This window comes from Acartia tonsa, chromosome 1 (genome assembly GCF_053477335.1).
Source record: "Acartia tonsa isolate MP-2025a chromosome 1, ASM5347733v1, whole genome shotgun sequence".
Taxonomy (NCBI): Eukaryota; Metazoa; Arthropoda; class Copepoda; order Calanoida; family Acartiidae; genus Acartia; species Acartia tonsa.
Genome location: NC_137260.1, coordinates 44716653 through 44788741, shown reverse-complemented (window position 1 = coordinate 44788741; position 72089 = coordinate 44716653). Strand labels below are relative to the sequence as shown.

General features: G+C 33.0%; 1 protein-coding gene across 1 annotated transcript; it reads left to right on the top strand.

The window, feature by feature from the left end:
- The first annotated feature begins 20148 nt into the window (after window positions 1–20148).
- Ir25a (ionotropic receptor 25a) lies at window positions 20149–70574 on the top strand. The gene is made up of 34 exons (XM_080162839.1): window positions 20149–20258; window positions 20688–20799; window positions 21126–21172; window positions 21641–21740; window positions 22412–22520; window positions 22841–22894; window positions 23056–23116; window positions 23735–23831; window positions 24071–24174; window positions 24407–24447; window positions 24680–24764; window positions 25209–25307; window positions 25583–25677; window positions 25939–26026; window positions 54667–54782; window positions 55034–55182; window positions 55707–55789; window positions 57202–57293; window positions 59319–59406; window positions 59885–59934; window positions 60203–60259; window positions 61264–61385; window positions 62015–62129; window positions 62528–62581; window positions 63000–63074; window positions 63364–63460; window positions 64544–64602; window positions 65413–65456; window positions 66484–66616; window positions 67358–67433; window positions 68102–68180; window positions 68406–68494; window positions 68758–68783; window positions 69016–70574. The coding sequence occupies exons 2-34, from the start codon at window positions 20694–20696 to the stop codon at window positions 69059–69061; spliced, it is 2736 nt and encodes a 911-aa protein (XP_080018965.1). The 5' UTR covers window positions 20149–20258; window positions 20688–20693; the 3' UTR covers window positions 69062–70574.
- Window positions 70575–72089: the final 1515 nt, after the last annotated feature.

The following is a 72089-nucleotide window of genomic DNA, read 5'->3' as shown; positions in this document are numbered from 1 at the left end:
GCAGAAAAGGACGTCTAAGCTATTTATTTTGAGTAGGGGAGGGAATCTCCTTAATTGGACGTATCAAACCTTTTTGGAAGGAGTGGATTTACATAGTCAAACCCAATCTTTCTTTTTTTTGAGGGGGGTTTAATCGGAATATCATATCCTAATCTTTGAAAATCTGTGCCATTTAAATGATATCAAATGTACAACAAAAGTAAATCTAAGAGTTGCTACAATTTTTGATGCAAAATAAAGAAGTAACATTTAGAACGAGCAAATGTTAAATTTAAATTTTGTGTGTGTGTATGTTTTTTTTATGTGTGTGTTAGTGTTTGTGTGAGTGTGTATGTGTGTGAGTTCTCAACATGAGTAACGCCCTTTACTTTGCAGGAATCAATTTTAAATAGGATTGTTGGTGGTATGCTTTTTAATAGCAAAGCAAACTGTTTATTAGCGATGCTACTCTATAATGCATAACCTTCTGCGCGCCACTGCTTAATTAGAATAATGATTAAATCTAATTTCTAACAATTTTATTTTTTGTTGGACAATAATACTTAAAAGGTATGTTTTAAAAGAAAAGCATTCTTTGATTTTTATCGATTATGACTTGAAATATTTTCCAATAGAACAGCATTCTCTTTAAAATTAAAAAAATTTTTTACTTAATTTAATCATGTACCTATAATCTTCAACATATAATAAGGCCCCCAGAGGCTAGGGGCGAAGTACTTATACTCTACTATAATACTCTAATATGCATAAAGATAATCCTCCCAATTACATGTGTGAGTTAGATACAATTTTAAATCAAAAGGCACAAGGAAGGTGGTCTTTTTATAACCATATTTTTTGTATCTGCTAATTATCTTTTTTTAACTCAATTATAGAGATGCACTCAGGTATTTTGGTAGTTCCTTGACAAAGTGGAAGCTTTCTATGAAGGTTAAAAAAAATATTTTTAAAAGCATTATGGCTACCGATATCCTATGAAATCACATGAACGGCATTTTAAAAGTTTAGAAACAAGAATCCCAAAAAAAATTCTGGAAGGTTGGGGAAATTGGACTTTAAATATTACAAAGTACCTGAGGTACATTCTAAAAAAAATTTGCCCCACTAATCGCTTAGTGGGGCAAAATTGTTTTCGTGAAAAATCCACCAAAATCACATTAAAAATCTACAAAAATTAAACAAAATCATAGAAAGGATATTAACATTTTAATTTAAGATTTTTATAACATTTAAGATTTTATTTAATTTTTGTAGATTTTTTATGTAATTTTGGAGGATTTTTCACGAAAACAATTTTGCCCCACTAAGCGATTAGTGGGGCAATTTTTTTTAAGAATCCACCTCTGAAGTCTTGGCACCTTCTCTCGATCGTATTTTATTAAATCTTGATTAGTTGGTTCAAGGCAACAGTGTCAAAAGAAGGGCTTATTTGTTTATCATCAGTGGGTATGTCAATCAATTTATCTCCAATTGTCTTATCCCTTAAGATCCCTGAATAATGTACTACCAGCATATTTTGATATATCTGTGTGTCCTATATAACTTTGTTATTAAATGTTTCTAATGTTTTTCAAGCAAGGACGTCCAAGCCTTTTATTTTAATTATATGTTAATTATTCAAAAATAGGTTAAAACCTGCATAGAATCGTTGAAGAAGTCCGCCAATAGAACCAATCTATTAGATAAATAGTTACTATCGGGTGCACCCTTATCATATAGGTGCTCTGTGTTAAAAAATGGGAAGAAAAATAGCCTGAAACCATCAAGGGACCTATGTAAAGCTTTCACAAAAAGGAGTACTTAATCAATACATTAGATATTCAAATCTTAGGCTTTAGACAAAAACAAAAATCCTTCTACTACTATATAGAAAACTAGCGTCTGGGCTTCAAGCATCTATGAGCTTTGCATTTAGAGGGGCAAGGAAAGCAGAAAAGCCTAAAACCATCAGAAAACTTAAATAAATAAATGAAAAAATCTAAAACAACCATTCCAAGATCTATGTTTAGCTTCCATTCAATGGAGAACTGAATCGGTTCAGTAGTTGTTGAACCCCTAATCTACAGACCAAATAAATTTACTCATTTATATAATAGGAGGAAAAACGTCCTACTACTTTAAACCATAGTACACATAAATTAAAACTCTAATAATCAAGGCAATGTCAAGATTAAAAATTCTGTTTTGGTAATTAAACTTTCCTAATTTAATTTTGTTGAAAAGTTGATATTCTTTGTGTATATTTAATATATGTATGTATATTGAATAATTAGATTGTTTCAGAAATAAAGAATTTTATATTCATTATACTTCGTTGCTATCTTAATTATAATGTTATTGTTCAATGCTAGATGAAGGTAATAATAATGGATTTATTATTACTTGGATCTTATACCAGATAATTATGTACTCTAAAGAAGTAAAACTTGTAGCAGGCTAAGATAATAAACTCACCACCACACATCCATCCCCGGCAAGTTCCCAGTTGAGGAGTGAGATTCTACCCCATCTGAAAAAATAACCCCCCCCCCCCCCGCCATCTATCAAATTAAACCCCCCCCCCCCCCCGGCATCATGAAATTTTTACCCCATCTTATGATTTTGTCCCCATCATGTTAATTTATCCCCATCTTCATATTTTGTACCTCTCCAAGAGAAACAAAATAATGTCAGAGAAGGGATAAATTATTGAACAGGGGACAAAAATGAAGGATGGGGTCTAAATAGGAACATGGGGCCAGGATTGGAAGGTGGGGTCTGATTTGACAGATGGGGGAATGATTAGCAGAAGGGGAAATAAAATCTGGGTAGGGGGGAGGGGAGAGTCTGGAGGGGTTTGCGAGGTGAGCCTCGCGCGAAAGAATTTATATTAGGGTAGCATAAGCTACCATACTCCACTGTAGTGAAGATATGCCTTTCACTCTTCTATATTTTCCTATATTTTGAATAAAATTTTAAAATGCCTCTATTTATTTTTTTTATTTCTCTTTTAAGACTTTTTTTATACTAAATCACCAACATATTCTAATACTTTACTTTACCTAATATTTTAAGATAAAAATTTGGCTCCATTGAAGAAAAAAAACAAATGTTTGTTTGAAATAGGAACATCTAGTGGCAGATTATTGAACTACATAATATACATTTTTCTGGATGTCAACAAACATGATGATTGGTTGAAAAACACAGATGGGTTAGCAAACAATGCTATGATATTAAAATTGAAGCAAGGGGTTAAAACTCACACATGGTGGTCAAAAAATTAATATGGGGTCATTTTTTCATGATGGGGGTAGTTTCAAGTGCTTATATCTGGAGAACCGTAAGAGATAGAGGCCTAGTTGCTTGACTGTGGTAACTCAGATTTACATAAGGAAGCCACTTATGCACATGGGGGACCAAAATATGATATGGGGTATTTTTTTCATGATGGGGGTAGTTTCAAGTGCTTATATCTGGAGAACCGTAAGAGATAGAGGCCTAGTTGCTTGACTGTGGTAACTCAGATTTACATAAGGAAGCCATTTATGAACATAGGGGACCAAAATATGATATGGGGTATTTTTTTCATGATGGGGGTAGTTTCAAGTGCTTATATCTGGAGAACCGTAAGAGATAGAGGCCTAGTTGCTTGACTGTGGTAACTCAGATTTACATAAGGAAGCCATTTATGAACATAGGGGACCAAAATATGATATGGGGTATTTTTTTCATGATGGGGGTAATTTCAAGTGCTTATATCTGGAGAACCGTAAGAGATAGAGGCCTAGTTGCTTGACTGTGGTAACTCAGATTTACATAAGGAAGCCATTTATGTACATGGGGGACCAAAATTTGATATGGGGTATTTTTTCATGATGGGTGTAGTTTCAAGTGCTTATATCTGGAGAACCGTAAGAGATAGAGGCCTAGTTGCTTGACTGTGGTAACTCAGATTTACATAAGGAAGCCATTAATGAACATAGGGTACTAAAATTTGTTGGGGGTTTCTTTTTTCATGATGGTGGGTAAAAATTGAAAATAGGGGCCATTTGTTATGGTGGAGAGGGAATTAGGTTAAGTTAGGTTAGATAATATTGAGGAGCCCTGCAAAATTTTCAGATTTACATAAGGAAGCCATTAATGAACATAGGGTACTAAAATTTGTTGGGGGTTTCTTTTTTCATGATGGTGGGTAAAAATTGAAAATAGGGGCCATTTGTTTTGGTGGAGAGGGAATTAGGTTAAGTTAGGTTAGATAATATTGATGACCCCCATATTAATTTATGTACCCCCATGAGGGCCCTAACCTTGCAGGGCTCCTCAATATTACCTAACCTGTGCAGGAGACCCTAACTCTGCAGGGCTACTCAATCTTAAACTAACCTAACTTAACCTAACCTAACCTAACCAATTTTAAACTAACATGAACCAACTAAACCTAATCTAACCCATTTTAATCTAACCTAACCCATCTTAACCTAACCTAACAAACTTAACCTAACCTAACCCATTTTAACCTAACCTAACCCATCTTATCCTAACCTAACCCATATTAACCTAACCTAACCCATTTTAACCTAACCTAACCTAACCTAACCTAACCTAACTTCACCTAACCTAACCTAATTTCAACCCCCAACCCCATCATAAAAAATTGGCCCCTATATTCAATTTTTACCCACCATCATAGAAAAATGACCCCCATATTAGTTTATGTACCCCCATGTGCATAAATGGCTTCCTTACTTTAATCTGAGTTACTACAGTCAAGCAACTAGGCCTCTATCTCTTACGGTTCTCCAGATATAAGCACTTGTAAGTACCCCCATCATGAAAAAATACCCCATATCAAATTTTGGTCACCTATGTTCATAAATGGCTTCCTTATGTAAATCTGAGTTACCACAGTCAAGCAACTAGGCCTCTATCTCTTACGGTTCTCCAGATATAAGCACTTGAAACTACCCCCATCATGAAAAAAATACCCCATATCATATATTGGTCCCCCATGTGCATAAATGGCTTCCTTATGTAAATCTGAGTTACCACAGTCAAGCAACTAGGCCTCTATCTCTTACAGTTCTCCAGATATAAGCACTTGAAACTACCCCCATCATGAGAAAAATACCCCATATCATATTTTGGTCCCCCATGTGCATAAATGGCTTCCTTATGTAAATCTGAGTTACCACAGTCAAGCAACTAGGCCTCTATCTCTTTCGGTTCTCCAGATATAAGCACTTGAAACTACCCCCATCATGAAAAAAATACCCCATATCATGTTTTGGTCCCCCATGTGCACAAATGGCTTCCTTATGTAAATCTGAGTTACCACAGTCAAGCAACTAGGCCTCTATCTCTTACGGTTCTCAAGATATAAGCACTTGAAACTACCCCCATCATGAAAAAAATACCCCATATCATGTTTTGGTCCCCCATGTGCATAAATGGCTTCCTTGTGTAAATCTGAGTTACCACAGTCAAGCAACTAGGCCTCTATCTCTTACGGTTCTCAAGATATAAGCACTTGAAACTACCCCTATCATGAAACAAATACCCCATATCATATTTTGGTCCCCCATGTGCATAAATGGCTTCCTTATGTAAATCTGAGTTACCACAGTCAAGCAACTAGGCCTCTATCTCTTACAGTTCTCCAGATATAAGCACTTGAAACTGCCCCCATCATGAAAAAAATACCCCATATCATATTTTGGTCCCCCATGTGCATAAATGGCTTTCTTATGTAAATCTGAGTTACCACAGTCAAGCAACTAGGCCTCTATCTCTTACGGTTCTCCAGATATAAGCACTTGAAGCTACCCCATCATGAAAAAATGACCCCATATTAATTTTTGGACCTCCTTGTGTGATTTTTGTTCCACATATTTTACATACTTACCCTATATGTAATATTTTACCCCTATAACTCATAGTTTATTACCACCAAGCTTTGTTTTAAACATTGAAAATTACAGGGACCAAAATTTAAGATGGGGTACAAAATCAAATGATGCCGGGGGGGGGGTTTATTTTGACAGATGGCGGGGGGGGGGGTTTATTTTTTCGTATGGGGTAGAATCTCACTCCTCAACTGGGATGGTGCCTCCATCCCCTTTACCCAATCTCATTCCCTCATATTGTAAAAACGAACTAAAATGACGACAACTTTCTAGTTTCATAATATCCATTTATATTTTATATCCATTGTAAAAATTAAATTCTAAAAACTACTTTAATTTAACTTAGAAACACTCTAATGTATTTATATATGTTATATATTTAACTGAAGAGCTTTCTGAATTTAAGAATATGGCAAAGTATGGGGGTATAGTCCTTTCCACGACATCCCTCCATAAGGAGCGATTCTTCGTATTTTTCACAGTAGCTTTTCTCCTATTTCTAGCCCCTGCAGGGGGCTCTAACCCTGCGGGGGCAATTACCTAACCCTGTGGGGCAATCACCTAACACAATATAACCTAACCTAACCTAAAATAACCTACACAAAGCCATTTTAAAAATACGAAGAATCGCTCCTTATGGAGGGATGTTGTGGAAAGGACTATACCCAAGTATGGTATTGTATATAATAATACATGGAGTAATACATTCAATTTTTATCATGTTTAAATCTTATTCAAATTTTCTCTTAATCCTTTTTATGTTTTAAAACCTCTGATAAGCTACGATATAAAGGAGAAACATATCGGTTCAGCGGTTTGTGAGACATACAAAAACTGACAGAAAAAACATCTTGTTACTTTTATATAAGGAAGGTTTATTATTTAGACGAAATTAATTAAACTGAGACGCTTAGGGAATTGATCTTTTTTATGATGTGATTACCATTGAGGTTTAACACATTATCAACACTTAAGAATTTCAAGAATACATTAGACATAGTGGCGTGCAGAAGGGAAGTGTATACAACCCCCTTGGCAAAATTTGGGTGGTGTGGATACACCACTCTACTCCCATCTACATTCCTCTTGACAAAGGTCTTCACCCCATGATAAATCCCTTAAAATTTCAAAAGCCAAGGGATTTCAAGGTAAAATCCGACACCATGGAAACTGTCCCAATTTTGTATAACTTTTGCGGAACATGTTCCAGTTACGTCATATTTTTCTTTCCCGAAGAAGGGAAGGGGCAAAGAAAAAAAAGGGAAGTGGGGAAGAAAAAAGAGATGGGAGAAAAGGGATTTTTCCCCATCTCTTTTGAAGAGATTTTCTTTCCCCCTTCTCTTTTTCGGGAAAGAAAAATATGACGTAACTGGAAAATGTTCCGCAAAAGTTATACAAAATTGGGACAGTTTCCATGGTGTCGTAAAATCCCTCACACAATTTAAATTTAAGGAGGGTGTGAAAAAAAACTTTTTTTACTTTTGACATAGTGGGTTGATTGAAACCTAGGGTGGTGTATCCAACCCCCTAACACTGTAACACACTCTCTAAAGATCAAGTCCCCCTACACCGTCCTCGATTTTGGTTTATAGAGGGTGTCAAAATCCTCTACACGCCACTGATTAGACACAGAAAGACAATCAGATATAATCCGTATAAGTAAATGGATGTCTGTCTGTAGCTTGTGATCTCACAAAACAAAATTTGCATCTTTAAATTCTGTGGAACGGATCCATTTTTATTGAAATAAATATTAGGTAAATGCAAAGATGATTTAGAATTCAACTTTCTCTGTAGGTATAACTCAAATACTCACACGCACAGGGGTAAGGGACTATGTTATATGAAGTAGTATTTTACTTTTTGTATCTCGATCTAGGAGTTTAATATTATAAGCGAAGCGTCTTTATAATAAAATATGATATCATGTACAATTTTGTTTTGACTTACAAATTAATCATAATCGGCTTGTTAAGTTCTGGCACTCTATAAGAGTTATTGTTCGTTTGTTTTTCCTTCTGCTTTTAGAGCTTCGCTTTTATGGATGTTGTCATCCTTGTTTTGACCATATTTAAGTCCCCAAATCCTTGATAATACACTACACACAAACAGTAAATCACCTTGAGAAATACAGAAATCTTGAATATGTATAAGATTTATCAGATGTTTGGCTTATATAAGAAATCAAATTTTAAAAATAAATAATAATCCTTTTATATGAAGTAATAAGTTTTTTTGTCTGTAGGATCTCGCTAACTGCTGAACCTATTGAGTTCTTCATTTTATGGAAGCATCTCATAGGTTGCCTGTTTTCTTTACTCCTTTGAATACAAAGCTCCTACATGTAAGGAGCGCAGCCACTAGATCCTATATAAAAGTAACAGGATCTCTGTGTGTTTTTATCTATCTGTACCGAAGGATCTTTCTAACCGCTAAACTTATATGGTTCTCCTTACAAAAAAAGAACTATTTACTTTTTCTTTTTAAAATAAAATAAAAATTTGGGAGGAGGTCGAATTCAACCCAATACAATCTCAAGTTCTCCTAGAGGCTTCTAAGGACACAGCCGATAGTGTTATATAAGAAACTAGGGTCCTAAATTTTCAAAGAAATTTTGAGTAATATGGCCCTTTACTCAATCGTGATCTAATTTTTCTACAGGAAAATTGCAGCCTAATTTTCCCGGTAGGTATAGAAAATAGTTCACTCAATGTTGGCTTGTGCAATGTGCATTACCGGCCTTTAAACTTTGACTTTGAAAAAACATATATACATACTATATTATAACATGTATCTAATGTATATTCTATATAATCATGAAACGGATATTTTCAACAAAAGTTTTTGCATTTTGGTGCCAAAATTCAAATTTAATCTCTAACATAACATGATAATAGAAATTTAACAGATTTAAATTTTATTTTAAAATATTATTCTTTGAAATATTGATATACAAACTTGATAAAAAATCACTGGTTTTATGAATCATGATTCATCTTCATACACAAAATATAATTGTGTAAAATTAGTTTTTTCTACGTTTTCAAATAGTCACGGTGTATGATCACTTTGCTGTGCTCGACTTGCATGTCGGAGATAAACTAAGGGCAACCAACACCGGAGAAATAGCAGAGAAGAGGTAGGGGGATCAAGGGAGGGGGGGATATGGTTGGAGGAATCGTTGGAGAATCGCGGGAGGGAGGGGTGGGGGATGGTTGGATAGGAAGAGAATGGTAGTGGGTAAACATAAGCGGAGAATGCGATGAGAAGATAGAGAGAAAGAGAGATAGAGAGTTGAAATTTCAGAGACATTTGGGGAAAAAAGACAAAACATCTTAAAGAGAAGAAAAGGGTAAACCACCGCCGGTGGCTTGGAAAATAGAAGTGGGTTATAAGGAGGTTAAATTAAATGGAAGTGGGTTATAAGGAGGTTAAATTAAATGGAAGTGGGTAGAAATAGGGATGTTACAGATGGAGGGGGGGGGGGCGGAAGATTTAAAGTTTAGACATGGAGACGAAGGTGAAAAGAGATGGTTTGAGAGGAGTGATCATAATGCTTAACCCCAAAATTAGAGAATTCAAGTACTGTTCCTCTCCACTTTACACTTCCCTTTTTTAGTTTGTTTATACGACTACCCCTCTGCCTGAAATCTGTCACCCATTACTACTTGGTTGGTTATTATTCACTGCTTCCCGTACAAAAATAAGACATTTTTAGCATTCATAATAATCTTTTTGTTAATTCATTTTGATATTAACTCCGATTGAAATAGTTCCATAGAGTCACTTTCATACAACAAATTTTGTCTATTTTTGTTCCTCGATGGTTTGAATTTAAACTTTTAGGGTGTGTTTTGTCTAAAAATTGCATCTCTTACCACTTAATCATCAATACCTCTTCTTACCAGGGGGGGGGGGGGGGGGCAGGGGACGCTAGAATATAATTTATACTGGTACCCAAAGTTTTATAACCTTATGGTCTCATAATCTTTGGATAGTTTTATTGAATTTAGATTAATTTATTCAAAACTTCTCTACAGAAAAGGGGTAGTTTTGTTCAGCATCATTGATAATGTACATCAATTTTGCGTCCCTTGTCCTATCCCTCAATATCCCTGTCTTCTTACCCACTAGAATCATTAGACCTTCCTACTATTTTATCTGCCCTCCAAAACCATTCCCAATGCAATGCCTCCTCCATTGCTAAAAATACAAACTTAAGGCTGTTTATACAAACTAACGGAAACGCCTTTAGCCTAAAAGGTTATTGTATTCGAAGGGACAGAGGGGTCAGGGAAATTGTAGCTGAAAGCTATCCTCAGTCTTAAATAGAATAGCCTAAAACCACCATAGGACCCATATGGAGTTTACTTAAAAAAGAGAACCAATTCTGTTCAGTTATTATTGAGATCTTAAACGTCAGACAAAAACTCTTACTACTTTTTTTATAATAGGGTAGGTTGGCAAAATGGAAAATAGCGAAGCTCATCTAATCAGACGGACGAACTTACATTGACAAATATGAAGTGAATTACGGACTAGTAGGCGGATGATTCTGAATTCCCACAGACCAACAATAATTTGCACTTGAAATGTTCGGACAATGTGTCAGTCAGTCAGGCCAGACAGAAAACATTTGTAAAGAATTAAAGCTAAGGTTGGTATCCTGGCTATCATCGAGTCAAGGGGGACAAATAATGGATAATATAAACCTCACTCTGGCTTGAAAAAACTCTATTCAGGTCATAAAAATGAGGATTTAGGACATAGCCGAAGTGTGGCTCTTATCATGCTAACAGCAAGCAGAGCAGATCATGACAACCTCATGGTGTAAGAATTATGGAGGCCTACTTCAAATTCTTTGCATATTTTTACTTATCACCCTGTATTATAGATAGCTTTCAGCGGATATATAAATGAAAAATTATAAAATCAAAACTAGTTTTGTTGGACCTGAAGGGCCGGAGACCCAGGATAACAAAATTAGTTTTTTTTTAAAGAAAATGCTATAAATGATAGCTGGCAGACATTTCTATTCCAGCTAATATCAATCGGTTTCGAAGCCATTCTGGAAAAAAATATAAAAAATAGTCTAATACGAAGAAAATTTTTGCAACATCGTGAGAACAGCCATATCCATTGCACCTTCTCTAAATCTCCGATGCGCTGGAATGAGGATTTTTGTTTTTTTTCTTTACCAGCTTTGCCAATTCCTTGCCTCTTGAGTGGTGGCCCCTTCCGTGCTCAATGAGTCAAAAACTTCGCACTTTATATCTCGATGATGCGCCATTAATCGTACTTCTACAGCATTTTATATATATACAGCGTAGCAACTCTATGACTTATTTAGTCTGTCCATACTACAGAATTACGTATTATGTATAAGTAATAATATCAAAATATATACACTTTTTGCTTCAACATATTTCATACTATTTATATGTCATTAATTTTACTTTTTATTTAATTTCATTGTTTATAAAATAAAAAAAAAGATTGTAAAAACATGTTTTGAAACGTGATTTTAAAGCGAACCTTTTCTTTAATCAGTGTGGTATCGTTCGTGAATATAGGCGTATTACAATTGTACAATTAATTTCAAGCTTTGCATGGTAATTTGATGATCCCTGCCAGTATAATTTTACAAAAAAGTCTTTAGGTCAATTTTAAACACGAAATTAAAATGTGTCTACATTTAAGAATTGTGCTTTTTAGGTTGAGGCAATTTTTTTATTTTCCAATTGACCCATATTTGAAATATTGTATATCATTATTTTTGTCAAGTTGTGATTTATTTCGTTATTAGTACTAAAATCAAATTAAAACTTTAAATTATTTGATGAGGTTTCGTGATTATCATAACCTACTTTCACAGCAGTATTAAGATTTAACAAGAATAATTATATATGTAAGACGCGCAACTAAAATTATTGTGTTATGCTAATCTTGTATAATAGAGATACGAAGTAGTATGATAATATGCGCAAGTTTAAAAAGTATATGGGCAAATGCATATAATTTTGTTACTAAAAGGATTCGGGGGAGGGGGGGACTTAAAAAATCTCTTTGTTTTTTACATTTTATTATAGAAACCTTCGAAAAATATTTTTAAAAATTTTATAGCTCTATATGTACTGCATTAAATCAGATCCTGAATTTGCATGTCATCTTTAAAGTAACCTGTCCTTAGAAATATACCGACGAACAAACAGGCCTATTTATAGAATAGCACTATTCAGATGATACGTAGTTAAATTTTGAATTTCCAAATCTAATGAGTCCATAATCACTCAACCGTTAATTTTTTCGAGGAATAGTTATTTATCGCATAGTATTATAGACAGCTTTCCGCAGATACTTAAATAAAAAATTATAAGATTAAAACAATTTTTTTAGCCCTGATGTGTCCAATCAGTGGATATTAATCTGTTTTGAAGCCATACTGTAATAGTTATTTCTCGCATCGTATTATAAACGGCTTTCCGCGGATATAGAATGTACGTACAATTATGAAATTAAAACTAGTTTTTTAGCCCCGTGGTGCCGAAGGCACCGGCTAAAAAAACTGGAATAGAATATAGAATGTACAATTATGAAATTAAAACTAGTTTTTTAGCCCCGTGGTGCCGAAGGCACCGGCTAAAAAAACTGGTTTTAATCTTATGATTGTACATTTTTATATTCGTAGAAAGCTGGATATAATACGATGCTGGACATAGTTTTTTCGTATGAATGAGAACCGGTTCCTATCCACCGGATTCGAATGAATACGAGAAAAATATTTTCAAACATTTGTTGATGTTCCAATTAAGAAGTTTTGATTGCTAATTTGATCATAGTACAAAACAAGAATGACAAGATCCATAAAAGTGAGGCTCTCAAATCAGAAGAACAAACGACCAATTAGATTGTCAGAACTTGATAATATGTAATTCTAAACAAAACTATACATTAATTTGATTCAAAATTGCTTACATACAGGATACAATTAAAGGACATACTTTCATCTTTAGGATAGAGATGCCTCTAATTGTAAAAAAGCTTTGCTTTTAACTTTAACAAGGATGACATCTCAAAGAAAGCGAAAACTAACAAATCATAAAATCATACAAACGAACATTAACAAATATCCTTATATAAATGCAATGTCTGTAGCTGTCTGTACTAAAGGTTCTTGCTAACCACTGAACTTATAAGGTTCTCCTTTGTAATGTAGATTCTTAAAAGTTTTTGAAACTATTTTGGGGGAGGATACTACAACCTTCCAAAAAAAACGCCTCTAGAAAATAATGACCGTCAAAAATTTTTTATACTTTTTCTTTTTTAAACTAAAGACCTAGAGTTCTATAGGGGCATAGCCGCTATAGTAGACTATAGAGTAACAACGATTTTATTATTCAACATTATCTACAAGTTTAAACATAAATTTTGAATCATTATAAACCAAAATTACTTTAACACTGAGTGCTTAACACCTTCCCAACCCCTTTTATCTAAACAAAATGAGTGCTAGGGCACTTGAGTTTTTAGGGAAAGCCAATTTTCAATTTTAATTTTTAAGTGAAAAGTAATAAAATTTGGGAAGGTAATGTTATACTCTCCCACATAGTTATAAACCTTTCCAGGATATTGTAATGGAGAACCACATCGGTTCAGCGATTAGCGAGATTCTTCGGCATAGACAGACAATCATCGTGTTACCTTTATATGCATATTTTGATGCAAAATTAAGTTTGTATAGGAAACAACCTAACATTTCAGATAGACAGACTAACAGAAGAACTTACTGACAAAGAACACTTACACCTATAGAGTAGCTGTGAAACTGAATAAAAAGAATTGTATCAATCTTTTGTGGGAATATTGCTGGAATCGATATATTATTACCTGGATTTTGCACCAGATTTTCTTAATTTCTCTAAAAAAAGTTATACTCGCTTCTGGCTAAAATAACGATTCTAACATCCATCCATCTATACCCCATCCCTTTTTCTCCTACTGGATGGAGAATTGACCAATACAATACAATACATTGTAGCAACCTTAATTGATGACATTTTTTTCCCTGTCAATATATCCACGTATTCTATATCCATTATAGATGGAAAGAAGTTGAGGAGTGGTGACAGGGTAAACCCAGGATAAACCAATAAACCTTAAAAACTTTTATATAAAAACTATAGACTTCTATCACTTACGCATAAAACCTAATCTTTTCATTACTAAAAAATATTAATGCTTTGCAATAACAAATATTCAAATTATAACTTATCAAAGTAAAATCAATTTTTTTTCATTGAAAGCCTGGCAAATTTATTAATCGTTAAGAATTTTTCAATACTGTTACTTTCATATCAAGATATTTTTAAAAAGTCAATTAGAAATGCTCTTTTGTAAATACAACACTTTGGTAATATTAAATGGAAGACCTTGCAAAAGAAAGTATAAAGATAGTAGGACACACTAAAACTAAAGAGTATGTCTGTCTGTTCCAGAGTAGCTTCCAGTAGTAGGTCCAGGAGAGATCATTAACTATTTTTGGGGAGGGTACCACTAACTTCCCAAGAGAAATTGCCAAGAGAAAAATAGGCCGCTCTAACTTTTTCTTTTTTAAAACTAAAATTGAAAAAGGTGGAGCGAGTTTAAAAATCAACATGTTTTAAATAAACGTATGGCATTCTGGTAACGATTATAGAGTTACTAAGCTTTCAAATCGTACTTAACTACTACAGGAATCACCCTGCCAAGTTTAAAATCGGTAGGTCATTTGTAACATGAATAAATTAATTATGCGATAAATGGACCGAAGGACGGACTTATGGACCGGCCCTAATTAAAGTAAAGCTTCGCTTTTAAAAATAGCAATATTAAACTAAAAGACATAAGCTTTAAAGCATGCATAATGCATCTACATTCTACAAATGAAAGCAAAGATCAATCATTCAGGCGTTGTGCAAACGAACATTAAAAATCACCCAACCTATATATTAAAATTTTTTAGTAGCAAAGCTACTTTATAGTTTTTTTCCGTCCGTCCGTCAGTCAGTCATTCAGTCCGCAACGCTAGATTGATTCGTAGATTTTCATGTTATTATATTTTTTTAAAATGTTTCGTGATTTATTTTATTTAATGTTTAATGTCTATTTTTTTATGACACAGCTCTATAGTTAATTTTTTTTCCAAATGTCCATCCATAACATTTGAGCTTCGCTACTTATATGTGCTGTCATCCTTGTTTATTAATTTGATTGAGTGATATTTCAATATCTTCCATCATGAATAATAGATTTGTATTTTTGAAATTGTTTAATAAGACAAAATATCAATAATATTTCCCCTAGTTTATAATTTTAAATATTTTTGTTAATCAATAAGCCTGATTAATAAGCTAATAAGTATCAGAAAATGGAAATTAAAGGGGCCAAAAACAAATTCAATAATATTTATGTCTGTTAACAATGAGAGTTGATTTTTTGCATTTTCACTCAAAGTGCCTTGTTGAGCAGAGAACCCCGCCTCCCCCCCCCCCCGGCCCCCCCCCCCCCAAGATTTTCTCGATTCCTATTCAGGAATGATGGCTGAAATTATCAAGGAATGAATATTCCCATAATTTACATATTTCCATCAAGTTTCATTAAGATTTGTCCATTGATTGCAGTGCTAGATCGATTTATAGATTTTTAATTTTCGTTATTTTAAAGGTTGCGTGATTTTAAAGGTTTTGTTATTTCCCTATCTTATCAATTTTAATATATACTGTATGACACTGCTCTATAGTAAATTTTTTTTCGATATCCATTCATAATTTTTGAACTTCGCTACTTATGGATGTTGTAATCCTTGTTTTTCTTTCTTTATTGGACTAGAAGATCTGGACAAACTAAAAACTTTTATAATTTTGGCAAAGTATGTCGGTTATATGAGTTGGAGTCATTTCTTCTTATTTTCAACATTTTTCACTTTTATACATGGATCAGGGAAATTAATACGTAAAAAAATATTTTACAAAATATGATCTGTATGGGAACACCAGCTCAATGGATAATTAGATAATCAACCTCCATGTAATGCACAGTTTCAGTTTATTTCAATTTTTAAAGCGAAGCTTTTCTATAATCAGGATCCGTCCGTCTGTCCGTGTGTTCGAATCAGTTAGCTCTTTTCCTTGATTAAGACAAGCTAGAATTGTCCTGTGCAATTTAAATTCTGCATGATGATTTGGTATGATTTAAAAAGCGTAGAAACTCTATAACCGTTACCAGAAAGTCCGTAGGTCGATTATAACATGCTGATTTATAGCTTTTTTGACAAAAAAATTTTGTATGATATATTTTTTCTATTTATCTGATGTTTAAAATAATGATTCCTAGGACAACAGGGTACATTATTATATAAGCATTCTATAATCGAATTTTAAAAATGAATATTTGTCATTTTTAGCTGTATACTGAATTCACGCAATTTTGCAACAAACTTAAGTACAATTTTATTCAGACTTACAAATTAATGCTCTGACACTCTCTAAGAGTTATTGTTCGTTTGTCCTTCTTTTGATTATAGAGCTTCGCTTTTATGGTTGTTGTCATCCTTGTTTTTATTTATAAAATTTCTTTGAACATTGATAAAGAGGACTGTCAGTTTTGACCAAGCTTACCAGTGCCGAATTATTCCAGTAATTTAACTAATACAAGCTCTTTCATTTTTTTTAAAGTACATCACTCTACCCCACTGTGCACGCCCCTAGATGCAAGTACACTTAAGAACACAATCTCAAAACTTTTTTCATTTATACAACTTCAAATGAAGTAATTGGAAAGGGAAATATTTTCAGAGGTTTTATTTACTTTTAGTACTTGTATGCTTGAACTGATGTTTTTTAGTTCAGAATTAGTGCCAAGAGAAAAGTGTGGTATTGACCAAATCGCAAGGTTAATTACACATTTGTAAATTAAAATTATTGGTTGAAAAGTTTGGACACTGCTTGTTTGTGAAACCAAATCTAGATTTTATATGTATAAAAGTCTTTAGAGTTGATAAGGCAATGAATTAGGTACAAGTATAATTTACAGTCCATTGTACCCTACCTTCCTCATTTTATTGCAAGGATAAATTGTTCAACTTTTAAGCACTTAACCCAGATCCTGAAAATAAACTGTCCTAGACAAATTTATTTAAGAGATTCTCATTTTACTTAAAAACAGATTGGCTTCAGATAACAAAAGTATGCGTTAAGTAGCATGCAAATATTAAGAGAGGGGTAATTTTATCCTGAAGTGACCTTTCCCTTGATTGATCAAATTACATATATTTATATAAATTCAATATTTGATTGAGTGCAATATTTTCATGTTAAGATCTGCGAAACTACTTTCCAACTTTCCCACGGACAGAAAGTTGGAAATGTTAAAACTATTTTTAAGAAATTCAATCAAAAATTCTCCACGAAAAAGACAGCTTTTTAGTTTATACAGAAGTTTTGATTAAAAACAAGGACATATGTGTATCTATTAAAACCTACCGGCTACGCCCCTATTTTTCTCTTTGGGCATCTGAGGGTGGAGAGAAATGCCCCACCCCACAATTTTAGTTTTAAAAGAAAAAGTAAAAAAATAGTGGGGAGGAGGTTATTTTTTTTCTTGTGGTGATTTCTCATGGGAGGATGATGGAACCATTTAGCAAAATAGTAACAAACATTCCCGGGACCTATGAGAAGCTACATTTTAAAGGAGAACCCTGTCGATTTAGCGGTTAGCGAAATTCTTTAGTACAAAAAACACACTGACATAGATCCTTTTACTTTTATTTAAGGATAAGGCTTTGAAGAAAAAAAAATTTCAGTTGAACAAATAGGTACTATTTATTCTACTAGCGGATCGCCCCTAGCCTCTAGGGGCTTTGCCCCATGAGGTTTGATCAAACCAATTTTTTTGGTGGGGGGGATTTTTTTTTTTTTTTGGGGGGGGGGTTAGTCGACCCCACTATTTTAATTTTAGTTTTAAAAGAAAAAGAAAAAAATTTTTGGGGGAGGGATATTTTTCTTTTTTTGGGGGGTTGGGGGTGTCCCACCCCCCAAGAAAATATCTTAAAACCACCTCAGGACCAGTAGGTATATTCCCTGAAGAGTAGAGCCCATTCGGTTCAGCGGTTACCGAGATCTTAAGCTTCAGACGGACAGACAGACGGACAGACGGACAGACAGACGGACAGACAGACGGACAGACAGACGGACAGACATCGTTCTACTTTGTATTATAGACTAGTGGCTTCGCCCCAAGCCTCTAGGGGCTTTGCCCCAAGAGGTATAATTACATCTTCTATTACTTACCCAGCAGAACGGATCACAAATTTTCGCACCTACCCAGCAGGAAAACATTTTGCGATTAAATTCGCGAAATTCGTAAAAATCGTAAATTTCGTAAAATTCGTAAAATTCGTAAAATTCATAAAATTCGTAAAATTTGTAAAAAAAAAAAAAAAAAAAATGGGGGGGGGGATTTTTTTTGTTTTTGGGGGGGTTGGGGGTGTCCCACCCCCCAAGAAAATAGCTTAAAACCACCGCAGGACCAATAGGTATATACCCTGAAGAGTAGAATCCAATCGGTTCAGTGGTTACCGAGAACTTAAGCTTCAGACGGACAGACAGACGGACGGACGGACGGACAGACATCATTCTACTTTGTATTATAGATTACAATTCTAAGCTAAACTCATACTTATATTTTTTAAATACAAGAATAGAGGGAAAGAAAATCTTTTTGAAATTCGTCTGACAAAGTTTTCTTTGCACATATGACGTTTGTCTGTCTATCTGTTTATCTATTTGTCCGTCTGTGTGTGTGTGTATGTTGATCAGAAATGTCAGAATATTTGACTATTCAAATGTCATAAACAGATAACTCTTCATTTGCCATTTACAACTTTGCAATGGACAACCACAAATATTTCAACTTTTTGTACGGCATATCAAAAATACATGAAAATGATCATACTTATGTTCATAAACACATCAAACTACAATTCCTGTATTTGGCCAGTCTATCAGTAAAGCAATTTAACAATAACCAATTTTTGAAGCCAGGCATATACTTCCAAGAATGCGGGTAGAGGACAAAGGGGTGTTTACCCATCTCAAACTTAGAAATTACTTATCTTGCCCCCCTAAATTTTTTTATAAATATACCAGATTACCCCCTCAAACCTTTGAACACCTCATTTAATCTACCTCAAATTAAAAAAACTTGAACGTAAGCCAGGCCTGATGTTCAAAAATGGAAATAAAAGGTTAAAAGGCTCAGGTACTATAATAAGGAACATAAATTGTACCAGAACAAAAAAAGGAAAGTACATAAACAATATGTACAAGTTTTACAAATTAACCTCATCGAATATTTTAATTACTTATGTATGTAAAAGCAATTATAAAATTATTATGCTTTTATAATATTTCCTTGTTAATATTTAAAAGCCTTGATTCTAAAATATCCTTTTAAATTTAATATACAATAAGATATGAAAACAATTTTTAAAAATAATCATTGATATAATATTTATAAAAACAAAAATTTACTTTCTAATGGTATTATATATGTTTTTTTTTTAATTATTATTATTACATATTTAATAATTAATTAGCCTATTGATTATTTTTCATTTAAATATATGAGATAAACTTAATTAATTATTTAACAAGGTTCCAATAAAAAGTTTTATTCTGGTGGGACTCAAAATATTTTTTTAATAAATAGAGAGAAAACAATTATTAAACGTATGATATTTCATTTGTTTTATGATATTTACGTTTTAACTTTTTAAGTCACTAATAAACAAGAAAATTACAGTTTTTGTATTTTATCTTTGGTCGAAATATTATCCTCTACAAGTAAAAACAAAACCTTTCGTTTAAGAGGTCTTATATTATATGATATGTACTGTACTAGCGGTTGCGCAACTAGTATCAAGGAGATTCTGTATATAAAAGGGTATGGAATGGGCAGAAAAATAGCCTTAAAACAACCCGATAATTAAATCTAAAAATATAACAGCTAAATTCCATCCCGGTATATATATGTTAAGCTTCTCCAAAAGGAGAATTAAATCAGTAATTATTGAGATCTTAAGCTATAGACAAAAAAACCTCACTATTTTATATGATAAGACTATTATTATCCCTCCGAGAGCAGGCAACATTTGTGCGACCTATTGGTGATACATACATTATAAAGTGACATTTTAATATACAATTCATATATATTATGTATATGTGAATATAAAAAGGATATATCATGATAGGTAGAAGCATTTCTACCATCAGTTTTCACAGGATGTAGAAAGAGACAGGTCACAATTCAGGACAGTAGAAAAGGAAAAATAAGGTTTGCTTATTTTTTTCATCATTTTATGGACAATTGTCCGCAGATGGGTATATGAAAATATTTATTCCCGTTTTGTTTGCCCTAAGGGTTTCAATCTAGCTGAAATGAATCAGCTATTCAATGTCGAAGTTCAAATTGAATGGTATTTAGTCCTTGTAATTTTGAAAAGGATATTTACCTTTTGGCAATTTGGAAACTTTGTTACTGACTTGCGGCTATGCCCCTAGTGGCCTTTATGGGTACTTGGAGGAGTGGATATCCCCACCCCCAAAAAAAAAATTCGGGGGAGGGAGTACCTTCCAACAAAATAGTTATAAAGTTTCCCAGAACCTCCGATTAGGTCGAACTGTTTGTTTGTTAATATTTACAATTTTCTATACACGTAATAGTCTTGATTTAAATGAAAAATAATAGGTTTTGTTTTATTAGCTAAAGATGTGTGTGGTTACGGTAAAGCTGGGATTACCCCTTGTCTCTGCTGTTCTGGTGATCTTAGCCGTCAACATGGTCCACACACAAGATACAGATTCTGTCAATGTTTGTAAGTATTATCGAAATTAAGTTTTAAGTTTGGAAAAGTTATTTATCGCATCGTATTATTGACAGCTTTCCGCTTTAAAAAGTTTTGTTAGTCCTGAGTTGTCGAAGTTCCGGGCTAACAAAACTAGTATTAATTTTAAAATTTTTATTTTATTACTGTGGAAAATTGTCAGTAAAATAATGCTATATATGATTTTTCAGTATGTCCAAGAACCAGTTGTAATCCAGCGGATATTAAATTGGTTTGTAAGCCTGGAAAATAAGTTCTTTTTTCATAACTCATTCAATTTCTATAAAAAGAAATATGATTGTCATATTTTTGTTTAGTTATTGTGACTGACTCTAAAAACATGGTTGCTAAGAATGCCGCTGAGGTAAATAAATCTAAACATTCCAATTTGTAAATTAATGATAGAATCTACGACAAGATAGATTAGGTCTGAAATTAAAGATTGTCTTAAAGATTAAGCTTTCTCCATTAAGATTTTAAAATATATATAGTTTAAAATAAACTTATCTTAGAAATACTGTGCTCCAACGAGTACAAAACCTCTTTTGAAATGAGAGTGGAGGGAGTATTTTTTATTATTCTTACTTTAGGTTACATTAGGTTAGGTTATATTTGGTACTGAATAGGCCCACAGGAATAGAGATCTCAGCTATAGGCCCCGCAGGGTTAGGGACCCCTGCAGTGGTTTAGTCATTGGGGGGTAAATACATCCCCCTTATTTCAATATATGATTTCTTCTTTACCTTACTGGAGTTTTTTAATACTTCAGAAGCAATTCATTCTGTTTACCTGTCTACAGCCATATTCTTATAAGAAGTTTAAACTTTCTTAGGTTGCTCTTAAATTTGTATCAGAGAGTAGTTCAGCAAAAGTAAAAATTGGAGTAAATAAGATGATAATTGTTGACCCTGAACAAGATATTTCTACAACAGGTACACCTGCACATCTCATACATGTCCATGCAAAACTGTCAATTTTCCAGCTTAAAATATTGTGTAAAATTTAGATTTAAATTAAGACTTGAAATCAAAGATGTCCAAGGGTAGGTGTAAAGTGGTGTTTACCCCCCTCAAACTTTGAAACCCCTTTCAAAACTTTAAAAAATCATTAGATTACCCCCCACAATCATTCAAACCCCTCATTTTAACCCTCTACAACTAAAAATCCTTTTTTGAAGGGGTATTCTAATTTGAAGTGTCTGTTCCCACATTGTAAAATGAATAATTTGAACAAGTATGATAAAGTCTAAGGTTTTGGTGTTTGTTTGCACACTTTGCAGTACAAATATTTTCACTTCAGGATTACACTGAATCAATATAGACATTGGTAAAATATTTTGCACTCTCATATATTTGGAAAATGTATTTGTATAATAACATATTTTATTTACAAATTGAAGGTTAGTACTTTCTGTTCTGTACAAAGGACATACATAAAATAATTGATAACTTAAGAGAAGTAACATTAAACCTAAAACTCTAGATATTAAATTAAATACGCCAATTTTCTAACTCATCTTGATCAATTGAGATGTCACAAATTACTTTTTAATTACTTTACAAAATTCAAGGTACCATTCATAAATTAAGCGATATTTTTCTAGTATGTTCTGAGCTGGATGCACTTGTGGATAATGGTGAAAGTCCTCATCTGTTTGCATACCTGGCTGATCTTCAGCATGGAATGGAAGATCATTTTATCATGGATCTCAGGAATTGTTTAGAATTTGCATGAAAATATCTTTCTAACTACCTACATAGCTTTTAAAGGGGTTTAATTCTGAGAAAATTGCATGGGTTCAAAAAGACTAGATTAACCCATGACTATAAAGAAAAAAAATTCTAAAGCATAATCAAACATTTTTTTATGTTTTACAGACCTTTTGCCAAAATAATGTAGATTGTTCCTTTAAATATGATTTTAAAGGAATGAATATTGTACTGGTGATACCAATTAACCATAGTTATCCAAATACCTATTTTTTTAGACGCCTATGTTTTTTCATTTTCTCAAAGTCTAAACTAAATTTTAGCAAGTCCATTGGAATTCCAAGTGTGATAACATCTCCTGGTTACAGTGAAATGGGGTAAGAGCTTTGTATTTATTCAAACACCATATACTTATACGTGATGTATAAGTAGTATTACATGACTGGATTGCTTATTGAACAATCAATGAATCTTAATTTTTATTTAATCTTATTATACAGAACATAAAATTATATTTTAAATTTATTCTTATTATTAGAATGAAAGATATGATGGACACAAGTGAGGATAACACAGCAATTCATCAGCAAGTTGTTCAGGTATTATTTTGTATTTAATTTAGTAGCTCCTTCAATAACTTTAAGAGGCCTTTTTGGGCTTGGATTGGGGGTTAGGAGGTATGTGTTATGCCCCAAGAGTGGGTTTTTTTTCTTTATGAGGAGGTGTGTATCTACATCAGCATAAGAACAATCCAGAAAATTTAGCATGTAGGATTTACCAATTTTAATTGATTTTAATTAATATAATTACTAAAATATCAAAAACTTAATAAAATATCTAATTTCTATGTACATTAATACTATGTGTTTTATTATGCAATTTAAATAAAAATTTTACTACCTCTTTACTTTACTGTGATTAAGCCTAAAATTCTTACTATTTATGTTATCCCAATCCCTCTACTTGAAATAAGTACATTGAACTTAAAACGTACATTTGGATGTGTACATGGCATTTGATATAACCCTGTGAGTGAACTTTGTCATGAAAGGTCGTTGAATGTAAATCTACAATAAATAAAAAGTAAAACGCTTCTTCTTTTTTAATAATATTTTTTAAAGCTAAGTTACAATGTAAGTAAAAAATGTTCGAACTTTCTTTTCTGTTAATTAATAGAAATTGTGATTATTGCAATCATCCTTGTTTTTCTTTTACAGATTTATCCCCCTGGAGACATTTATCCTGAGATCTTGCGAACTCTGGCACAAAATATGAATCTAACAAACGCTGGAATTTTATATGATGAATCTTTTGGTAATTTTTATAATCATGTATCTACTTCCCCTTGTATTTAATGTGACCTAAAGCTACTCTGTAACTCACTTTATCCTTAGTAATCAAGATACTATATAATTCACTTTGTAAGTCAGTCCATCCATCCGTTAGTCCGTAGTGATAAGAGGGAAACGTAATTACTCGCCTATTATTCAAGATAGATTACTATTGATTTATTAGTTTAGATTAATTGATGTAAACTGATTTTTATTATTTAGATTTATCTTCAAAGCTGAGAACTTTATTGTTGAACATGCCAGTGAGACATGTAATCAAATCTTTGGCCACAACAAACCAAGAAATTAAAGATCAACTGATGAGGAACATTTTTAACTTTATTTGTAGTATTTAATATAATTAAGTTTTATCAAGTGAAAATAATCAAAGTAATGTTCTTCTTCCTTCTTTTTTAGGGATACTGAACATTATCTTAGAAATTCACTGTCTGTTTGTCAATCAATGAATTTTTGTGCTTTGCTTCTTATGATGTCATACTTGTTACAAATTCTTTTTAAAGTAATAGTAAAAAAATATTAAGTTTAAAATGATTTAGGCTAGAATCTGTTAGTATCTATAATTATTTTATTCTTGGAAGGTAAATATATGTTTTATTTAAGCATACTTTATTTTTCTAAATGATTAATAGTTACATAAAAAAGTCTTTATTTAATTACAGAAATTTTAGCACAAAAAAACAATTACATAATATCTATATATCATTCAAAATCATAGATTTTCAATTATCTTTTTATGTTTTGTTGTTTATAACTGAAAATTGGAATCAAGCTAGTTTTTTCGTTTAAAATATTTCCTTTTCTTAATTTTAGCTCAGAAACTCTAAAGATGGTGTTTAAAGTTGCTGATTCATTGAAGATGTATGGAGAAAAATATTCTTGGTTTGCTGGCACCATGGTAGGAGTTTTTTTTATTACTAGTGGCTTCGCCCCATGCATCTAGCGGTTCTGTATTTGTAGAGGAAAGGAACGAGCAGAAATATAGACTAAAACCACAATAGGGGCTATGTGAAGCTTACCAACAATCGAGAACTCGATAATTTTATTGGTTAGCGAGATCTAAATGTAATTAATAAAAAACAGGGCTTGGCAGCTGCGCGTCAGCCGAGACTAAGCCTTCTAAATTTTTTTTTGTTGCTATTTTGGGTCAGGTTTAGATTTATAGCTGATTTTTAGTATTGTAAAAGGTCGATTTCCCTGACTCTTATAGGCGGCCGACTCTGCTGATAAGCCCTTAAAAAAACATTATTTTTTAAAATATCAGAATTCAATAACATATTTAAACCTATGTTCTCTTTGTTATAATTCCATTGTAATACTTTCTTATAATTTCATGTTATAGGAGACACAGACTGAATTTGATCCTAGCTGCTGTAACAATATGAAGCTAACATATTTCTACCCTCTACCCGACTCTAAAAGCTCACTCAAAAGTCTTCAGGGAAAAGATTCATAAATATTTTGAGAAAAAAAAACTTAACTTACATTGTTGATATCATTGAATGGGATAGGTGCAAGGATCTTAAGGGATAAGACAATGGACGATACATTGATGTATATGGTCATTTATTGGACACTACTAGCTTGATCAAATCAATCAAGTTTTAAAGATGAATTGAAAGAACTAGTTATAAAATTTTGGGTACTAGTATTATCACTCATCCCTGGAAAGGTGGTAACCTTTTATTTTCAATAATGCATCTTTAATAAAAACAGAAGTCATATGGACTAACTATGAAACCTGCAATTGAGGCTGGATTCTATTTTGATACCATCGTCAATTCCGTTCATGCTGTTGATGAACTTCGCAAGTAAGTTAATTCCATTCTGCTGAGAATAATAGAAAATGTCAAAAATTCATGCGGTGATGTCCCTATAAGTGCGTTTGAAACCCCCCTTCCTAATTTTTGATAAAAATTGAAAATAAAGAGGGGTGTTTATTTTTTCCCTATGCCTAATCCCTGTGGGTTGGGTGGGGGGGGGGGGCTATACTTGCAAGGCCTATGGGGCACCTAACCTAACCTGAGTTGAAAACATCGCAGGCTTTGTAATTAAAACTGCATATTTAATAGGTCAGGGTTATTGGCGGGTGTCCAAGCACGAAAATGCAATGACTCTACAGAACCTGCGGCACCTGTAGATTTCAGGAGTAAATTACAGGTAAATATAGCTTCACCCAATTAACAACCAACTCCTTGATTGCACAACCTTTGTCTGGAGGTCCTATCTATGCATGAAAATGAGTTGCGCCTGTTAATGGGCAAAGGCTTTCCCCCTGCCTTTATATTAATGCCACGTGTCTGAAAGAGCAGCAGTAGGAATTATTTTTAATGTCTATAGTATGATACGGTGTGGTCCTGATTCGAACACGACACCTCACTGATACGTTACCAATTACGCTAATACCGCGGGTTTTAGGTAAAGATAGATAATAAAAGATTTTAAATATGTTATTATAAATACATTTTCTTATAGTTTTAAAAGCTATTGATCCGTTGAACTGAAATTAGTTTCCGAATGTGAACACATTTTCCTAGGTGTTTCCCAATCCTATCTCAATATTTGCTACTAGCTAAAAAACCTTCAAACTTCCAAAAAAAAAAATCAAAATTTGAAAAATTAAAACTTTGAATGTATAATGTATAAATCGTTAATACATTCAAATTTTGATTTGTTTTTGAAGTTTGAAGGTTTTTTAGCTAGTAGCAAATATTGAGATTGGATTGGGTTGAATTTGGTTTAATGGAACTGTTATGGGCATTAAATCTATCACAAATACGATTTTTTGTTTTGCCAATGTACTGTGGTTTTAGTCTACAATGATAGATAAATGTGTGTGTGATAAATTTGCATATAAAAGGTTCAGTTTTTATGTTTATGAAAGCATTTTCACCATAAAAGATTTTATATTCATAGGCGTCCAAGGGGGGGGGGGTAATGGGGCGATTACCCCCCCCCCCCAAACGAATTTGGGGGTACCGTAGGCACCTCCAACATTTTTTTCATTTTACCACCCCCATTTAAAATTTACCCCTACCCTGGGGGTGCCGTAGGCACCCCCAACCATTTAGGAGGGGGTATTTACCCCCCCCAAAATAGAAAATCTCTAACAAAAAAATTTTTTGCAAGCTTCGCGCGCATTTTTAATACTAAATTTTTTATAAAATTTAAATTACCCCCCCCAAAAATTTTACCCCGGGGGTAAATTTTGGGGGGGGGTAAACAAATTTTACCCCTGCCAACAGATTTTAGGGGGGGTAATTACCCCCCCAAAGCAAATTTTGGGGGGGGTAAAAAAAATTTGCGACCCCCCCCAAAACCGAATTACCCCCCCCCCCCCAATATAAAAAGCTTGGACGCCCCTGTTTATATTGTTTGCATTCAAAATATTCAACAGGGCAAAAGTGCATTTTATAATAGAAAATTTTTAAAAATATTCTTTCTTTTTGTTCTGGACCATCATTTTAAATAGAATTATCCTAAAATAATTACAAAGAGAACAAAAATTTGGAAAAGAGTAGAAATGAAAATGCTTCAGAGAAGTCTTTTGCAGGGAGGAAGGGAGGGGACAATGGATCGAATATTCATATTTTAGGAGTCTCAGACTTTGGGGACTGGCTTAAAGGGAATGTGCATGAATTTAGCAGTTTCTGACTGACTTTGGGGACTAAAATATGAATGACGTCACGAGAAATCATGCAACATGACGGGGCATTCTTATGCTAACTAGCGCAATAATAAAAATGTAAACAATAAACAAACAGACAGAAAATTTTTACTTTAATTGTTTTAAAATCATAATGAAAAAATAATTATGGAATATTTGTTTGCAGTTATGATTATAGAAATTATTGTATTTATTTTTTTAAAATTAATAATTAAAATTAAAATAAATGAGTTATAAAGTAGCTACGCTAATAGAATATATTTTCTGCTGTTGATTATAGCTCAGTGTATGGCAATATTAGAAAGAAATACATACACAAACAAGCGTCTCAATATACACACACATTTCTGAATAAAAATTTAGTGACACGTGGCGATTTTTGGTTTCCTTTTTCAAATGTTTTATTGACAAGATATAATATAATATTTGTATCCTTTTATATATAGTAATACGTTTTTTGTATGTTGATATAGTTCTCCATTTTAGAGGGCATTACATTACAAGATAAAATTTAGTCTAGTGATGATTTTATAAAAATTTTAAAAGCGAAGCTTTTTATAATTTAAGGGTCGGTCTGTCCGTACGTCTGTCCATTACGGTTAGCTCATTTTGTTAAATTAAACAGATTAGAATTGTCCTATCAATTTCAAACTTTACATGATGATTTCTATAACAATTAGGTATGACTTGGAAAACGAAGCAACTCTATAAGAATCTTTAATATTTTTCAGATGAAATCTTTAATAAAATGCAAACAAGCAGAAAATGTGATACTGCCTAGGTTTCCAGGAGAACAACAAAATGGTTACGGTATATATACATTTTTTATCAAAACAAAGTTGACAACTACCAAAGCATAGAAATTTAAAAATTAAGAAAATATGTTGTAATTAATGGAATGTTAGGAAGGGAAAGACATACAGATTGACATTTTTAATCATACTGTACCTTTGCCACTAATTATTAACAGTTAGAAGATTGCTTTTCGGTTATCATTTCATTCTTATTAGGTACCTAATTTTGAGAAAAGTAAGGGAATAGTGAATAGTCCCTTACGTAACATCGCCCCATATGGGGCTATTCTTCGTATTTTAAAATGGCTTTTTATAGGTTATTTCAGGTTAGGCTAGGTTAGGTTAGGTTATATTGGGTTAGATGATTGCCCCACAGGGTTAGGTAATGGCCCGTTGGTATAGAGCCTCTCGCAGGGGCTATAAATAGGAAAAAAGCTACTGTGAAAAATACGAAGAATCGCCCCATATGATGCGATGTTACGAAAGGGACTATATCCAAAAGTAATTTCCAGTTATGGTTTTTAAAAGCGAAGCTTTTCTATAATTAGGGTCGGTCCGTACGTCCGTCGGTCCGTACGTCCGTCCGTCCGTCCGAGATAGATAGATTTTATTCGTTAATTTAGGCATGTTAGAATTGTCCTATCGATTTCAAACTTTGCATGATGATTCCTGTAGTAGTAAGGTACAATTTAGAAAGCGTAGCAACTCTATAATCATTACCAGAATGTCCGTACGTCCATTTTAAACATGTTGATTTTTCTACTTTTTTAACCACAAATTTTTATGTGATCTAATTATCCGTTTGATCTGATTTTTGGTATATTGATTCCTGGAACAACAAAGAACAATATTATAAGCGAAGCAACTCTATAATCAAGTCCTAAAAGTGTAAGTATGTCCATAAACATTATGCTGTATCAAGCAGTTTATCAACAAATTTACTTACAATTTTGCTTCGAATCTTATACTTCTATATTCTGATTATTCAGTTCAGACACTATACAAGTGTTAATGTCCGTTTGTCCTACCGTTTCAGTGCTTCGCTTTTATGGATGTTGTCATCCTTGTTTAACTAGGTAGCAGTAGGTAATAATTCCATTGGTATTTATATTAGTTCCAAATTAATATTTTTGCCTTTCAGTTAAGCCTATAAATACTAAAAAAAATATTAATTTCAGATGACTAACAAAGAGAAAATTAGCTTTCCTGAAAGAAGATGTTATTGATATGGTGCGAACGTGCAAGAAAGATTTTAAGTTACATCACGGAGGGTATCTGCACCGTGTAGGGGTGGTCCGTAGTTTGACATTTACATAATTTTATTTTTTTTTAAAGCAAAGCTTTTCTATGATTACGGTCGGTCCGTCCGTACGTCCGTCCGTACCTCAGTCACAGAGAGTTAGCTCTTTTCGTTAATTTAAACAGGTTAGAATTGTCCTATCGATTCCAAACTTTGCATGATGATTCCTGTAATAGTTAGGTACAATTTAGAAAGCGTAGCAACCCTATAAATAATACCAGAATGTCCATACATCCATTTGAAACATGTCGATTTTTAACTTTTTTGATAACAAATTATCCGATTCTTCAGATTTTTTGAAAAACTGATTCCTATTACAACAAGGTACAATGTTATAAGCAAAGCATCTCTATAAACAAGTCCTAAAAATTTAAGTATGTCCTTAAACAGTATTATCTATTTGTGTGTGCGAATGGGGCGTTTGTCCATATTTAGGTATGGAGACCGCTCTTCTATGAGTACTACTAAAACCTAATTTTAATGCAATACACATAGACATTCTCATCGTCGGTTCGTTTGTTTAGAATGCTTAACCCTCTATTCCCACAAGTATAATACGAATTTGGTTGAGCTGGTGGAAGCTCAACAAAAGACCCACGCGAAGTATTATGTTGCTTTAACCTAAGAATAAATGGTTGGTTTTGATATTCGATCAGAATTATATAAGTATATTAAGTATTAAGGAAGGAAAATGTTTTTATAAAGTGTATTTATATTACAAGTGCATAAGTTAAGTATGAAAATATTTACAGGATAAGTGTTAAAATTATAAGTAGAGTAGGACAGAAATGTGCCCTAAGTCCCAAGCAGTGAATTGTGCTAAGTGTTAGAGTTCTAACATAAGGCCTGAGCTCAATTCATGCTAAGTACTAAGGGGCCTAAATTTAAACTACAATGCATGCCAAACAACTAAGTCATTACCTTTTAAAGCCAGAAAGAGAAGTTGATGGTAGGAGAGTTAATAAATAACTGAATAAATTCAAGAGGTACATGCTATAACATTAGCTCTGGACCAGGATTTTAGTGTTTGTCTGTGCAATTAAATATCTGTGTGTTAATATGTGACGTAAATCAGGCATGGTTGTAGGCATACATATGTGTACTGGTTGTTTATATGATTACATTAACTATAAACATAATATCTTTAATAAACATATACTATTAGCAAATCACATACAGATTACCATGAATAGGCTAGCGTTACCCATATATGGTGTCATATAGGTAAAGATAGGCCTATGAATGCATAAATTGATACAAATAATGCCTTGGGCCTAGCTAAAGTAACTGTGTCTTGCCCCTGAGTGCTACTAGATAATTGCAGGGCACGTGTCAATCAAATATTCATAATATGCTCTATAAAGTGTTGACTTTATATCAAGCATAGATAGATAGTTGTGGATGCGAAGCATTTCTGTAAAAGTCTCATATGTACGTTCAAAGAATTTGAAAATTGAGGGTCGCATCTCCAATGGGGGTAAGTTGTTAAAAAAGAAAAAAGAGAAAAAGAAAAAGTTTAGTAGTCCCAGTATATAGGCATATATAATAAACTATAAATGTATTCCAAGCTAAGTTAAATACGCTTTCCATTAAGAAAGTAAGCCTTGCGTATTTTCATAGCTGGGTATACAAGATGATAAACCTCCCAAATAGAATACATTCTTTTCTTGAGGGGTTTAGTTTTATCTAACATTGTCACATCAATAAATGTTTTTGTGTTGGTTGTTCTGGATAGTTCAGCTTCTTCTGATGATGAACTAGGTGGTGAAATGCTCTCTTTCGAAGTGTAGGTTGAGGTTGGGGGTGAGGTAGATATGTAGCCAAGGGCATCCACTTGTGCTACCTCGTTGCCATTCTCGTCCAAGGTGATTGAGTGATTTTCCAAGTCATAGTAGAGTTGGTTGAGGTCATTGGTAGAGAGGGATAGTGTGCTGCTGGAGCTAATGTCACTATCGGTCTCCACTCTACTATCTTCTCTGGTATTCAGGGCTGTATTTAACAAGAAATTCCTGATGGTGATGGACAGGTTCTCTGAGAATCCATCGTACTCTGGTGTGGTGGTAATGTTGTTGTTCACATCTATAGCGTCAAGGTATTGACAGGAACACAACCGCAATCCGTCCAAGGTAGGGTGGTGGTAGGGCTCCAATACTCCATGATCATCTAGGTTATCTCCAGGCGGGTCCATGGTAGATCCTAAAAAGAGTTAGTGCACGTGCTCCAACCGGTTCCTTGGGGTATCCTGGCTATGGTAATCTAAACAAAAGAAATTTTAATAATCTTTTATTAATCATTTTATCCCTGGGATATTATAGAAATTCTTTTCGTTACAGATAGACCTATAATGGATTGATTAGTTATTTTTATTTCTGTTAAATATAACTGTTTCCTGAATTTAAACAATATTTTATATAAAAATTTATAAGTACAATTAGTATTTACATATCGTATTAATTTCTTTGGTTACATTACTCGTATATATGTATAAGTATAAGATTTTACTAACAATAGTTGGTAACCCTTGTTTGTATATTTTGTATATGTACATATGGTTTATACCATTGTTGGCATTAGCTGTATTTATTTTATTTTTAACACGAGTAAATTTTAATCATTTTAAAGACTAATGTCTTACATTACATCGCTGTTAAGTATACCTTTTAGGCTTAATATCTACAAAATATATCGTTCGACGTCCGTAATTAAATTTTACGTAACAATAAGTTGTCAACCCTTTGTTTATGTTTGGGCGGTCAAAAGTGATAGGGGTTGGATTTGAGCGAGGTTATAAAAAGCTGGCGGCCCAGTAATTATGCTCATTTTATTAATAATTGTCTTTGCGAGCGGAGCTTGCGTTCGAGTGTTTAATTTTACCGCTAAATTCCAAGAGAATTTATATAAAAGTGATAAAATATAGTAACCCGTTTGTTTTATATGAATGTTTTTATGTTATAGATTGTTGATATGCCCATTATTGCATTCGTTAGCCTCTATTTAAGACTCAAGAATCTTATTTTCTTCGTCGATAAGGCCTTTATCACTATATTTTTGATTGAAAGTGGGTTAGAAGCAATATGGGTATATCTTCAATCTATGACAATTTTGTTTTATATAATATTTGTAGTTTTGATAGGACATATCTGAATCATCAGGTAAATTGACGTACCTTGTTTTGTTTACGTTTTCCGTCTGCAAAAGTTAAATTCGTTCATCGTAAGCAAAACTTATATTGATACAGATATGTTCCATCATTTTATTCGTTTTAACTTTTGATTACAGCGTCCCTTTTTATAATCAAAATTTATTGAGTCCTGACTCAAATCTTCTAAAACAATTTTACTATAGGTTTTAAAATAAGATTTTCTTTTTACTTAATTCAATTATAATGACGCTAATTGATAGGTTATTTACGTTACGAGTAACTCAACCATATTTATTTTAAAATGGTCGCTTACAAAAATTATATTTAGCTAGCTTTATCGAAAGTACTTTCAAAACGTCATTGAAAATATTCAGATTTAGCTAGTACATAAGTTTTAATTGCTTGATACATCATAATGAAGATGTTTTTGATAGCTCAGCGATAGCTATTTTTAAGCGTTGAATCATGTAAAATTAATTACATATTCTTTAACTTAATTGAATCTGATAAAACAAAGTTTTAATGTTTGGATAGCTTAACGATAGCTATTTTTAAGCGTTGAGTCATGTAAGGTTAATTACATATTCTTTAACTAAAATAAATTTTACTTATAAGTGATAAATCAAAGTTTTAATGTTTGAATAGCTTAACGATAGCTATTTTTAAGTGTTGAATTATGTAAGATTAATTACATATTCTTTAACTTAAAGTATTTTATTTTTAAATGATAAATCAAAGTTTTAATGTTTGAATAGCTTAACGATAGCTATTTTTAAGTGTTGAATTATGTAAGATTAATTACATATTCTTTAACTTAAAGTATTTTATTTTTAAATGATAAATCAAAGTTTTAATGGTTAGGAAGCTCAACCATAGTTGCTTAAAATACTAAAAGAAATATTCGTGTGTACAGTCTTTTACATAAAATTAACTTTACTATATTGCCTTTCAGAATCACTAGTCCTCTATTTTAAATTTACATCCGCTCATAATGTATATTCCTGACGGCCTGGACGCGCATCAGAATATTAAGGAAAGATTCGAGGAATCGATGAGAGCGGCTGCGGCCACTCTTGCCAATTCCTCGCTTCTCGAAACCTCCTTAGACGACTCGAGTTCAGTGTACAGCGACGCGTCTGGGATGCCAAGCCTTGCTGACGTCGATGACTATGGGAGTACGAGTACTGTAGAGTCCGAAAGGGATCAAGGGGAGATGTTTGGCAACGAGCATCTCTCACTGATGCTTAGTAGAACGATACAAATCATCTGGTCTCTCCTCAATTCGGTGATGCGGAACTCCTGCGGTGACATTGGTGACGATGTTGCCGGAGGTGATTCTGGGTCTGCCGAGTCGAGGAGAGACCAGAAGACGAGTCTGGACGCACTCAACATGGATGGCTTAATTAACATGTTGTTGGGTTTAGGCTTGTTTTCATGTGCTCTCATAGTGGTCTTCTTCGGTGCTGTAGGGCTTGAGACTCTAACACGTTTAGACAACACCTCAGACAGGTCGCTGGCTCGCTGGATAAGAGATGTATGTACGCGCCTCCGTAATATAGGCGTCAGGACCATTGAGCTTCTTCACTGCGGTAACAGGACCAACAGGACTAGATCTGGAGTTACGTCGCCAACTGTGGAGCCGTCGGATACAGGCATGTATGAAGCCGCGTCCTCTGTGATGGATGATATTCTGTCAGATACACAGGTGAGTTTTCTTCTGTTGTATATTTCTTTTCTGTTTTGTATATTTTTTTTTTTGTTCTAGCCACCCGTTTTGTCTAATAAAGCATCATGATGTTGCAGGGTTGTTCTGTCCTATTCTCACTTCCTCAACGTTGACTTTCGGCTCTTCCATATATATCGCTCACCGTTGTCGTCGTTTTATGTCGCCAGAGAAATCCGCTCGGTTACCGCAATTAAATTGAGATACCAGTTAACATTTACTAAAATCTTAATTAGCAACCTAATATTATTTCCCTCTGGGAAGGTTGAGAGTTTGCTCGTGCCGCACGTTTCTCATTGGGATTTTAAATGTTAGATCAAGACTTTAATGTTTTCTTTTTGTTTTAGGCTCCCTCTGCTAGTCCATCGACACCAGCCGAAGTGAGATCCAGAGTCGGGCTGTTTGCTGTACACCGCCTGTCTGCCACTGAGGATCGAGTTACTGGAAGTAATGTGCCTGCGGGATTGGACACCCCGTCGGGAAGTCCTGGCTTCCGTCCGTTGATCTTTGATCAAACAGAGCGTCTACATGTAAGTATCCATGCTTTAGTTTTTCTATTAATTTTCAGAAAGAGGCCGTACATTTGTACACGTATCTAGAGGTATTTGCAACTAAAATTCTTTATTGGTAGAATATTAATCTTAAAATGTATGGTTGCATAAGCATTTTTGAACCGATCTAAGATTTTAATTCTATTATAAAAGTGGGTCGAATCGCTACCTAATCATATAGCTTTACAGGATTTTAGGCATTCTCATTTCCTGATTTTCCTAGATTCTTTGTTGGTGTTGCGATTAAACTAATAAAATCTATTATATTTTAGGCGACCAACTCAATCCCCCTGACGCGGTTCTACACTACTATGGGGAGGTGTAATCGGGTCAGTTCTGAGAGGACAGCTGAGGGATCCAGCGACAGCTCTTCCTTGAGCTCTATTATGTGCCTTAGTCGCATTGAGTCTCCATCTGCAGCTGATTTGTCTGAGGTAAGTTTGATAAGCTCTTATAATATCCTTATTTTCTTTGTTGCAAAAATTACGTAACTTAGACTAGGCTGTTTAGCTCAGATAGCTATGCTTTTAGACAATAATTTTATTTTAACTATGGTGTAGTTCCTTCCTAATAGTCAATATTAAGATTCTGGATAAAGTATTAGTGATGTATAAAAAATTGACTCGCAAACATGTATGGATAAGCATTGATACATTTTCTTGTGAATTTTTTATTAAAATGATTGTCTAATAATATCCCTTTTCTTATTTTAGGATGCGGCCAGTTTAGTCCCACTGGTTGACGATATCGAGGACGCCGATCTCCCGCCCATTAGATTTAATGCGGTGAGTGATGAGATCGAGTACCCCACACCACTGCGAGTTCTCAGTTTGGAACGTCTGCGCCGCTCCATGCGTACTCCAACTCCTGCCATTTTGGAAGAGATAACATCAGCGGATAATAGCTTCAATTCGGCTACGCATTCCTCAGATAATAACAGGACAGAGGATTCCGGCGTTGAGGGAGTCCCTCGACGTCGGGGTCCCACGTTCCCTAAACGTATGCCGTAAAGTGGCGCTGTTAGCTTGGTTGAATATGACATACAAATTTTAAGACAATGACCAGTTTAGACAACATGTGACTAAATTTACAGATTTTCTAATTTTTATGTAACTAGTCAAAATAGTAATCACTATGAAGTAAAGACTTTTGTTATTAGACATTATGACTTTTTATACTGTACAAAACCAAATATTAATTTACACTTCTGCCATTATGTTATGTATATACATGTTTAGTCTGTAAGGATATTTAGTATGTAAGGAAATGATTATAAGGTTGTATTTTCTTTATGCCCATAATTTAAACTTCATTCAATCTTAATTACTTTCTTCGTAAGCGAACTAATCTTTTTCTTTTCTCAATAGTATATTAACAACTGTAATTACAGCCTTATGTCACAGTTTATTCATTCTTGTTAGCTTGTAAGGGTTATGTATATATAGATATTTAATCGAACTCGCGCCTCAGTACCTTTTCTCTAAATTTCATTTATATCCATCCCTGTGCATTAATCGTGAATTTTAATTGTGCTGTGATATAGAGAGGACTTGTAAATAGCATATATATTTTTTTTTTTTGTGACCAATATCTAAGTAGACCGAAAGACTGACGTTAGACAACGTTATTTACATATGCTTATTCAAGTATTTTTAAGAAAACTCATGTAAAGACTGTTTGTGATTCAAGTAATTAAAGTAATATCATTGATTGGATGATCTCATTAAGGAAGCTTTATTTAATTAGTAAGGCTTAGAATAAATAGCGTTTCCCTTTTAAATTTCAATACGATAGTCATAAAGCTTAAGGTTTCAAGGTAAAATGTTCTTATGTCCCTTTAAATTTAAACCTAAGTCTTATTTCCAACAAGTAGAGTTAAATTTTTGGCTCACGTTGGCTTGTTGTTAGGCTATGTGCCTTTTATATATGTACAAATTCAACATTTAGCGTTCAATTAATAGTATTAGCAATCTCGAAGTTTTATTATGTGCCAATATACAGCTTATGTCCAAATTATATTAACTAAGATGTTAAATTGTCAGAAAACTTCTTACTATCATAATGTTTTTCAAATACTGTAAAAATAAAAATTTATGTTCTGTTTTCAAAATTGATTTAATTTTATATTTTCACCAAAGAAAAATATTTGTCAAAAATTTTATACCTTTTCTAAAGATTATTTACTTTTGTTAAAATAAATATAGAGATTTTAAGTAGCATATACACTGTTATTTACTGATTTAGTATTTGTTGTGTACAACTCCCGTTTACGTAGCTACTCTATAAGTATTATTGTCTGTTCCTTAATTTAGTTAGATACGTAATTAAAGTTTATTTTTACAAGGTGCTTAGACTAGCTTACATTCACTTGGTTTATGCTAACTTTTATAAATAACAAAATTTCTTACTATGTTCTTTTTGATATCTCAACTATGATTTATGCGATTAATTTCCTATCGTTTTCAATAATTACATAGAGATATATGAGAATATAAGTATTTTACATCAATACACATATGTACAAGAGGTTTTATCATATGCAAAACTTTTATATTGTTAGGATACGTCCGTACGTCATTGTTAGAAATCAGATTATAAGAATCAGTTTTAATCTAGTTTACTCTTCGTGGATAGTGGGGAGAGTACAATGTCCAGAAATGAGGAGGACTGTGTCTCTCAGATTCTCTATTTGGCGTGCTACTGCCCGTAATTCGTCTGTTATAGTCTGTCGGCTTCTATACTCTTGCTGTCTATACCGTATAACCAAATGGTTGTATGCGTCTCTATAAGTGTTTCTAAGTATACGACAATGCACGTATCGTACAATACGACTAGGTTGGCTGATTCCACAACTAATTTTAAACGATAACATTTCTTTAATCATCGTAAGCAAGTTATAACAATATTCTACTAGGTTCGCGAAGGTCTCATGTAGAATTCGTTGTGATCTAGGCATAGGCTTTCGGAATCTAGTTTGCATTTTATAGCTTTTGTAAAATATTCTGTTAAGACTTACGTGTTATGTGATAACTGTAGTACTTCACAAGGTTGGTGATTTCCTCACTTGTGGATATGTTATAGTAAACTGACTCAATTTCAGGATAAAATTTAAGTTATCGTTATTGTTCACTACTACTAAAATTCTGAGTGGGCGTTTCCTGTCCGAAGTTATAATTAAAGTTTTTGACATAATTTTTGTATGTAGAGTGGTTATAGTTTCTAATAACTAATCAACTCATCACAATTCAAGGCATATATATATAGGTTGCCTAATAGTACTGCTATATTTGTATACTTTATACAATTTGTATTAAATGTTTTATTGTATATATCAGGGTGCGTATTTAACATTCGTAACATTCGTATTTTTGTACAATCTGTATCAATCGTTTGACTCTGTTTGCCTATACAGAATCAAAACTCTCTATATGCAATTTTTATGTAAGTGTTTTTGAAGGGATCGACTCTTTAGTCGACGTATATTGCATATAGTTGGTCTCCCCTGCTGAAGAGAAAAGATGTATATTTTACCACTGGATATATAACCTTGAGTGGGAAAATTTACATGAATATGATAACTTAGTTATCAGATTAGAATAACATATTATCATATTGTTCACAAGTTTACAGGGTAAATGGAAATGTAAATTATGGTTGTGAACTTGTGCCATTCCGAAATCTGACATGTCTATCATTTATTTTCCTAAGTCGTCGACCTCCGGTAATAAATACGGAATCTAGTGTCATGTCCTCATCGGCACTTGAGTCCTCTATGTCCGAATCAGAGTCTAATGGTTTCTTATTTTGTGACGCTTGTTTTCGTGTTTCTAAGGGTGAGTGTGCGCGTATTCCTGGTTGCGGTTCCTTTGAATTAACCGGGAATATAAGCGGAAGTGTGTCATTTTTAACTAATGTGGCTATCTCTTGATTTGTGAGTTTATTATAAGGCTTTGTAATAATTCCCTTTATTTCCTCTGGGAGGGTGTCAAAATGTTCGTCAATTGGCTTGAACTTTTTGATTTCGTTGAAAGAGTATTTAAATATTTCAGTCTTCTTGTCAGAAATTCTTTCAAGCGTGCAACTGTTAGGGCTTACATCTAAAACTCTATAGGGTGAAATATGATAGATAGGAGTAAGGTTTGGGTTAACACCAGGTGTAATAGTGTTATTTCTAACCAAGACAAGGTCTCCTATATCAAATTGTTTGTGTATGCGGGTTTTGTTAATATACTTTAGTCTTGCCTCCCTTCCCTTTTCAATAGCTTTTGCTGAAATGTCCAAGTTTCCTTGTATACCGTCTGAGAGGTCTTGCACATAAGCTTCTGTGCGAGCTATTTCAGGGTGATATTCGTCCGGTTTTATTGCTCCAAAGAACAATTTAGACAGGGAGCTGCGTGTCCCGAATAATAATTCCATGGGTGAAAATCCAGTTTTTGGTATTTTAGTGCAATTATATTGTCGAACTATTAACGGTAGTAGATATAACCATGAGGTTGTTGAGTCTTGCGCTAAAATTTTAATGATTGGCCATTTTATTACTTTGTTGCTAGCTTCCACCAATCCTTTAGAGGGTGAAAAGTACGCAGTAGAATACAAAACTCGGATGCCAATAGAAGCAAAGAATATCAAATTTTGCTTTTCTAAAAATGATTTTGCATTGTCACACAATATTTGTCTGGGGGAGAAATTAGGATAGAAATAAAACATGAATTTGTCTATAAATTCACGGGATGTGAGTGATTTCATGGGATATGCAAGAATCATTCCTGTTAGTTGGCAGACTATAGTGAGGATATGATTATAACTACGATAGGGGGGTAAGGATTGTATATAGTCAATACTTACACATTCAAAAGGTCTTGAAATTGTACTATAAGTCCCTACTTGTTCTAGTTTTGTAGATGAATTTTGAAGTTGACAATTTAAACAAGATCTAGTGTAATTTCTAACATATCTCTTAAGGTTAGGGTGGAAGAAATTTTGCATATTCAAAAGCATTTTAATTTCTCCACTATGTACTAACAAAAGATGAGTATAGCATACTAATACTGGTAATAGTTTGGTTGGGAGATAAACCTTTAAATCTCCTTTTATTTTTGTAAACAGAATCGTGTCTTTAAGTTCGTAGTTCTGTCTTTTATAAGTGTAGGTGTTTGATTTAGAGGTTAGACAACGTGTGTAAATATCAGAGTATTCCTCTTTTTGGTTTGCAATTATATTTTCTATGCTAATCCTTTCTTTTAGGATTTCCAAAGGTCTTAGTACTTTGCCTATAACTCTATGTTCTGCGGCAAGTGAATTTATGGTGATTTTGGGTTTTTGTTGCTTTGGTTGTGGAGGTTGTTCATCATAACCCAAATAGTCGGGGTTATCCATAATGAACTGTGTCCATTCTTCAATAGTCCAAACTTTATATTGGGGTAAGTTATCTTCAAACCCAGATTTAACAAATTTAGGTAGGGCTACCTTTTTGATGCTTGGTAAAGTAGCCTTATATGCCCTTGTTAAGAAATCGGCCAAATTGTCTTCTCCTCTTAAGAAAGACATTGTTAGCTTCGGTATTAGAGTTAACAGAGTGGTATTCCACCTCTTCAATTTATTAACGGCTGTTAATGCTTTAGGATTGAAGAGATAATAAGCACACTTTGCGTCTGTTAACAAAGTACATTCACAGCTTGGACCTATTAGAGTTCTAAACGAGTTTGCTGCATAAATAATTCCTAGGATTTCAATGTCTATGATATGTAATCTTGACTCAGCAACGGTAATTTTCTTTGAGGTGTATGCAATAATTTCAAACATAGATGCTAAAGATTTTAAATTAAAGCTATTGGTTGATGAAACCATTGCGGGTCTTACTATGTGTTGCTCCTTGTGTCCATATAGTAAAAATACAAAAGGGGGTTTTGTTTTGTCTGAACAGTGTTGAGTGACAGGTTTGGCACCCTCTATATTTGTGATAACTATTACAGGACGGTACATAGCTACACTAAGAGCTTCAAATATGAGTTGTTGCGGATCTAGATATACATATCCATGCTCTAGTTTGCGAATAAATTCTAAGAATTTATCCCTATCATTATTAAATACAAATTGAATATACTTTTGTCTCAACATCGTAGAACGTATAATTTTTGATGCTCTTTGCAGGATGGTGGTCAAAGGTGTTTGAACTTTATTTAGTTCCAAAAGCAATTGTAAAGATATCCCAAGACTATTGTGTACAGCGTCTTCAGGATAGCCCAAAGTTTTACTAGCCAAATATTCAAATTCGGGCGGTCCATCTTCAGACATACGCTTAGCATAATCCTTAATGTTTTCACCTTCAATCTGCAAAGGTAGGGGTAAAATTGGTAATCTGTTATCATAAATAACATGGTGTACAGGATCATCGAAGTTTAGCCCAGGGGGTAGGGTTTTAGCCTGTAATTCTGGTGTCACTATTTGCGCTAAGACTGCTGAATATGAGCCAGTTGAGGTGCCGGCTGCATCTGACAAAATAATCTTAGGTGCCGATAAGTTAACTAATTTGCTAAAAATTGGTCCTGAAGCTAAAGCTTTCTTAATGTCTTCGAATGCTTGTCTTTGTTCTGGAGTTGGGACAAAAGTTTTACCTAATCTAGTAGATGTAAGTGAAGTTAGAATATGTGTAGGAGCCATAATATCAAATCTTAAATGTTTATGCATACTTTGTAGTACTCCCATAAAAGATCTCATTATAGTAATATCAGTAGGCATGGGAATATTTAGAAGTTTTTGTACTCGCCTTTGATCTACACAGCAATAGTTATGCGAAATGAAGAATCCAAAGAAATTTACCCTACTTTTAAAAAGTTGTGATTTCTTTAAACTAATCTTTCCTTTATGCGTGTGTATTCTCCCCATAACTTTCTTCAAAATCTTAAAATGTATATTCAATGATTCTGATCTAGTTTTAGCTAGTTCAGTTGAGACAATGAAATCATCATAAATGTGTTGGACTTCTGGGATAGGTGAGTATACCATTTTGGCTAAATCACCGTCCATTACAACATTACCATTATCATCATAAACCAATTCCCAGTGTAATATCTTTTCCATAAAACGTGATAGACTTTCAGGTGAAGTCTTAATGCCAGTTGGTAAGGATGCGTGTCTAAAAGCTCCTAATGGGGTTGCAAACAATGTTAGGTCTCTGCAAGAAGGTTCTAGCGTTATACTATGAAAAGCGTTAGCCATGTCACTACTACTATGCACAAATTTATCCCTTAGTGACTGAATCAAATTTTCTGCCGTAGGTAGCAGTGCAGGTTCAGACTGCAGACAAGGATTCAATTGTTGAAAATTTACAATTAAACGAGGACAGCTCCCCTGATCCGACTTTGGAATCAGATAAGCTGGGCTTGCATAGTTGTTATAGGAATCCCCATCCAGATTAGCTCTTTCAATGGTGCCGTTCTTTAACAAAAACTCTAAGATAGATTGCATTTGCATTTTCTCTACGGGTGATAAATAATATAATTTCTTATGCTGGGGTAAAGTTTGACCAGGTTTTAGTCTAATTGTATAAGTGCCCAGATATTTACTCATGTTACCTCTATCAGTAGAATGTGTAGATATGATATCGGGGTAAGATTTTAGGAATATGTCTTCTATATAATGTCTTACCTCTGGTGGATAGTCTGACAGCACCACAAGATCCTCTGGTTTAACAAACTGGTCCTTAGGCACACTATAGCCAGTAGGTTCTGTTACATAGTCCATGAGGCTATCAGATTCAGCTATATGTTTTAAGCCAAGTTCAATAACGTCATCACTATTTTCAAAGAGTTTATTCTTTACAGGATCTGGTGTAGTTAGAATTTCATCAATATTAGAACGGTAGTCAGATAAGGCTACTCCTGGTACTGGAGTGTCATTGTTTATGGCTGTAGGATTCGGTATATATCCTTCAGCTAAAGGAAAAGATCGTTCTACCAGATTGATGGCGCTGTATTTTGGTAGCTATAAGAGTTGAACTGAGTTGTTTCTGGTGTCTAGTGAGATCTGATTGACAGCTGGAGTATTAGCTTTCTCTGCGTGTTGCTCCAGGGCTTGTACAATCTCGTCTAGCTCAGTTGTCACAGATACATTGTGTATGAATGATTGCGTAAAATCAAAGTCTGTGGTGATCTCCTTGACTACAAATTGGTTGCTTGGTTCCAAGTATCCAGTGATAACAGTGTTAGTGATTGCATGTTCAGTGACATTTGTTATCATTGCTCTTCCACTAAGTTGTCCTCGGTTGTTGACAGTCAGTTGCGTTTGTCCAGGCTGAATTTTAATTCCTCCATTTCTATCGTTGGCAATGTGGTCATCGCTGAGAATGACTTTTGTTCCAGGAGCCAAGTTGAAGAAATGGTTGATGTTCATTTCTATAGTCTGAGTTTCATTAGAGTCAATTTTGTCAATTGTCCCTGTGCAGAGTTGTAACTCATAATCAGAACAGAACAGGCTATCTAGTACTCTCCCAGGATGGAACATAGAGTATAGATATGGTGCTGGCGGGTGGTTGTCCGCAATGAAAGTCAACCCTAATTGGAGATCTCTAATGCCATTCATTCCGATGATCATAGGTGTGACATTCTTGTGTTCCTCAGGTACAATCATAAATGGTACTGGTCTATAGATGCCTGAGAACTGTGTGAGGCGAATCATGAGAGTTATTTCTCCAGCTACTGGGATTTTGTGTCCAGAATAGCTGACAAGAACCATGTCACTCTTTTCCAGATGGTTCTTAACCTCATTTTGTTGTACTCCAAATAACATTCCAAAATAGCTGGTTGACATGATATTTCTGTCTGCTGCTGAGTCAAACAAAGCTGTCATGTATACATCGTAGTTTCCATTTGACATACATCCGGAGCAGTTCAGGTACATTTTCCTGTTTTCATCCATGATAGCTGCGGAACTATCTACCGCTAAAATCTTGGGGTCATTAGGATCCATTCGAACGGTGATAGCGTTAACCCTACTTGTTCTGCCACGCTCTTTGGATTGTCCATTGGCTTTGGCCTCAACCCATTCTTCATATGCCTGTTTAAACACACCACCAGGTCTTACTTTACCACTATGGTACAGTTCCATCATCGCTGGTCGTCCAGGGCATAGGTGTTGAGCGTGGTATAGGTCTTTGCCATACTTCTTGTGACAGCTTGGGCAGTATCCGGATGTTAGTGCTGTTTGATATTGTCGTCCTTGGTCATCGCACAGTAGTCTGCATCCATCTGATATTTTGTGGGTATTTTGACCACATGCACCGCAATAGCGCTTATTGGATGTACCATAGGAGATATGATAATCTTGTTTAGTGTTCTTTTGTGGTTGTCTATCTCTGTTATCCCTGTTTTCTCTGTTGTAGGTTTTAGGATAGGCTGGTTTAGCAGTAACTTCTCTAACTGTTGGCCTTTTATAATAGCTTGACGTAGCGGCAACTTTAGCAGGCTGTTTGTCTCTATTCATTCTTGTATCCCTGTCATGTGAGTAGTTGGTGTTGTTTGTCTTTTTATGAAGCGACAAATCTCCATTGTAACTGGCTGATACACCATTCTGCTGTAGGTCCAGATCTAGGTCTTCAGTTCTAGGATACATGGAAGCGGTCAACTCATGATATGTGGGGGATCTTCCAAGATCATGTCTGAGATTGTGATGGTTTTCAGATGCTATATTGCGGCTATTTGTTGGTAAGCTACGTTTGAGTGCCTCCACTGCAGTTATGTTGAATACATTCTGTCGTTCCTTCTTGTCTGTATAGTGAACAGCGGCTCTGCTGGCAAGATTCTGAATGGTACTGACAAGCTTAGGGAATGACATGGCTTTGGTTCCCTTAAAAGCTATCAGCTTAGCTTGAGCTTCTTGTGGGCTGATGAGTATATCGTACTGTAGCAGTAAGCTATTGTAGACACTTTCAATAGATAGTCCAAGATTGAAACTCTGCTGGATAGTAGTATATGCTTCGCCAGTTGTGGTTCTAAGCATAAAGGTTTCGAATTCTGATCTTGAGAGGTTACATAACTCCTGAGCAGTGTTCATCTCTGATAGATAATCAGTAATGTAAGGTGGTTTGCCGTCTCCTTTGAAGCAATGCTTGAGAGGGAAGGTTCCATTGGCTAACTTAAGCTTTTGATCGTTGCATAGGGTGCTCTTGCTTGCATAGCTGCTTGGTGGTTTAATGCCAGTTTGGTTGGTGAAGTTACTGAAGTGTCGTTGAGTGCGTTTGTCATTCTCCTCGTGTACAATACGCTGGGCTTCTAACTCAACTTCACGTCTTTGTTCCTCTTTGTATTCCCTCATACTCTGTGTGTAGTTGGTACAGAAGTTCCTCATCATTTCTGAGTCCACACGTATGTTGGGGTTACAAAGTCTTATTGTATCCAGGAATTGTGGGAACAGGAAATTTCCCAGAGGATCTGATAGTGTTGCTCTAACATATCGATCTCTGATCAATGCATCTGGTGAGTCCTCACGCATGGGTATGGATCTTACAGATTCCGTGTCTGGTTCTGGCGTCTTGGTTCTCTCACCATTCTGTTCTGGTTCCTCCTGGTTGGGCATCTGTTCCTCCCTTCGTGTATCATCTCCTGCAGAAGCTGCATCAGCTGATGGAGTTCTTCTTCCAGGCGTCGTCGAGCGTCCTCGACGTGGAGTGTTCGCCTTTTCAGCGTTGTCATCTTTCTTACTTTTATTAAATAATGGCATTACAGCTAGCTTAAAGCTTTTAAACTTTCTATGAGTTCTTTAAAGAAGCTTATGAGATGTTGTACTATTTTAGGATTTAAATAGCAAAGGTACAAGAAGAAACTGACTAATGCGCCTAAAGTTAAAACAATCAAAAATTGTTTACAATAACAAATTTTTCTTTTAAAATTGTTAAATATAGATGAGTATGTATTGTCTACTTCACCTACAGTTGTTTCTACGTCGTGAATGCTTGCGAGTGAGCGTTAAATCTTATTCTGGAGTGTGCGCTAATGCACTCTTATCCTTAATTAAGCTCAACTGTAGAAACACTTCTACTTAGATTTATTCTATATTTGCCTATAAAGCTAATGTGGGTTGTTTAGCTGTACAAATTAGCTATAAAGTTAAATAGAATGTTAAGGTTTGCAGCGAAGTTAATTTGGGTATGCTAATATACTATCACAAATTAACTGTTATTTGCTTAGGCGTCGACTTTTCCTAGCAAATGTTATTGTTGAGAAAAACAGCAATTTATAATCCTTGTTGAATTCTTACTCCACTCTAAGGATATGTAGCTTACAATCTGCTTATTCCTGTAAGGCTTTATGAATATAACTTACTAAGGTTCACTCCCAAAGGGTCGTCTATATTCTAATAGTATTGCAACAGTTTTGCCTGAATATCAAAGATCTCGCACCCAATACTTATAGTTGTATTAGGGTATGCCTACCAATCCTACTAAGTATTATTCGCGAATTATTATGGGGCTTCACTTGTGATTTCAATCCTTATAACTATGTTATTGAGACTCAATTTAGATTGTCCTATATATATGAATATAATCAGTTTGTTTTCAAGGTTATTATAGACCGGATGTGCTCCACTTAATTAGTGAGAACACAATATTCTATGTGTCTTACTGAAGTGTGATATCCTACGCAAGGTGATCAATCTATACGCTGGAAGTTGTCAATCAAACTCTTTAAAGTAGACTACAAGGTTGGTGTTATTATTTGGTCAAATATTATTGAAAATCAAATTAGCTGAATTAGTGCACTTTTTTTTTTCTAAATGGTAACAATTTTAGATTATAAAGATTATAAACTATATGTACACACTTTATTTTACTTGGTTATAGTCTTTATGCTAATAATCCTAAGTAAAATTAAGTTTTCTCAATGGTATAAAAAGAAAAAGTTCTTTCTTTGTTTTAATCCGGATTTTTATAAAGACAGTAGAGTACTTCCAATATTACTTGCTACTTCTTTTAGAGACGTCCCAAGATTCCCAATATAGGCTGCTGCAACCTTTTGCTGCGTTTGGTTACTAGAACTTTGTCTCTTATAAGTGTGCTTTTTTTTTAATTACATATAGGGCTTAGGTTGTTGACTATACTTTTAAATCACTAATATTCACTATCACTAATGATTGATGGTTTATAACTCTTCTCAAGTTGTCTGTTGAATTCTGGCGGCACATGAAATAGAAATTTTAGCATTAGCAAAGCAAGTAAAAATTTAGTTTTCATGTCCTACTTATTGTTGAGTGAACTGTTTATTGTATTTATGTATGTGTTTGTAAGGAACATACAAACAAAAAAAATTTTCTAAGTTAAGATTGAATTAAAAACTTTCTAAGTCAAAATAAAATAGAGTCACTCTAAGTCCAAAGTTGGAAAATTTTGACTAAGTCCAAAAAGTTTCTAATGAAATTATTCTAAGTACAAAATCAATAAATTTTGGCTTAGGAAAAAAAATTATGCAAATATCTTAAGTGCCAAATTAATAAATTTCGACTAAGTCAAAAAAAATTTCTTATTGAAATTATCCTAAGTACAAAGTTAGTGAATTTTGACTAAGTCCAAAAAAAAATTTCCTTTCAATGGAATTATACTAAGTACAAAATTATTGAATTTTGACTAAGTCCACTACTTTTCAATGAAATTATGCTAAGTACAAAATTAGTGAAATTATCCTGAGACAAAAGAAATAGAATCACTCTAAGTCCAGACGTGGAATATTTTGTCCGAGATGAAATTTCCTAACAGTCCATTCACAAAGCTACTTTAGAGATTGCCCTTAAGTCAAAAGAAATAGAATCACTCTAAGTCCACTATTGGAGTATTTTGACTAAGTGCAAATCTCGCTAAGTTAAGGAATTTAAAGTCATAAAGTATTAGAGTGTTAGAATTATCCTTCACCAAAAGAAATAGAATCTCTCCATAATTGGAATATTTTGGCTAAGACAGAAACACTCTAAAACAAAATTTTCTCTTAAGTGTGGAATATGAAATTTGTTAATCTAGTTGGAAAAATTGCAATTATTACAAGTCCGAATTTTGGTAAGTTTCCAACCAAGTTCCAATTTCATAAAAATTACTATAAGTCCAGAGATCCAAAATTCTCTCTGTAACAAAAGAAATAGAACGGTGCTAAGTCCAAAAGTGGAGTATTTTGCTCAGAGCATCAGGAAATCTCTGGAATTATTGCTGATTGCATACAGTAATTTATTTATACTTATATCATTCCAACCGATCGATGTTGAGAATATCTTTGAGACTTTGAAGTATTTTGTTTAACTCAAAATTTTAGAGGCAATAGTTATTTTGATACATCCGCATATAAATCAGAATTACATTAGGAATATAAGTCCTAGGCATGTATAAGTAAGTGCAAATCTCAGAAAATCGGTTCTAACGGTACCAAAGTATTAGTACAGTTTAACTTGAGTATAAATGCTACAAGTTTGTAATAATCTTTTGGCCCTTTACTACGACTCAAGAGTACTAACTGCTTTCGGCATATTGTTTCAGAAACATGGCTCCAAAGACAATATGTATCCCAACTAACAGCGTTTCCCGTGTTCTATAGGATTTGCTCCTAAGTTTTCATTTAATAAGACAGTTCAAAATGGTCCTTTACAAATAGTATTTTGATAGCTTATAAATGAAAAGTTACTCCATGCTTGATTCTTAATAAGTTCTGGTTTAAGTATCAAAGATTCAAGTATTTCAACACTTAGAGAATTTCCGAATAAGTAAAAATCATACTAAGTCCGAAGATTTATATATACTCCGCCACCTAGCACAACTCCTAAATTTCAAAATTCTGACTAAGTCCAAAAAATCAAAATTTTGCACATAGCTCAATCATAGATTATTCCAACCCAAGTGTTTTACTAAAGAGAGGCGGACATGGAGGTGCCGGTGTGCTGGTATTCTCTAGGGCCTCTAGAGTGTCAACCAGTGCGAGTGTCCTTATAGGGCGGCGACCAATGGCCACAAATATGCTAGCATTCTCTAGGGCCTCTAGAGTGTCAGCTAGTGCAACTGCTCGTACACGAGGCTCTCAATTGCATTTGTGTCGTGCCTTTCAGTCCCTATCTCTTCAAACGCCTCATAGTCCTAACCTTGCTCTCAAATAGTTACACAGGTTTTGGAAAATCCGATTTTGCCATAACTACAATTATTCGATTTTGGTAAAAATACCTGCCTTAGGCGGTTCGGGTACGGTATGAAAAAAAAGAAAAAAAAATTTATGAAGTAAAAATTTTTTTTAAGATACAACCGGTAAGTTGCACCATTGTGTGTGCGAATGGGGCGTTTGTCCATATTTAGGTATGGAGACCGCTCTTCTATGAGTACTACTAAAACCTAATTTTAATGCAATACACATAGACATTCTCATCGTCGGTTCGTTTGTTTAGAATGCTTAACCCTCTATTCCCACAAGTATAATACGAATTTGGTTGAGCTGGTGGAAGCTCAACAAAAGACCCACGCGAAGTATTATGTTGCTTTAACCTAAGAATAAATGGTTGGTTTTGATATTCGATCAGAATTATATAAGTATATTAAGTATTAAGGAAGGAAAATGTTTTTATAAAGTGTATTTATATTACAAGTGCATAAGTTAAGTATGAAAATATTTACAGGATAAGTGTTAAAATTATAAGTAGAGTAGGACAGAAATGTGCCCTAAGTCCCAAGCAGTGAATTGTGCTAAGTGTTAGAGTTCTAACATAAGGCCTGAGCTCAATTCATGCTAAGTACTAAGGGGCCTAAATTTAAACTACAATGCATGCCAAACAACTAAGTCATTACCTTTTAAAGCCAGAAAGAGAAGTTGATGGTAGGAGAGTTAATAAATAACTGAATAAATTCAAGAGGTACATGCTATAACATTAGCTCTGGACCAGGATTTTAGTGTTTGTCTGTGCAATTAAATATCTGTGTGTTAATATGTGACGTAAATCAGGCATGGTTGTAGGCATACATATGTGTACTGGTTGTTTATATGATTACATTAACTATAAACATAATATCTTTAATAAACATATACTATTAGCAAATCACATACAGATTACCATGAATAGGCTAGCGTTACCCATATATGGTGTCATATAGGTAAAGATAGGCCTATGAATGCATAAATTGATACAAATAATGCCTTGGGCCTAGCTAAAGTAACTGTGTCTTGCCCCTGAGTGCTACTAGATAATTGCAGGGCACGTGTCAATCAAATATTCATAATATGCTCTATAAAGTGTTGACTTTATATCAAGCATAGATAGATAGTTGTGGATGCGAAGCATTTCTGTAAAAGTCTCATATGTACGTTCAAAGAATTTGAAAATTGAGGGTCGCATCTCCATATTTATGCAGTTTTGCAACAAATTTACTTACAATATTGTTTGTACTGAAGCATTAATATTCTGCTAATTCAGTTCTGACAATCTACAAGTGTTAATATTCGTTTGTCCTTCCATTTCAGAGCTTCGCCTTTATGGATGTTGTCATCCTTGTTTAATTTTATTTAAAAGGGGGTCATTTAGAAGTTTATTTTACTTTTATCAATTTGTTTTATCTGATACTTTCTAAAATATGTTTTATTAATACTTTATCAATAAAAAGTAAATTTTTTGTAACTAGACCAAATATAATTAAGAATTAGAACCATAAATCTAAATACAAAACTAAAAATATCCTTGAGACATTCTATTCTGCAACCTTTTTTATTCATAAACATTTTTAATCAAGTTATTTTGTTTATACCTAGTGTGTGTAACTGTGTAGGTACGTCTTAAACTGACAATTTTTTTAGATTTTAAAAAGTTAATCTAATTGATTTTATTTTTATTTATTATTTTGTTGTAATTAAATCAGGGTAGCCCCTTTCGTGACAACACCCCTTAAGGGGAGTTTCTTTGTATTTTCACAGTAGCTTTTCTCCTATTTCCAGCCCCAAGCAATTTTGAAAATACGACGAATCGCCCCTTAAGGGGTGTTGCCACGAATGGGACTATACCCATAAATCATTTTTGATTTAATTGTTTTATATTTACCTAACAATTCTATTGTGATATGATATATACATATATATGTATTATTTAAGTAGATTTTGTTGTTATTTTAATAATTTTTAATACAATTGTTTTAACTGATTCTTGTTTATTATTTATTACGATTTAGAAACCATAAAAACTCAATTGTTACTAGAAAATCCGTACGTCCATTTATAACATGCTCATACACATATAGTAAGCTGCGCTAATATCCAATAAAAAGTAGTAAGTTTTGTTTATTTATAGCTTAAGAATTTGGTTACCGATCCAATTAAGTTCTACATTTTAGGGAAGATGCATAAAGGTCCTGAAATCCTTTTAGACTGTTTTTATCATTAAAATCTTAAGATGGTTTTATGCTATTTTTCTACGCTAAATTCTAAAACTAATATTCTTTAGTAAATGAATTGCTACCAAGTTCTTTATCTTGATAATCAGAGGCTTTTAGTAAAGTAGAATTTGGGGGATGGTGCATTTTGAATTAAAATTAATTAAAAAATGAATAAATTTCCAATAAAAGTTGCACTATCAGAAATACTCGTTTTATCTGGAATTATCTGGTTTTTCAACCTTAAAGTGTCATAACTATAAAATTGAATTAATTGCCCATTGTCCCCTCCCTTCCTCCCTGAGTCTTTTGTCCCAGAATTGAGTTTGAAATAATAAGGGTGGTCGTTTATTGAAAAGCAAGATAATTGCTAAACACATAAAAAATCAACCTTTATCTGAATTTAGGTTTGCATTATTTTATCTTTTACAATGAAAAGCTTTTCATCTTTTACAGTGCATTATTTAATACCTATATTTGCGACAACTTTTATTTAATGAAATCTTCCAATTTTTAACATGTACAAAACGGGCTGCTGTATTGCATCAAGATCCATGACAGATCTATATAGGAAGTAAACGTCTATAAATGAGCTCGAATCTCCCAAACATATATCGCTGAAAACTCATAGTGCTTCAATTATCACTATTAAATTCTCATTGACCAGAACGATAATACCCATTATTCTACTTTTTGCATCATAAATGTATTTTTTATATTCATGTTGCTATTTAAATAACATTGATGTATTTGATTTGTATTCATAAAACAGAAAAACTTAAGTTTATAATATAGTAAACGTAAGAAAACTTAGTTTTATAATAAATTGATTCGTGCGACACTCCCTGTAATGCGGTCAGATATTAAACTAATCATTTTAACCCTTTCAGGACAAAAATTTGAAATGAAAAATATTAGGATTTTAATCTTTAAAAAATTATATAAATATAAATTTTATATAATTGTTATATAAAACAAATTACTGAATAAATCAGTTCACAGATATTCTAATATGTTAAAGTTGTAGAAATCTTTACGTGTAACAGAGAGAGAGAGAGAGAGAGAACGGGGAGAGGGAGAGAGAGAGAGAAGGAGAGAGAGAGAGGGGGAGAGAAAGAGAACGGGGGGAGAGAGAGACACAGAGAGAGAGAAAGGGAGAGAACGGGGAGAGGGAGAGAAAATATTTAGATTTTACCAAAAAGACAAGATATTTTATTTTACATACTAACGTCATGGTGATAGGGCAACTATGTAAAGCAATGGTAAAAAAATAAGATTTTTACTTTGACTTCATTGCAGGACATAACAATTTCAAGAATTTTATTGTAGAGTTTAAATTCAATAGGACAATTCTAATATGCCTAAATTAACAATCAGAACTATCTGTTAGAGACGTACAGATGGACAGACAAACCCCCACTGTAAAAAATTTTTGCTCTTAGATCATTAACAACAATATACAACCCTTTTACCAAATTTCCTTCCCTCTTACTGGATGAATGAACTGAACAATAGTTTAGGCCCATACTGGCAAGCTATGTAGGGAATATTTACAGAACTTTTCAGCCATTGAATAGCAAATGAGAAAATCACATTTTCCTCTAATCATAGCCAACAGACGAACGGAAGGACATTTTGAATTATAGATAATCTTCGCTACTAAATGAAAATGAATTTTGCAAATATGTCATTATAACTTAATTAAAAATTTAAGCCATCTAATTTTGATAACATATGAAAAAACAAATATTTTAGCTATCAAAATATTATGTCTCGATCCAAGAGACTAATGGACCATGTGAATTATAGAGTAAGAAGGATAGTTTCAATTCCAAAATTTCGTTTGCTTAGGGAAGGAGGGAACATTTGACTGTAAATAACACTGTGAACCAAAGTTTAGTAACCACTTTGACTAAAAAACTTTATCTGTGTTTCGTCACTTCTAAACAAGAAGTGTCCAAACTTTTCAATCAACAGAAGGCTTACCTTTATTTATCATCATGGGGGATGTAAAATAAATATATTACACTATCTCCTAAGATCCCTGAGTTTAAAAATCATCAACAAGGATGATAATATCCACATGTAGCAACGTTCCTAATTGTAAAAGTAAAAACACAAAAGCAAAAAGAAGGAAAAGGAGCATAACTGACAGAATGACGAACAATGATCAGTGCAGTGGTCATACAAATCTTCACACAAAATATTAGCAGTCTTTGATATCAGAAAATAAAGTTGTGTTTATGCAGTACTGATGATCGACGGATAGGCGGGCAGAAGTGCATTGGTCTCAAAAAAATTCAATCTTCTATGTTAAATAGCAGAAGGGAAAATAAACATTTCCCCCGCATTAATTTTATTAATTCCAAAGCACTATAGACAGAATAACGAAGAAGGTAAGGAATAAAACTTTTAGCAGATAAATAATGATGACAACATCCATAACTATAGAAGCTCTTGAATTAAAAAAATAAAAGGAAAAGCAAATGAAATCAAAAATGGTGCACAACAGACAGACATAGTAAGTAATGATGCTTAGTGGTATTTGAATATTTACACAACATTTAAAAGTTTATCTTTGATAAAAGCTGAAAAAAAAAATATTTTAGAGTATTAACGATAGATCGACGGACAATTTTATTCATAGAGTAGAGGTGCATAGGTCAGCAAACATAAAAAAGCCTTCTGTCTTATCCCTGAAAGACCAGGCCCTCTACGAATTCTTAATTGACCGGATTTTATACTATAATAATTGCATCAGCCTTCTACATTTTCCCTACAGATATTTAATGTTCTCAATAGCATTACAGACCAGCGAACAACGTGAGCTGTAGGCTAGTCTAAAATATTGTTGCCTTCAAGAAACCAAATTCAAGTCCCCATATAGACTTTATACTTATTTTGACAAATTCAGTTATAATTTGTAATAATATAATCATGCAACCTTTTCTGCAGTACCCTTAGGTTGTAATGAGGGTGAATTGTAGGTTAGAATTCTAATCATGCATTGCCTCGTCCATGCTACTCATACATACAAGAGGAACATCTGATGAAACTCTTGTAATTGTAAAGTAACAAAGAATACACTCAGCTGTGACCGAAGCTTATTCGTATAAAATTTACCAAAGGATTCTCACTTTCAATCTCCGTGTGCATCTACAAACATACAACCTTCTCTTGCTTTGAGGGAAGCCACTGTTTGAAAAAAAAAGTTAGATTTGAAACAGATTTTTGAAAAAGTATTATTTTTTAAGGGTGTAAAAAGAGATTATGCCTTTGGTCCCCTGAAAATAATGGATTCAACGGCCCACATGGAATTTTCTGCTAAAATTGACAGCTATGAAATTAAACAAGAAAAACTTATTGACAGGTAAGCTTTATCTTTGTCGGCATGTAGGCATATAGTGAAAACTTACTTTTTCATTAGATATTATACTGTGAGTTTTTTAAACGTATAATAAAATAAGTTCAAAAGTTTCTAATGATCAGATTATAGTATTTATTGCATCGTATTGCAGACATCTTTCCGCAGTTATAAACCTAACATACTAGCACAACTTATCTTTTTAAGTTCAGTGCAATCTTTTGAGAGTTAATTTTGTTACCCAATAATGAATTTAGTAAAAGTTTTGGAAGCTGGAGTGCTAAGGAGCCGGAGACTATGAACCTGGAGCCTGCCATGCAACAAATGTTCTCTAACCTGGGCGCTACCACACTGTACAGGGTCGTGTCCGTCCTCCAGGCACCTTTTGTCATGAAGGATGAAAATGGTAAGAGAATCAGGGGGGGGGGGGCATTGGGCTGTTTATTTCACTTGTCCCCAAAGTTTTACATTTATGTGGTCATATGTGTTGGCTTAACATCTTTTGGGATTTTTATAAACAGTGTACTAACATTTCAACCTCAAATTGTAATACAGAAGGGGAGATTTTGTGTATCATCATTGGGTATGTACATCTATTTATCAGCCATTTAGATCCCTGTTTAGGAGTGCACACCAAATATTTTCTAAATAAGTGAATAATTTATATAGTCTGCCATCCAAATTTGCTGATTTACATTATCCAGTTAATAAATATTTAAATATTACAATTTAAATATATTAGGACTTTTCCCAGTATGGCTTAGAAACCGATTTATATCCGCTGGATTAGAACCGGCTCTGATCCATACCGAAATATCATGTATAGGATCATATTGCAGACAATTTATTACAGAGAATTAAAATGAAAATCATAAGATTAATACCAGTTTTGTTAGCAACAGAGCTGGTTTCATTTTATTATCTGTTCAGGAAACTATACTGGATTTTGTATTGACCTAATCAATGAACTACAAGAAATGATGAACTTTAAATATGAAATTTCAATTGTTGGGGTAAGTGATACAGTGATAGAACAAAGAAAGATAGATATTTAACAAGTATATCTTATATATACAGCATGACCCTCAAAAAAGTATTTTTAAGCATCTGCAGCCCTTATTTCTCAATGAATTAAAAAAAAAATGCATATGTCCTTGTTCTCCATAGTATTCCACATAAGTAGATATAAAAATATTTTTTTTACCTCCATTAACACCGGAGATTTATAGAGCTAAAGTTTTAAAAAAGTGACTGAGAAAAAGAATTTTTTTTTGTTTCTCTTAGTTTTTGGATGGTTATATTATGTTTTTCTGGCAACTGAATAATGAGACACAAAGAAAAACAAGTTAACTAATTATTTCTTTTTTATTCCACCAAAAAATATAAATTTTTAATGGCAAAAAATACTACTGAATCAATTGATAATTTGCAAATTTTAGGTTATTTATTAACCCTTATTTGAGAAAAGGATTAATTATGACAGTTGCTCCGCCTACTTTTCTGACATCTCAATAATTTAATAGGGGGTTAATTAAGCTTTTTAGACAAAAAAATCATTATGTTTTAATTTTATTTTCTTCATAACTTTTTTGTTATTAAAGTTAGGATTGTGAAACAAAAACAATTTTCCTGCTATATTCATAAAGATTTATTTGTTTTTTTAATCTTAAAAAATTTTGCCTAATAAGTTAGTTTTTCAAAATATCATTAAACTAAAAAGACTCAAAAAATATGTGTAAAAAAATGCTTTTTACTCAAAAACTAAATTTTTTATTTCATTTTTGTATAAAGTTTCTGCTAGTAACAAAAATAAAAGGATTTCTACCTTAATTTTGCTAAAAAAGTCGTTTCATGTTAAAAGTTACTTTTTCCTCAGTCACTTTTTCAAAACTTTAGCTCTAAAAATCTCCGGTGTTAATGGAGGTAAAAAAAATATTTTTATATCTACTTATGTGGAATACTATGGAGAACAAGGACATATGCATTTTTTTATAATTCATTGAGAAATAAGGGCTGCAGATGCTTAAAAATACTTTTTTGAGGGTCATGCTGTATTTTTACCTATTTTTCAATGGACTTAGATTATAAGTGGATATTGTGACAGGGGTAAAAATTGTCGTCAAGTTAGGTTGCTATTTCCCCTGTCATTTATTGGCCAGTTCCTTCATCCAGTAGATATGGAAGGGGATGAGTTAAAGGGAGTGGAAGGAAGTGAAGGTTATTTTAGCCTGCTACAAGTATATTCGTAGCTGGCTAATATAGCGAAATCCTACACCTATCACTTTTACAAAATTACTACCCCTACAACTGGATGAAGGAACTGATCAATGAATGAGTTCCATGTATGCAAACTATATTGAAGACAATTTTCCCCTGTCATAATATCCACATATATTCTATCCATTGTAACGTAAAATAATTGTAGGAATATGGGACCATGGACGAGAATATGCAATGGAACGGAATGATGAGAGAATTAATTGACAAAAATGCTGATATTGGTCTTGGAGCTCTCAGGTAATTGGATATATCATTACTTGGATGTTACACTAGATTTGCATTTTCTCTATCAAAGTTAAACACGCAGTGGGCTGAAATAACGATTCTACCACCACCCCCTTGAACCCATTCCATGTTAGCAAGCTAAGTTGAGAACAATTTTTCCTTTGTCATAATATCTACGTATATTCTACATCCCTTCTCAGTTAATATTAAGATAATGGCGGACATTGCAATGTTTGTTTGTTATAAGATTATTGTCTTGTTAACAATTGTTTCATCATAATTTACAGTGGATGTGTATAATGTAATTGTTTAATTAAATTAAAAAGGAATTTTATCAATATTTAACCAATTTGTGAAAATATGTTGCATAAAAGTTAGGTTAGTGGTTCAGTGGTTGCCGAGACAGAGATATATCCTACTACTTTGTATTATAGATAACTTTGTCAATGAAAACATTTCATATTACATATTGAAATAAACTAAAATCATTTTGATAGAAAAATAGTATTTTTTTCAGCATTTTAACTGTATAAAATAGCATTAAGTAGTTTTATATACACCATAAAACTAAATGGCCCATTTCTGGTTTATCTCTCTGTTTTTTTTCAATTTTTCCCACAGAGTAAAAATAACAACTAAATTGTAATTTAATAAATATTTATTTGAACGTATACGAAATATTACTTTATTTGAAAATAGCGTCTGAGTCCCTAAGTAAACTAGACCAAAAACAATAAATGTATAAGCATAGATGTAAAATCGAGAAAAATACATGGACCAAGTAGTGGAGACCCTTTTCGTCAGCTAGCAGATAGCTTTCTGTTCTTTTGTAGGGATTCGACTATGTTTTTATTTCCGACGCTATTAGATGATTTCAAAGAATAAAAAATCGTGATAGGTTCACCACCTTGTGGAAGAGTCACATATAGCTCATGCCCCCTCTATTCTTTTACTTTAGTTTAAAAGGAATTCCAGGAAATATGTGAAGCTTTCTTGAAATGGAGAACACAATCGTTTCAGTAGTTAATCTACAGACAAAAAAAATACAATAACCTCTAATTGTGCTTAAAGAGTATTTTGAACCTACTTATGAGGGGTCTAGAATAATCGCTCTTTTGTTTAGATGGGGACATGAGGCAACAGTGTAACCTCTAATTGTGCCTTTAAAGTATTTAAAACCTACTAATGAGAGGTCTAGAATAATTGCTCTTTTGTTTAAATGGGTGCATGAGGCAATAGTGTAACCTCTAATTGTGTCATATATCTACTTTTATGGGTAAAATGGAGAATTTATACAGATATTTAGTTTATATTTCCGTCTGTTAATCTGAAATATATTTAAAAATAGAACAAACATTTTACAGAAATATACTTTTTTCCAGATGTCAACCTCTGCTTCTGAAAAAAATGTTCTAATAATTGAATACATTGAGGGAGGAGTTTTGGGATGTTTATTACAATAGTCCCCAAAGTTTTATAATATTTTTCTTATCCGTTTGCTTACAAACTTTGGGGACACACAGAAAACTGTCCCGAATTTGTATTTATTTTGAGGAACAAGACTCCAGTTACGTCATATTTTTCTTTCCCGAAAAAGGGAAGGGGGAAAAAAAAAGGAAAGGGGGGAAGAAAAAAGAGATGGGAGAAAATGGGGTTTTCCCCATCTCTTTTTAAGAGATTTTCTTCCCCCCTTCCCTTTTTCGGGAAAGAAAAATATGACGTCACTGGAGTCTTGTTCCTCAAAATTAATACAAATTCGGGACAGTTTTCTGTGTGTCACTTTGGGGGCTGGTTGGTTTAATGAGTGACCAAACGTTAAAACCACTAATTGTTATCTACAGAAAGTGTAATTTTGTAAATCATCATTGGGGATGTACATCAATTTGTCGATCATTGTCTTATCCCTTAAATTGCAGAATAAGATTAGTTTTTTTTACTCAGTTACCATTCAGAGAGGGTAATTTTATGTATAGTCATTAGGGATGTACTTTAATTTATCGCCCATTGTATTATCCCTTGATTTAAATATCTATTTAGTGTAATGGCAGAGCGGGAGAACGTGGTAGATTTTACAGTTCCATATTATGATTTGGTGGGAATATCTATTCTTATGAAAAAACCTGAGGTAAAAATCTTAATTTTTTAAATTAAATTTTGAGTCAAGCGCAAAACTCACATTCCCTTTATTTTGTAATATATTGAAATTCCGGGGGTGGGCCTAGAAGGAAGTTTTTTGTGTGTCAGGTGAGGTTAGGATACATTGGGTACTTCTTAGGGCTCACCGCAGGGTTAGGCACCCCCACCCTGCATTAGTTAGGAGAAGGGAAAAAATCACAAAGCCTTTATTTTGAAATATATTGAAATTCCGGGGGTGGGCGAGGAAGGAAGTTTTTTGTGTGTCAGGTAAGATTAGGATATATTGGGAACTTCTTGGCCCCGCAGGATTAGAGCCCCATGCAGGGGTTAGGAATTGGGGGGGAAATACTACCCAAGTTACTTACATATTTGAATTTTTTAAAGGGGGGGGGGGTGTTATCAATGATCAACCAGCACTAAATGGTGTAATGTATAATTCATGTTTATTTATTTTTTATTTTTACTAGGTTCCTACATCATTGTTCAAATTCTTATCCGTCTTGGAAGACTCTGTTTGGTAAAATATTAATTAGCAAATATAGATATTTTAAATTTTTTTCTTTTTTAGATTCTTTACAATAATAATATGAAGGAAATAGTAGCTTTTGCAATATTCCGTAAATGCGCTTATTACGTCTAACTGTTCTTAATGTTGACCAAATGCATAGTATACTTAAACGCATATTTAAAAACAGTTTGACCTAATACGCGCATTTGACTCGAATCTTACTCGCAACTTTACGGAATTTTGTGAAAGCTACTTTATTTACCTGTTTTTAATTTAGGATGTGTATTCTTGCTGCATATTTTGTCACTTCCATCATTATTTGGATATTTGACAAGTAAGATTTTATCTATTTTATAAACATAAAATTTCACCACTAGAGAACTTCCTATTTATTGCCAGGGGGGGAGGAAACACAGGGCTGTTTATTACACTAGTCTCAAGATGTTTTCTTATTCGTTAGCTCAATAACTTTGGGAACTTTTATTGAATTTTGATTGGTTGGTTCATTAATTGTATTGTCCTAACTTTTCAACCACTATTGTAATCTACACAAGAAGAGGTAATTTTGTATAACATCATTAGGGATGTACGTCAATTTATCTTTCATCGTAGGTATAAGGTATAACCAACAAGCAAAATAAATATGAAATAATATTTGGGGGGCAAATGGAGATGTCGTCAATTTTACGATGTGTTGCCCCCCAACGACAGCTGAAAAACACGTATTGGTTTCGTGATTTTTTTCCGAATTTATTTCATTGTTGGTATAAGCTGCTTTCATTGTCTTATCCCTTTGGGTCCTTGTTTTATTACAGCTCTTGTATAGATTTGTAAAGATATCATATTTAAAAATTTAGCCTTTGCTTAATTTTTTTATTGGTTAGCCCCCACCATCCAGGGGATTGGAACAATTCATTCATTACAAACAATTGATACATTTTTTTTGAAAGTTACTATTTAAGCCAATCAAACACTTTGTTAAAGTCAATATAACTTTTTGTATTTTACAAATTTACATTTTAAGAAAATTCATTTTGCATATGTGCTATGTATGTATCTCATAGAGAAACTATTAAAAAATGTTCATCATCCTTATATAAAAGTAACAGGATGTCTATCTAATTGTCTTTGAGTGTGTAACTGTCTATGTGTAATAAAGGGTCTTGCTGTCAGCTGAACTGCTATGATTCTTATTTACATTGTAGCTTCTTATAGATCCCAATAGAAATCGCCTCTGGAAAAAATTACCCTCCCCCCCCCCCCCCCTCTAAAAAAATGTATTTATCTTTTTCTTTTATAACATTTCAAATTGGAAATAATTTGCTAATACTTTGTTAGATGGTCACCATACAGTTATCAGAATAACATGGAGAAGTATGTGGATGATGATGAAAAGAGATTATTCGATCTCAAGGAATGTTTGTGGTTCTGTATGACGTCACTCACACCTCAGGGTGGAGGTAAATAGTTTTCCAGTATGGCTTCGAAACCGATTTATAACCGCTAGATTAGAACCTGTTCTTAGGCATACTGAAAATTAATGTATAGCATCTCATTTCAAACAATTTTCAACGAATTAAAAAGAAAAGAAATAAAAATAATAAAATTGATAACTGTTTTGTAAGTTCCGGGCTAACAAAACAGTTTTTATTCTTTAATTCATTCAATTATCAGCGAATTCTGTCTATAATACGATGCGAGATATAACTATTCTGTGTTTTTCTACTAGCGTCTACGCCCCCTAGAGGCCTCTAGTGGCACTTTAAATGTTTTTATGTTCAAGTCTATACGATACCTATTTATTGCCTTAAAATTCTATGATACCTCTTTATGTTTCGATCAAGTCTCTCAAATATTTAATTTTTATCGACTTTTTTTTATTTCTCTTGGGAGGTGGTGGTACCCTCCCCAAAAATAGTTATAAACCTTCCCGGGACCTATGGGAAGCTACCCTGTTAAGGATAACTCGATCGGTTCAGCGGTTAGCGAGATCCTTCAGTACAGACACACAAACACACAGACAGCAATCCTGTTACTTTAGTAAAGGGTTCACACCAATATCGTTTTATATCTAATTTGAATCTTTTAGGTGAGGCACCTAAAAATCTATCAGGCAGACTTGTAGCCGCGACCTGGTGGTTGTTTGGTTTCATCATCATTGCTTCTTACACTGCCAACTTGGCTGCTTTCCTTACTGTTTCAAGGTACAGCTGTTATGAAGACAATTTTAGATAATCATTGCTACCTAATAAGGTCGATTTTTGGTCTGCCTATGCAATTTCCTAAAAGTATACCCATTGATTATTATGTTTTTTATCCATAGCAATCTACAATAAATATAATAGACCTAGATCCCTAATCGGTAAATTTGTCCAAATAGAACATAGTGTAGGAACAATCCGACCACATCGTTGGTTAGAACATGTACATACTATGGTAAAAAATGCAGAAGTTTTTGAATTCATCTTTAATAAAAAGTTTGATTTTTTTCAGATTAAGCTAGCTATTGTAAAAATTATATTATACAAACTGTTTTTGCTTCTCTGAAATGTCATCATTGTATTTCAATCCTAATGACTAATCATACTTGTATATACTAAAGATTGGAAACCCCAGTAGAAAGCTTAGAAGATCTTGCTAAACAATATAAAATCAAGTAAGTGTTAAACTATAAATTGTTTAAATCTCTTTAAATAACAACATTATCTATATTAAAATAGAGATTACCATCAAATGATTTAAAAGGGAAAACTATTAATAAATTATTTTTAATAATATTTCTCCACAAATGTTACCTCCTTAATCCTATTATATAAAATGTAAGCTTATTTTTGTCTGTAGCGAAGGATCTCCTTTACAATGTAGCTTCTCATTGGTCCAGTGAAGGTTTATAACTATTGGGGGGGGGGAGGGAGGATACAGCTTTGCAAAATGCCCCTAGAAAAAAGACCCCTCCTAAAAAAAGTTTTAAATGGGCAGGGGTCAACATTTACAACCCTTTTAAGATGCCCTGGAGGGCTTAAGGGTCGTAGCCACTAGTTGTATATCAATTTTGATAAATAATCTTATGTTAGGTATGCTCCAAAGAATGGTTCAGCTTCAGCTACATATTTTGAGAGGATGGCCTACATTGAAGAAAGATTTTATGAGTAAGTTTATACTCTATAATACATAGTACAACGATGACTGTTTGTCTGTCTGAAGTAGTTTAAGATCTTGTTAAACGCTGAACCGATTGGGAACTTCTTTTTAGAGAATATAGCTACTGGTCATGCAGGTGAAACAGCTATGACCCCCCCCCCCCCAAAAAAAAACACACACACACACACATTTCTTGCCCCAAAAATATTATTCTGAAATCATGGTGTTGTTTGTAAATACTACAAGGTTAAAATCAAAACTATTTCTTAGATCTTAATTCACATTTTTCCTACTTAGAATCTGGAAGGATATGTCACTTGATGATTCTTTGGCAGAGTTGGAGAGATCCAAGTTGGCTGTCTGGGATTATCCAGTGTCAGACAAATATACCAAGGTAAAACGAGTGAAAAATATCCATAAAATTAATGCTGAAAACGGATTTTAAAAAGGACATATGATTTAATGCTATAATACTGTAAGATAAACAAGCAACAAATAAGACAGTCAGACAACAAACTTTATAGAATACATTTATAGAAAAAAAGAAAATTAGCTTTCACATAAATAAACTTTTAAATAAAAGGGAAAAAAATGAAAAGTTACACCTAACCCCATCATAAATATATTTTTCATTTTATATTATAAAACATGTAATATATTACAAAATCGTAACAAATTACATATAGAAATAAATACATGTTTAAGTCATATATCTTCCTTTCATGTTGACTCGCATATAATATTAATTAATTAACTATTTCTGGATACAAAATATATAAAGTAATACTTTTGTTATTTTGATACTTCTACTTGTTACTAATGTAAATTACCAGAGCTGGATCTTTAAATGTGTAACCGTTGCCGATGCCGCTCCCAGAGGTACAGCCACTAATCTAATAGTGATCTTTAAATCAAATTGGCTACGCGTGGCCACGGCTATATGCGATCTTTCAATGACAACCTCTTTTTGAATTTTAAGTAAAAATATGACGAAAAAAAAATAATACGTAAACACTTCAAACATTTAAAAATCCATATTTTATTGGTAGCACTGGCAGTGGCGACGGCTAAGCTACGGCTACGACTGCAGCCACGACTACGGCCACGGGTACGGCTACGGCTACGGGTACGGCAACGGCTAGGCTACGGCAACAGCTACACATTTAAAGATCCAGCTCTGTTTACCTGACAGTTTTTTAGTATACTTTGGGCTGTGCCCAAAGATATTGACGTCCAAGCTTTTTATTTTTTGGTGGGTAATATGATGGTTTCAAAGATCTTAAACGGACAATATACTACTTTAGTTTTTAAATATTTCATTATTATCCATCTTCGTCATGAATTACTGTACATCTAATTTTTTTTTCTCCTAGTATTGGAGAAAAAAATTTATAAGTATAAAAAGCAAAGCTAAACGGAAATATCTATCTATCTATTTACAAATCCATCTATCCGTTGTTATATACTCTACACATAGATATGGCAAAGTATGCAAGAAGCGAAACTACCAGAAACTGACGAAGAAGCTTATGAAAGGAAATATATTAAACCATTGAAAAATCTATTTACACTTTATTTTTTGCTAGTGGCTGGCGAAAGGAAGGCGAAAGGATGGGCAAAACAACAGCCTTAAACGACACACAGAAAACTGTCCCGAATTCGTATTAATTTTGAGGAACAAGACTCCAGTGACGTCATACTTTTCTTTCCCGAAAAAGGGAAGGGGGGAAGAAAATCTCTTCAAAATAGATGGGGAAAACCCCCTTTTCTCCCATCATTTTTTTCTTCCCCCCTTCCCTTTTTTTTCTTTCCCCCTTCCCTTTTTCGGGAGAGAAAAATATGACGTAACTGGAGTCTTGTTCCTCAAAATTAATACAAATTCGGGACAGTTTTCTGTGTGTCGCCTTAAACCTAACCAAGATTTTAATCTAAAAATAGAAAGCCTTTTCCGGAACATTTGTAATCAGTTATCGAATTATTAATCTTCATACAAAAAAAACTTTACTACTTGAAGTGGGTGGGGAGTGGACGAAGTCGACAACCCACATTCAATTTTCGTTTTGAAAAGGATAATAAAAATTTTGAAAAGTCATTTTTCTAGTGACGATTGCTATTTGGAGGGTGGTGGTACCCTCACCCGGAAAAAAAGGTATAAACCTTTCCAGGCCTATGAGAATCTACAATGTAAAGGATGCAATATCGGTTCATATGGTGAGATCCTTTATTGAAGATAGACACTCTGTTACTTTTATATAAGGATTAGTATTGATTAAGAAAGTCCAAACAAGTATTATACAGTAAAAAAAATAAGTTAATATTCACATGTTAAAATATTTTTGTGAGCAGAGTTCGAGCCTCCCCCTCCTCTTCTGAAGGTTTTGCCTTCTTGGGTAAGAATAATGCAATTATACTAGTAGATACGCCAAAGTAAGATATTTTGTTTTTGATAAATTTATAAAGGTTGTATTTCTGGTAATTTTATTTGTAACCTCTGAATTTAGATGTTATTGGTTTGATTTTCATAAATTTGCATTTAGTGCTGCTATATAAAGTGAATTGATTTTTGAATGGGATTGATTATTTTATAAGATTGATACATAATTACATGGATGTTGAATAGGGTGGGTCGATTTTAGACATTTTTTTCTGAGGCCAAAGCGGGGATCTGCAAATGATTTGTATGAGTATAATACACCTCTGGATAATTTAAAATTTATCCTAAGTCTTGAAACCGCTGACGACCAGACATTCAATTGTATAGCTATTTGTAAATGGGAGTCAAAAATTTATTGAATCAGAACTATGGCTTCATGGTACTCCCAGGAAAGGCATTGAGGAGTAGAATCAGGAACTTTTGACCGTTTCAAAAAATCTCGTTCCTAGCCTGAGAAAGTCTAAAAAACCTCTACAAATTGGACAATTCTCAATAAACCTTTAAAAAATGTGTTTTTTTAGTGATTTCTAAGGCTAGGAACGAGATATTTGGAAACGGACAAAAGTTCCTGATTCAGCTCCTCAAGGCCTTTCCAGGGAGCACCATGAAGCCATAGTTCTGATTCAAAGATTTTTTTGACTGTCGTCTTTGCATATTAATAAGTAATCAAATATATTTCTTAGTGGTCGCGTTCTAAAACTCAATTTTTTAAAATTCCTTTTCGGTCAGAAATGTTTTAAAGGTTAATTTTATCCGTTGCATATCCCCTCTTTGAACCAGATTTTTATGTACTCTAATATAGTGATAAGTTGAACTTGCAGCTGGGTAAAATAAGGTTACCCACATCCACCCCTTTTACCCCTTCCCCTCCCCTCTTACTGGATGAACTAACTGACCAATTTAACAATCAATTGGTTAGATTTTGAAAATTGATGATTAGAGCCCAAATGATGTATCTATCTAGTGTAATCCATGTTTATTAGGTGATGCGACGGACATCAGGTACCAGACCCTGATCAACTGTGACCTGCAGATGGTTGGAGAGGAGTTCTCCAGGAAGCCCTACGCCCTGGCGGTACAACAGGGCTCACCACTCAAAGATCAACTCAATGATGCGTAAGAAAATATTTTTACAAATTTTTATGAATTATGTTGGGTTAAAGGATTAATTTTGAATAAAGGGAAAGTTGCATGAAGTGCATTTCAGAAAAATGATTTCAAGCATAAGTTATAGGTACACCATAAAACATATATAACATTGTATTGCAATAAATAACAAACAATTAAACATCACTATATTAGTCGTAATGCTGTTTTTGTGAAAATAAGCCAGCTATATAAATTTAATATATTACAAAAATACGATTTTCAAGTCTTGACATTTTTCAAACCACATGGTAAAAACTTAAAATTCTTTCAAATATATGCACTATAAATTCAGTTTAAACCATTGAACAGCAAAAAATATGCAGTTCACTAAATTCAAGTTTAAATGCACTTCATGCAACTACCCCTTGAATTTTTGATTTAATGATTGGACTACCTCAGAGTTGAAAAAATTGTACATTGAATAAATTTTGTATAAGTTTTTCAACAACCATGAAAAACACTAGAAGAATATGGAATTATTGTAAGATGATTTAACTTTACAGACAATTGACATTTAAAGATTATTGAATAAACCCCTTTTTGCTTCATATTCAATATTTTCTAATGTCTTTTTGTCTAGAAATAAAAAGAATATAAGCTTGTTAATAATAAATTATTATCAAGTTTTTCATCAAAGGACAAAGAATATTTTATATAAAAGTTTCAAAATATTTGAAATAAAAAGTTTAAATCTAGAAATATATTTAGAATATTAAAACTGTTAAATCAGCGAAAGTTGGAAAATTTGAAAGAGAAATGGTGGAATCAAAATCCTTTGAAAAAGGTAAAAACTTTATTTTGTTTCTTTCAACTCAAAACATATATCAATTTTCCTTGAAGAAAATTATATGTAACTAATAAGAAACAAAACTGAAATTCATTAAGCTTTTCTAACAAAGTCAAGTGTCCATTTATTAGTCAATAAAAGTTTGTTTTAAATATATACTTAATGGAACTGCCCTAGTGAATTTAAATTTAAATATCATATATTTATTTTGTGGGCTTAAAAAACAGTACTTATTTTAGGATAACACAGTTTCTCTATCCATGATATTATTATATTTATAGTCTTGTGATGATACAGAGGGTGAGGGTGGTGGTATCTCTATTCATAATATTATCATATTAATAGTCTTTTGATGATTCAGAGGGTGAGGGTGGTGGTATCTCTATCCATGATACTATTATATTTATAGTCTTGTGATGATACAGAGGGTGAGGGTGGTGGTATCTCTATCAATAATATTATTATATTTATAGTCTTGTGATGATACAGAGGGTGAGGGTGGTGGTATCTCTATCCATGATACTATTATATTTATAGTCTTGTGATGATACAAAGGGTGAGGGTGGTGGTATCTCTATTCATAATATTATTATATTTATAGTCTTGTGATGATACAGAGGGTGAGGGTGGTGGTATCTCTATTCATAATATTATTATATTTATAGTCTTGTGATGATACAGAGGGTGAGGGTGGTGGTATCTCTATTCATAATATTGGTGGTGTCTTTATTGTTGTTTTTGTGGGTGAGTTGCATTTATCTTTTTCAATTTCTCTAATTTTTAAAATATAATTTAATTTTAATTTTAATTGGTTAATTCTTCAATATAAAAAAGTAGTAGCATTATTTTTAATCATAGAATAAAGTTCAAAATATTATAGGCAAATGTAATTTTAGAATCAATTTGAAATACAGTTTGAATACAACAAGGCATTTGATGATTATGTTTACAAAAGTGGGAAATATTTAGGTATTGGCTTGGCCATAATAACTCTGGCAGTTGAGTACTGGTACTACAAGAGTAAACGTCCTGGAAGTCAAGTTGGAAGCATTACAAAGGTAATCCTATAGAAACTGTCTGTAAGTTCCCTCTAGTTCTTCTTTACAGGAAAGCTTCTTTTAGATCCAGAAAATATTTATAACAATTTTAGAGAAATATATAGATATATGTATTTCAAAATAGAATTCTCTCTGAGAAAAAAATGTCCTCAAACTTTCTGTTATGTTTATACTAAAATTTAAAGTGGAAGATTCAAAAAAGTAATTCATAGAAATATTCTAATAACCTTAAATACGTGATTTTTATTTTAAAATATATTTAGGTTAACCCTAAGGATGCAGAATATATGTAAGTAGAAAACTTTTAATTTATCATTTTCTTTGTATGTTTGAGAACTAAAAATTCCTAAATATATTATATATGAGCTGAAGAGCTTGCTAGACTTGTATTTTTTGAGATTATTAAACTTATATAAATCCACTATTGAGTCTTTTCTAATTGAACAATTGAATACAGTTTGGCTTCTCTTTTGCTATTATAGCCATCTAACATGAAATTTTCAAACTAATTTATACTTTAGAAGACGCGGTGATAAGGGTATTGCTGCAGTTGCAAATCCTTGGTAGATAGACAGATATCAAACATTTGGCTTGTAGCTGGTTCTGCAAGCATTTACAATTACTTTAAAGTGCAGGGTGTTTATATGTTGTTAGATGTTACATTATTTATTAAGTCACCCTGGTTATGTCTGCACTTAGCTTATAAGGGACCTGTTATAAAATTATCAAAAATTTACTTACATATATATGTAATAACATTATTACAGGTTTGATGTTTTACTTTTATTCTACCTATCTTTATAAATTTTGATAATTTTGTAATTTGTATTAGAAAGTAAGGGCCTTTTTATAAAATGATTGAAAATAATTTTCAATAATCTAAAAAGATTTTGAGGATTTAAAATTAAACAAATTAATTATTTATCTTAATGATTTTGTTCAATAGAAATATAAAAATTGAGTTGTTGTTTGGAGCCTATTGCTAAATCAATGAAAGCTATTAAATTTTTAATCATTTTATAGATTGAAATTAGTTTATAAGGGCTCTATTACAGAATTCTTAATTCTATTTTAAATTAAGTATTTTGTAATTTATATTAGTTTGTAAGGGCTCTATTGCAGAATTCTTAATTTTAATATATTAAGAATTCTGTAATTTATATTAGTTTGTAAGGGCTCTATTACAGAATTCTTAATTTTGATATAAATTAAGTATTCTGTAATTTATATTAGTTTGTAAGGGCTCTATTACAGAATTCTTAATTTTAATATAAATTAAGGATTTTGTAATTTATATTAGTTTGTAAGGGCTCTATTACAGAATTCTTAATTTTAATATGAATTGAGAATTCTGTAATTTATATTAGTTTGTAAGGGCTCTATTACAGAATTCTTAATTTTAGTATTAATTATTGATTTTGTAATTTTTATTAGTTTGTAAGGGCTCTATTACAGAATTCTTAATTTTGATATAAATTAAGTATTCTGTAATTTATATTAGTTTGTAAGGGCTCTATTACAGAATTCCTAATTTTAATATAAATTAAGGATTTTGTAATTTATATTAGTTTGTAAGGGCTCTATTACAGAATTCTTAATTTTAATATGAATTAAGAATTCAGTAATTTATATTAGTTTGTAAGGGCTCTATTATAGAATTCTTAATTTTAATAGAAATTAAAAATTCTGTAATTTATATTAGCTCGTAAGGGCTACATGCATTTATACCTACTTTAGCTTTAAGGGAACTCTACTGACAATAAAAAAAAATATGAAAGATATTTGTAAACTTGTATTAGAACTTACAATTACAAATTAATTTTGGTAGAGGTTAGTTTATAAGGGCCCTCATTTTTATATTTTTACATTTTAATGCTAAAGTATAAAAATGTTGTATTAGATTTAAGGGAATAGATATTTAATGTTTTTGTTAAAACTATAAAACATTAAATTTCTATAAAAATAATGTAAATAAATGTTGTTTCTTGTCTATTTATATAATTTCTGTATGTATTAAACTCATGTGATAAGGAATGTGATTTATTTTGTCAGATATCAATAAATATATATCTTATATGAATACTATTCTACATATTCTATTCAATACCTTCCAAATTCAAAATATCTTTTAGGATACCAATTTTCTAGACTGTTGTTAAAGGTTTGTCATTTCAAAATAGGGAACTTTTCTATAACTTCTTTGATGACCCTCTTCATTCCTTAATATAAATAATTGAATTTTTTGGGGGAAAGGATCATTATGCTTAACCTAGGCAAGAGGCCCTAACCCTGCAGGGCTCCCCTGTATCCCACCTAACTGAAGCAAAGAAATCAAAATTAAGCCAGTAAAACCTCAGAAGAAATTTATACTTTGGACATAAAACAGTGTTTGATATATAATAGAAAAAAATATCTAAGCAATTTTTTCATTCAAAATCCACCATATTGGCTAATTCAAAGTAATAATGTAGGAAAATAGTCCAAAAAACTTGTAATTATATTTAATAATTTGATTGAAGAAAACTATTGCCATTAAAACCTTCAAGCCAATCCAAAATATAAGCATTTTAAAAATCGCGTAGGTTATTAAAAAAATAAAGCTTGATAACAATAATATTATTCAGGCCTAAAAAAACTGGAATATTAGTCTAAAATCTACATATGTATCTAGGGGAGTGTGACTTTCATCCAGAACCCTTACTCCCTCTTAAATTTACCAGCTATAAAAGGCAGAATTTAATCATTTACCTCCTATTTGTTCTATCTCTGAATCACTAAATATATAAAAATAAATGTTGAGATATATCTGAGTTGTCCCATAAGCAATATGTTCCAAGTTTTCCTTCAACCAAGTAAAGTTTGAGATATATAAAAGGCGTTCATTTAATGCTACTAATAACTAAATAGATATTATATTTTACATAAACCAAAGTTTTAAGTTGTCAAAGAACCTTAGGTAAGGCATAGGTTGGGAATGGAAAAAAAACTACCATCCTCCCCCAAATTTACTATCTATAATACAAAGTAGAACGATGTCTGTCTGTGTGTTTGTGTGTGTTTGTGTGTTTGTCTGTTTGTTTGTAACGAAGGATCTCGCTAACCGCTGAACCGATCGGGTTCTCCTTAACAGGGTAGCTTCTCATAGGTCTCGGGAAGGTTTATAACTATTTTCTTGGGGGGTGGGACACCCCCAACCCCCCCAAAATGAAAATCCCCCCCAGAAAAAAAAAATTTTGAATTTTTTTAACTAAAATTAAAAATGAGGGGGGGGGCACCCGGCACCCCCCTCCCCAAAAAAAAAATTTTTTTTCGCTCCCCCCAAAAATTTTTTTTTTTACTTTTTCTTTTAAAATCTAAAATAAGAAATTTAATTTTTAAATTCGACTCTCTCCTCAAGTCCCCCTAGAGACCTCTAGGGGCGTAGCCGCTAGTTTATTTAAAAAGTAAGTTGATACTTTTAGGGAAAGCAAAAAAAACATTTCAGTTTATTACATAAAAAAGCCTCTGTTTTCTAAACACACAATGTCAAATAGAAAGGAATTTTAGGAAACTAAATGACTCTTATAAAAATGATTGGATACTTTGTATGATACAA

Bases quoted from the DNA above. Each gene is read 5' to 3' on its own strand.
- Ir25a (XM_080162839.1), top strand. From the start codon at position 20,694: ATGTGTGTGGTTACGGTAAAGCTGGGATTACCCCTTGTCTCTGCTGTT. The intron at 55,790-57,201 runs GTAAGTGATACA...AAATAATTGTAG, and splicing joins ATGAAATTTCAATTGTTGGG to GAATATGGGACCATGGACGA. The intron at 68,495-68,757 runs GTAATCCTATAG...AAATATATTTAG, and splicing joins AAGTTGGAAGCATTACAAAG to GTTAACCCTAAGGATGCAGA.